Here is a 61,962-nt window from a genome sequence, read left to right as displayed (position 1 = left end):
ATGTGCTTCAAATCCATTAACTACTTTTACTATTCCTTTCTTTTATTACTTGGTGAAAACTTTTTGATGTCCTTCCCTAAAGTGCTTCTAGTAACAGAAGAAAGAAAGTAAGGGAGACAGCATGGAAGAAAGGCAAGATATTAAAGAATGAAATTTTATTTTTAAAATTATATTCTTATTATCATTAATTATGAAAAGGGTTATAATTCAACATGTCAGGAAAAGACATCTATATCATCTCTCATTACTCTTTTCCATACCTCTCAATTCTACCCAAATCAATTTTCTTAGGGTCATAGGCTATGCATTGAATCTTGTTATTGCATTTTTCTTGTCTCATTTTTTTTTTCATTTGTCTAACCACTTCCTTGACCCCCTCACAATGCAGGTACTAGCTTCCTTGTGTGTGTGTGTGTGTGTGTGTGTGTGTGTGTGTGTGTGTGTGTTCATTTTCATTTGTTGGTGCCAGCACTGGGAGTTGAATTCTGGATCTAGGCCCTGACCCTGGGCTTTTATGTTCAAACTTAGTGCTTTATCACTTGTGCAATATCTACATTTCCAGCAGTTTGGTAGTTTATTGAAAATAAGGGTGTCACAGATTTTCCTTCCCAGGCTAGCTTTGAATCATGATTGTCAGAGCTCAGCCACCTGAGTACCTAAGATTATAGATGTGAGCCACTGATATCCAGATCTGGTATTTATTTTGTTAGACAACAAATTAGTTGTTCAAAGGAGTTATACCATTTGAATTCTCCCCAGAATATGTTTGTGTTCATGCATATATAACCCTGTATATATTTACATATATATTTATCATGCCTAAAGAAGTTACTAATTTGTTACTACTTATTTGCTCCAACTTGTTTATCTCTCCTATAGTATTAAAAACAATGAAAGTATTTGATCTTTGGTAAATTAAACTGATAATTACCTATGGTTTGTTTTGTATATTTTGTTGTTTTTTTTTTTGGTGATCCTGGCCATTATATTCAAGACTTCGTACTGTAACACTTAAACCATACTGCCAGCATATTTTTGTCTTATTTTTCTGACAATATTTCATGTTTTTGGTCCAGGTTGTTCTTGAGCCATTATCTACTTCCCAAGGTCTTCTACATACCTGGAAATACAGATCTATTCCACGATAGCCAGCTTATTTGATAAGATGAAATCACATTAACTTTTTGCCTAAGCTGGCCTGGAACTATGGTTCTCTCCACCTACCTCCTTTAGAGTGTAAACTACAACAGTCAGGAGCCACAGATAGATAGTTCTGTTCTCTTGTAAAATATATTTCATTCCTTCCTGCTACTCTATTAGTGACTGATGAAAGTTTTAATTTCAAATCTTTTGCAATTTTCCTCTATCTTCTTGTTTAAATTCAAAGCTTCTTTATTTCTTGTATTTTTAAAATCATTTGTTACCTTTCCTAAAGATTAACTCATTAGAGATAAACTCACATGTCCCTTCTTATGCCTTCCAGGTCTGGGCAAGGATATAAGACAGAAGAATGTTTTGAATGTCTTCTTCTCCTTGTCCTCAGCCCCACCATACCCACACAACAAACCTAACTCAATCAAGATGAAGAGTATTCAGGACTATCACTGCCTGCCAATCCTGTATTAGCCACACCAACAGCAAAAAGCCATCCATTAATACTGAAAAACTCAAAAGGTCAAATATAAGAGCCTAGACAGAGAAAGAAATTAACCTTTTATCTGACTTGAACTCAGGAAATAAAAGAAAAGCATTTGCAATCAGTTTCCAGTTTCTAGAGAAATGTGTTCATTCTTAGCAGTACCAGTTACTTACGTACACCAGTGTGCATTCTTCAAGTATTCCCCATTAATTCCATTGTCTGAAAACTTCATAGGGTCTTTTAACAAAAAATTCTCTTTAGGTGACCTGGCATATAAGTAATTCTTTGAAAAGGATCACTGCTGGCTCCTGCTTTTGTTTCATTTTGCTTTTTCTGTGCAGGGTTGCAACCCCTCACTTTCACCACCTGAGCAATGCTCTGCTATTAGAATAATGCATGGACATTGATAGGCTAGCTCCAAGTTTTCCTTCAGATTTCAACAGCAAATTTGAGACTTCAGGCTCTACATGAAGAGATGTGACGTGGAATACTCACACTTCATTAATTTTTGTTGTTGTTGTTGTTGTTGTTGTTGTTAGTATAGTACTTGAATTTATGGTTTGGGGCTTTTGCTTGGCTTTTTTTTTTTTTGCTCAAGGCTGGTATTTTCTCACTCAAGCCACATGTCTATTTCCATCTTTTTGCTGATTAACTGGGGAGATGAATCTCTTGGATCTTTTCTGCTGAGACTGGCTCCTAATGTGGATTCTCAAATCTCAATTTTCTGGGTAGCTAGGATTATAACCATGAGCTATGGATACCCAGCTTGCTTCACTGTTTCTTTTCTTGAAAATAGATGCTGATTATTTATTTTCCTGGATGACAATGGGAAGTAAAACCAGAGTAAATGTACAGATTAGCATGTTTAAAGAAATAAGTAGTTCCTTGAAATATTTATTTGGGTAAAAGATCTAAAATAGGATTCACACATAAGTGTTCTGCTATAAGCTCTGTGAAAGCATTGATTAGTTACAGTATTATTGTACAGTACACTAATCAGATAAATTAGCTGATGATATTCTACTTATGACAAAGAAAATTATTGGTCTGAATTACATGATTTGACTTTGGAATACCAAAGCACTCTTACTCATCTCACTGAGAATTTGCCTTGGAAAATAAAGAAGGAAATATAAAAGACCCAGAAATGTGGCATGATGCTTATTGGCCTGTTTTATTGTCGATCCAACTGCATAGTAAAATATGTGGTAGGGAGAACAAAACCAATAAATACTATTGCAAGATGAAGAAATTTGTTCCAGCCTTGTACTCTTTATTGTAGGCACTATTGTGACATAAGGAAATTATTAACCTATTCATTATTAATTCTTAATCAGCACGTTATTTTGAAAAGTGCATACTTACAGTAAAATTAGCCTTATAAAGCTCTAAAACTTTGTGACTCAATGTACGACATGGGGAGCTATCAGATTTCACGCTCTGAAATCTTTCCTCTAGACAAGATTAGAAAGCGTTTGAAAGGAGTATACTGTATTTGCTGAGAAGCAATTGGAATTTTTCAGTATCTTTTTCAAGATCTCATCCCTAGATTTGAGCCTTAAAGACAAAATAGTATCAGAAATGAACAACACTACCCCAGGTTTGCTTCCAGAAGTACAGAGCAAAATTCAAGGAAAGAAACATAATCAAAACCAAGAAGCAGGGGTCAGGAGTTTGGCCTAATGGTAGAGCACTTGCCTATCATGCACAAAGACTGGGGTTCAATTCCTCCGTACCATATACATAGAAAAAAGCCACAAGTGGTTTTGTGGCTCAAATGGCAGAACTCTAGTCTTGAGAAAGCCCAAAGACAGTTCTTAGGCCCTGAGTTCAAGGCCCAGGATTGGCAAAAAAAAATAAAAAAATAAAAGAAAAGAAAACAAACAAACAAAAAACAAGAAGTGTTGATTTCAGCCGTTACCAGAGAATGGAGTCAAGAGCAGTCCTTTTTAGGAAATGCCTATGATCCTATCATCCTGACTTCTTCTTCCTCCCAGGAAAATGGGACACACCTCCTCTCCTTCCAAGAAAATGATGACAAATGACCCACATCTTAATCCTTCCCAAGAAATGTATGCATACTCATTTCCAAACAGGTGCCTGCCTGTCCTTCTAGTTCTAATCCATACAAGCTTTGAGGCACCTCTCACTAACCTACCATAATATGCCCCATGTTTTAGATCTCCTGAGGACCCACAAAGGAATCCACACTATATATTTACTCCATCTTATTTTGGAAGCTCCAAGATTCAGTTCAGTTCTTACCCTTTGACTCTTTCTGTGCAGAGGAGGGAGAGAAACTAGACCCAAAGGTCACAGATGTTGTAATGACTCACATACCAAAGAGTGCTTTCCAGCCATTAGGAGCAAACAAATATGGCTGGATTCCAAAATCACATCAAGGGAAAGCAAACCAGATACAAAAGACTAGAGTTGGGATTTACCAACCCCTATGAGATGATGTGTCCTAGAAGGCTGAGCAATTTAATACACAGGAAAATAAAAGGTCAGAGAGCCTGCAGTAGAATGAAGGCTCATATGCCTTCTCTTTTTTCTTCCCTTCCCAGAAGTAGGGGAGTAGCCCTCTGTAAGTGTCCAAAGTCCAGATCCACCAAAGAAAAAATCCTGGTCTCTAGTCACTTCTGTGAGCTTTCATTAGTTAAACTCTTATTTTAAGACTGTACCGATACACTGGGCAGACTTTGTCATGTGCCATTTTCCTCTATTTGCATCCCAAAGAGAAGTTTTTATAATCTCTGTCCTTACTAGGTTTGTTTAATGGCCTTTTGCCCAGGCTATTGTTTATTCTCTAAAGCCAATGGATTCCCCTTAAGAAAAATCATTTACCATTTATCCAAACTTCCCTTTTCTTCTCTCCTCTGTAGAAAAAAAAAGAGTAGAAAAGGTTTTGAATTCCGATGAATATATGAAAAGTCACAATTATAATTTTCCCCATACTGTGATTGTTTCCCCTTTTGCATGTGAGTAAAGACATACTTAGAAGAAAATTTATACATAAATATTCATGTACTTTTTTATTTCAGCAATTTTATCCTTTTCCCATATTCCTTTGATCCTCTACCCCTAAATGTATCATTTTCTGCCTTTTAGGAATCAAACATCTTCTGAATAAATGTAATATCAGGATAACTCAGGGAAATATAACTTTATACAACACTATTATTTAATATTCAATCTATTTGTAAATACTCAAATATTATCAAAAGCAAATTCAATCTATTTTCAAATATTCTTCTCCAAATTAACTTTGTAGTATTTAATTTCTACAGGGTGAAATCCAATCAAATATTTATAGATTGCTTTCAGTTTTTATATGTTTAGTATTGTTTAATCCAGAAGAGATCCCAAGGGAGTAAATTGCTTTTCTATAATCTTTTCATTTCATTGCTGTTCTCAAATAATCCATGTCAGATGTTTTGTAGAAGACCTCTCTATTCAGAGTTGTCTGGGCTAGGTTCATGATTGGGTTCAGATCAAATATTTATGTAGGAGTCAGAGAACTGACATTTACTTTGCATGCATCTGAGCAACGACGCATGCTCAGTTTCTCCTGTGTGCTTGGTGTGGTGAGTTCTCCCGCTCCAGGAGGAGACAACTGCCATATTTCTCCTTTGTAACATGCCTTTTCTCTTTCGTAATTAATAAGAAATCTGTAGAGGCAATTATTTTTTGCCTATATTTTTATTGTAATTAATAGAAATGTTTCAGTATATTCACCAGATATAGGGGGCATTACTTCACATACATTGATACCCTTTCTCATGCCTTGGTCCCCATTTCCCCCCACCCCCACCCCTCATCTTGTTTTCTTCCCTTCCCTATCCAATTTCAAAAAACCAAATATGCATATATACAATATAACAGATAACAAAGTGAAATACTGTAACAATATGAGATAACCAAGGGACAGCAAAAGAGATGAGAGATAACAGTACATTAAGGACAACAATCACTTGTTATATGGCTTTTGTTTCTATATCCTGGAGGTCCTTTCATTTAGCTTCATATTATATATATCTGGGTTTTTTTCTATTGTAAATCTCTGCTAGGAGAGTCCAAGGTTTCTACTGATTATGACGAATGAGGGAAACCATTGAGCCTATGTTCTTTTGAGTATGGCTTACTTCGCTTAATATTGATTTTTTTCTAAGTCTTTCCATTTCCTTTCAAATGGGGCAATGTCATTCTTTCTGACAGGAGCATAGAATTCCATTGTGTATAAACACCACATCTTGTTGATCCACTCATCAACTGAGGGGCATCTGGGTTGGTTCCATATCTTTGCTATGGTAAATAGTGCTGCAATGAGCATCATAGTGCTAGTGGATTTAGTATGTCCTTATTTCTGGACGATTGGGTCAATGCCAAATAGTGGAATTGCAGGGTCATAGGGGAGTTCTATGTTTAGTCTTTTGAGGAACTGCCATACTGCTTTCCATAGTGGTTGAACGAGTTTGCCCTCCCACTGACAGTATAGTAGTGATCCTTCCTGACCACATTCCCTCCAGCATCTGTTGTTATTAGATTTTTTTATCCTGGCCATTCTAACTGGAGTGAAATGGAATCTTAGAGATGTTTTGATTTGCATTTCTTTTATGGCCAAAGATGTCGAGCATTTCTTTATGTGTCTATAGGCCATTCTTATTTCTTTTTCAGAGAAGACTCTTTCAGTCTTTGGCCCATCTTTTGATGGGATGGTTGTTACTTTGGAGATTAGTTTTGGATTGATTCAATTTTTTGAGCTGTTGATATATTTTAGATATGAGGCCTTTGTCCATTGTGTGCTAAGTTAAGATCTTCTCCCACTCTGGAGGCTTTCTAGTTAATTTACCAGGTATGTCCTTTGCCAGACAGAAGCTCTGCAGTTTAAGGCAGTCCCACTTATCCAGCCTTTCTCTAATTTGTTGTGTTTCTTGGTCCTTATTAAGAAAGTTTCCACCTGTTCCAAAGAGGCCTAATGTAACTCCCATTCTTGTAAAATTTTCAGTGTGTTGGCTTTTACCTCGAGGTCTTTGATCCATTTTGAGTTAATCCTGGTGCAGGGTAGCAAAGAAGGATCCAACTTTAGTTTTCTGCAGGTGCTTAACCAGTTCTGCCAGCACCACTTGTTGAAGAGGCTGTCTTTCTTCCATTCTATTTATTTTTGCTGTAGAGGCAATTATTTAAGAAGAGAATATGTTCCCAATGTGTTGTACAATGCTTTTGTATAAACCAATGACTCTTTTGGGGAAGAATTATGACTATGATGTTTAAAAAAAGAAAAACATTATATATATATTATATATCATAAACATACACATACATATATCATATGTTTATGTGCTTTTATCAGACATACTAGAAATCATAATTTTAAATGTTTTTGTCAGGAGAATAAACTTCATCCTTTTTATTTTTTGTTCTTTTTATGTATTTTTTCTCTCTGTATATTTATTTTCTATATTTATTATTTGTATTTTCCACCTGAACAGAATTCTTTTTGTTTGCATATACTAGTTCAATAAAATGTGCGTCTTTAGGTCTTTAACTATAGTAAGAAACTCTCTGTAATGTGTAGAAGAGTTGTATGTTGAGGAAATAAAAATCTTACATGCCTGTATTGATCACTGACAAGTATGAATGGAAAGTGTCCTGAACTGTTCCTACTTAGCTATACATTTAACTAGCAGCTGTATTCCTTTTGAAAGTGAAAGACTCCAGTAATCTAATGGGTTTTTGCTCCAGTGCTCTGTCTTGTTCTGCCATTGGCTTAGCCTGTGGGAGGTTACTGTTTGTTACTTAGATATGACCAAGCCATGAGAGACACAGCTCCTGTTTAAACATCCTCTAGATTCTCTGAGAAGTAGCACAACTGACTGTTATTGGATAAGGTAGGGGGAAGGATGCCGCTAATGCTTAACTTGTAAGCCCATGAGATTACAAAACAGTGTTTTCATACAGCACATGCCAAGGCAGGTCAAGGTTACTTGGATAGGGTATCTCTAGATAGTTTGCTTCTATTTTTTATGTTTCAGATCTTTTATATTTGTGCAATAGAACATTTGGGAGAAATTTCATTTTGAAGTACTCAAAAGCTAAATACCGATACATTGCTATTTTCATACCTTTGAAGGTAGCTCTAATGGAAAGTTAAAAGTCGTGTGCATTGGCCAGGAGTTTGACCTAGCAGTAAAGTGCTTGCCTAGCATGCACAAAGCTCTGGCTTTGATTCCTTAGCTACCACATATACAGAAAATCTGGAGATGGTGCTGTGGGTTATGGCTCAAGTGGTAGAGTTTTAGCCTCGAAAAAGCTCGATGACAGTGCTCAGGCCCTGAATTCAAGCCCCAGAACTAGAAAAACAGTGCAATGTGCTTAAACATACAGCGAAACGACAACCACAAGATGAAAAAAATATGTAAATAAAATATTCTAAAAATCATAAATCATCAGAGACTATACCGTACATAGTTCAGTGTTTTTTTGTCTCCAAAAAGGTTTCACATAACATAGTAGATTTCGCATAACATAGTAGTCACTCCGAATTTAATTCTCTTCAGAATTGCAGAAATTTGACCTTATTTGGAGAAGATCTTTGTAAATGTCACAATTTAAGGCTCATCATCTTTTCCTTAGGAGGTTCTTAAATCCCAGTTGTCCTTATAAGAGCTAGAGGGAAGGAGAGATGTACACTGGGCTGTACAGAAAAGAAGGTCAGGTAAGGATAGAGGCAGATGGTGGGATTATTGCTGCCAGGAACGTCCTGATAGAGGAGATGCACAAGGATTCTCCTTAGAGTCTTTGAAAGGAGCATGAGCCTTGTGGCACATTGATTTTTCATCCATAGCCATTGGAATTTTTACTACTGACCACCAGTTTTGTGATGATTTAAAGAGTATCCCCATTCTGGTTTCTCTTCAGGTTGTATAACTCTTCTACTTCAGTAACCCTAGGTAACACCCACAAAAATCAGATGGCTTTGAAGGGGTTATACTAGCCCTTTGGCTTATTTTCAGGCCTTGGGAAATGTTCTTAAAGATATTTTTGTTCAAAGTTAATGCTCAACCACTTCATTCAGAGCTCCACTTCATGTGTTTTTTTTTTTTTGGATAGTTAATTAGACATAAGAGTCTCTCATGACTTTTCTGCCCCTGCTGGCTTCTAACCATAATCCTCAGATCTCAGCCTCCTGAGTAACTAGAATTACAGTGTGAGCCACTGGTACTTGGATGTTGTTGTTGTTGTTGTTGTTGTTGTCTATTGTGGGGCTTGAACTCTGGGCCTAGGAAGTGTTCCTGAGTTCTTCAGCTCAAGGCTAATGCTCTAGTTGAGCCATAGTGCCATTTCTCATTTTCTAGTGGTTAATTGGAGATAAGAGTCTCACAGACTTCTGTGCCTGGCCTGGCCTTGAACCATGATCCTCAGATTTCAGCCTCCTGAGTAACTAAGATTACAGACATGCACCACCGGCACCTGGCTCAGATGGATTTTGTGGTGGAGTCATAACAAATTTTCAGCCTCCTCAAGTAAAAGTTGGACTTGATAAAACAAGTATCATACATACTCTAAGAAGAATTGAATGGTACAGAGTTTGAAATATATTGAGGTAAGTATGGTTTGAGCTTCTTTCCTCAAGCCACCTGCAGTTATCAGAGTAAATAAAGAATGAAATGTAGCCAGGCTGGTACTAAAAGCAGTGGTTGTAAACCCTGGACAGTAAAGAGAAGACAGATGGGAAGGTTTTAGAACATAAAAGAAGAGAGGAAAAGGGAAAGCTCAGTTAGCTAGAAGCCCTCTTGGTATTAAGGAAATTGTGGAGTCAAAATTGAGTGATCTGTAAATAAGAAAGGCTAGAATGGAAGAGAATGCAGGAAATTGAAATGACTGAAATTGGATAGGGAAGGGGGGAAAACAAGATAAGGGATGGGGGTGGGGGGAGGGAAATGGGGACTAAGACATGTGAAAGGGTATCAATGTATGTGAATTTATGCACCCTCTATCTGGCAAGTATCACGTAACCCTTCTATTAATTACAATAAAAATATATGAAAAGAGGTAACAAGTGTTTTCTGTAGATAGGTTTAGCTAATAGCCAATAGAAACAAAGGACAAGGCAAATGCAATTTTAGGTCCTCCTATAGCCCTAAAAGAAATTGATTCTAGTAACTTCACTTAAACAAATAGTGTATAAGATTATTTCAGCTTGTAGGAAACTATTTTTCAGGTCTTTTACATCCTTTACTTATTTATTTTTAATAACCTGGTGTGTACTTTGTACTCAGATTTCAATTTGGGCCAGCCATAGTTTAAATGATTAGTAGTTCCATGTAGCTATTGATGATTGGAAGTGTAGATCTGAAGGGATATGTTAAAGTGGGGTTGAAAGATCAGGTGTTTTTGTAGGCTCACTGACATGATATTGAAAATTTCAGGAAGTCAAAGAGGAGAACAGATGAAGAAAAGGACAGTGAGCAATGTGGGTAAGGATGGAGGGTGGTGGTGCAGGTATGGAAGGTAGCAACAACGAGGGAAATGGATTTTTGAGAGAGAAAGAAAAGGTGGTTTCAAAATAATTGGAAAGCTGAGCGTCATGCTGTGTACCTGTAGTCCCAGCTACATGAGAGATATAGATGGGAGGACATTTGTCTGAGATTGTTCCTGGGCAAAAAATCAAGCTCTACTCCAGTAAATGACTAAAACAGAAAGGGCTAGGAATGTGACTCAGGTGGCAGAGGACTTGCCTACCAAGAGCAAGGCCTTGAGTTCGAATCCCAGGATTGTAAATAAATAAATAAATGAAACCTTAAGATGTGAGAGGTAGTCAGGCTTGATAATTTTTACCTGTAACCCAGTATTTGAAAAGAAGGAAGATTGTGAGTTTGCAGCCAGCCTGGGGATATATAGTTTCAGGCCAAGCTGGAGTACATAGTAAGTAACTCCTTTGTGAAAGAAACTTTCAAAGGCATCTCCAGGTCACGAGGACTGGATAGAAAATGTGGAGATGATATGACTCAGTTAATAGCTGTTTAGTTTTTGGAGGTGATAACCTAGTAAATATAATTTCACAGTAATAAGTGGTGTGTTTTCATATAGCTATTTTGTTAATATTAAGGCAAAAGTATCAAACACCATTTTTTCCCTTGAAGTCTTTTAATTTGCTAGGACCTCTCCCTTAGAGAAAACATTGGGTAGTTTAAAACATTGTTAGCTGAATCATTTTTTTTACTCTATGTGTGTATATTTTAAATAAGCAGTCAGACACAAATAGGAAGGACCTAATAGTCAATAATAATTTTATGAGTCTGTTGTGTACAGCACAAACACTGGCTTTTACTGAGACAGGAACTAACCATGCTTAGAGGAAGAGCAAAACAGACATCTACCTCTGAGATCAAAGGAGTTCCATTAACTTTAACTCTTAAAGATCTATAGGCTTTTATTGTAACTTGACTACTTGGATCTACATATTAATTTGAGGGATACACAGCGACACAGTGATATTGTGATTTCAGAATACAATGTGAAATAATTAAAGTATGTTTTGAAACCCCCCCCCAAAAAAAACAAAGGAGTTCCATTGAAAGGCACTAAAAGAGAAGCCCATTCAGAGGTTAGAAACTGTTACGGGGAAGACAAGAGTATGGCCTAGTGGTAGAGTGCATTGTCCCTGAGCTTTTGTCCTCTACTACTTTGAGTCCCAGCTCCACTTCTGGTTTGGGAACGATTAATTAGAAATGAGTCTCATGGCCTTTGTTGTCCAGGCTGGTTTCCAACCATGATCCTCAGATCTCAGCCTCCTTCATAGCATTTTTGCTCAAGGACAGCACTCTACCACTTGATCCATACCTCCAACTTCAGTAGCCTTTGTTGGTTCATCAGAGAACAGAGTCTCAAAGACTTTCCTGCCCAAGCTGGCTTTGAACCTGGTCCTCAGATTTCCATTTCCTGTTCAGCTAGAGTTACAGGGCCCATTCATGATGTTGGGCCTTCCCTGGGGCTTGACCTCAGGGCCTGGCACTGTCCTTGAGTTTTCTTTGATGATGTTTTTTCATATATTTTCTTTGATTATCTCATATTGTTAACAATATTTCACCTTGTTATCTGATATTTTATATATGCTTAATTGGTTATAGGGAAAGGGGGAAATCAAGATGAGCAGGGGGTGGGGAGGGAGGGAAATGGGGACCGGACCATGGCATGAGAAAGGGTATCAATGTTTATGAAGTGATGATATTTTTTTTAAACTGTGACACTTAATAGGAACATATACACTTGAGGATTTATCATTGCAGCTGCTGTGCTGAGGGAAGTAAGTAACCTACTTTAGATCTGTTTACTAATTCTCCAAAACACCAAGCTTACCTTTTTACACCCTCCCCCCTGGTTTGGGGCTTTGAATGCAGGGCTTTAGGCCTTTTACTACTTAAGTCATTCCTCTAGCCCTCTTTGTTGAAATATGATTAGACTTTTAACGGACTGTTCTCTGCTTTTTACAGTTCCTACTATAGCTGAATGACAGTCTGGTACCACTATGCCTGCCCTTTTATTGGTTGACATGCAATATTGTGAAGGCTGTCCTTGAACCATGTTTCTTTTGATCATAGCTTCTATAACAAGTAGAATTACTGGTGTGAGATTCTGATGCCTGGCCAAGTTTAAATTTTTGAACTATCCTTTGGAGTTGCAAAAGCACATACTAGAGAATAGATTACAGCAGATTTAAGTAAACTGCGAAAGAATATTATTTTGTTCCTAAAGTGTCAAATTTCTCCAATGCATCCTCAAAGGCCGCTTCTGTTTTCACTGACAGGATACCCAACAAATGGAGAGAACGTCATATTTCACAAGGCTGAAAAAGAGTAAACTAGATTACTTGTAAGCACATACTTGATTGAAGAATCTTGCAGAAAAAGTGGCTATGAGGTCCTCTCTGCTTCCTGGCACTATGGCAGTAACTGGAGTTGTTTCCTATAGAAGGCCTTGTCTCAAATGTCAGCGATTACCAGCTCATCTATGCAGACCTAGAAGAGATTTGACTGCTGTAGGATATGATTTCCACATGCTCAAGTTGTCCTTACAACACTGAATTTTTATATTGTTTACCATATAATATTTATGTGTGAACCTTTATAATCTACTGAACAGCAATTGAATGGGGCATTGGGGTGGAACTAACTGTGTCTTCAAAATTACAATCAATTTAAACACTCTTCATTTCTTTATTTGAGGAAGTTGATACACATGCATGCTAAATGGGCATGCTAAAAGCACTTTGCTCACATCGTACAATTAATGGTAGAGCCCAGACTAGAAATGATTGTGTGGCCTTTGATGACCTTGGTAGAATGGACAAAGACCTATCGTTTTTGAAGTAATGGGAAGTGCTGTTTTAGTGGAGAATTCTTAGTGAAGAGGACAGGGGCCTGTGAACAGGGTGATGAGCTTTGGTCTTGGCTCAGCTAGCCTCAAACAGCTGTGCAGAACTTAGGTCCAACACTGTTTAGAATTGTGGGCACATGGTTATTATTGTTTTAAATCTCTCTATATTACGAACCCAGAAAAAAGTCCTACTAGCTTGCTATCTGTATGTATGCCTCTGAAAAGTAATCCATGGTGGTCAGTTAAATTCAAATACAATAGATATAGATTTAAAACTTAATTTTAGGGCTGACCAGAGGAATAGGATATTGACACGCATGTGTGCTTTGAGCAGGTATCTGCTTCTGTTACACAGAGACATTTGAGTTCAGATTTTAACTTAGGATTTGTAAGACTATTCAAATCTGAGAGAATAAATATTTGTCATTTCAGAAGCTCATCTTTCTGGAAATGCACTCTTGGACTTCACTAGATAAATACTATTTTTTTAAACTTAGCCTCTATCGATTTATTTGATGTGTGTTACTTTGGATATAAAAGCAGATTTTGGCAAGTCAGGATGATTCAATTTGACAGAATGTCTCCTTAATTAAACAAGCTATGCCCAACCACAATCTGTGTTGACGTTTACAGAGGCTCACTTCTGTGTCAACTGCAATGAGAACTTAGCTAAGAGACCCAGAAGAGTGCTGATTGGCTGTGGCAAGGTGAGCAAGATATATAAAAGGCTGCTGTGGGACATCTGGGAAGGTCAATGCTACCATTCTTCTAAAGTCAACCTGCTTGCGCCCAACACAGTGTCTCTTCGCCATGAGCGGGTGCCCGTTTGCAAGAAACAATTTTGGGTGAGTATTTACCAATCTTAGAATGGAGTTAGTCTCTTCAATGTATGAGCATATGCATGTATGAGATTAAAGAGTATTCAGCCCTGACACATTTATGTCCTTCACTAATAACCAAATTAGTAATAGGAATTAGTCAACCTTTTTCTCATATTCTCTTTTTTCTTATTTATTGATACTGTAAGATATGCTTTGAAAAATCTATCTTTGGAAAGCAGCAAAGAAGACAGTTCACAAGCAGGTGTGAACAGAGCCAGCAGAGGAGGGCTTATCTATGGAAATTACCTACAGGTAAGTAGCAGGTGCCACAGAGTTTAGCTGCTCTTTTAGATACTACGTTCTTTTTCCTTCCAGCGTTTCCTCTTTATTTTTCCGCCTTTCTTTCATCTTTCTGTCTATGTCTTTCTCTCTTTATTTTTTCTTTCTTTCTAACTTTTCTTTCTCTCCTTTCCTTCTTTTCTGTCATCTGTAGTATTATGGACCTAACAATAGCTATATTCCTACCAATTTATGCTATTTCCTGCTTCCATTTGGAATAATTCAAGAGACTTGCAAGTGAAAATTCAAGTGTCTGGTAGAGGTTTAATAAAATCTAAAGAATCCAGGCTCTGGATAGAAAAGTATAAGCAAAAATAGTGTCAATGACAGTTTTGCACAACTTGGATAAATAAGACAGAGTCAATAAATCTTCAGCCTAGATAAGTGTAAATGCAATCCAAATTCTATTTTGAATCTTTTACCAAATGGTGGAAATGCAAAAAGCTCACTAGGCATTTTCTTGAAATTATTAGTACGTAAAAGTGAGATATCAACAGATGAGATATTTGGAGTTTCTCTGGTTCACTTCCAGTCGATTTGTTCCTCCTTTCCCACTAAAGCCTCCCTTTCTTCTTCCTTCTCATTCTTCAGAAGGAAATTTGTTAGACTCAGAAGAGTTATTTATTCTCCATCAGAAGAAAAATGCTCACAAAATCCAGCTCCTTCAGTGCTTAAAAGAAAAGCACTGTTCCTGAAGATTTGGGGACCTACCTCCCATTTCCAGACTACTTTATCGTAAAGTTGACTTCATAAGCCAAGTTTTTCGATTTTAAAAATCAGTGTTTCTGTGTTTTCATTTAAAGTTGGAAAAAATTTTGAATGCACAAGAACTCCAGAGTGAAATAAAAGGAAATAAAATTCACGATGAACATCTTTTTATCATAACCCACCAAGGTAAGTTGCAAAGGGCTGAGCAACTATTCCAGGTGACCAATTATCAGTAAGCACAGCTGCTATTTTTTATCTAAGAGATGGCAAAGAACAAGGGATCTCGTTGGTTAGAAAAGCTGGAGAATTGTTTTCCTTTTCCGGGTGAGATAAATTCTCATAGGTCCCCTTTTTCATTTTACATCAGTCATCTCTTGTCTTCCTTATGCTAATGAGATTCTTAGGTCCAAGGGTGATTTTCATGTCTTAGAATTTCATTTAGAAGTTTCAAGCTCAGATGTGGCTATTTCTCAATACTAAAACACCACTTCCAAGAAGTAAAAATGTTTGGATTTATGGCAGATTTACTTAAGTTTGCAAAACTCTAGTACTAAACAAAAAGGTAAATATTTGAGATATGTTTAACAACTCCAGATTTCCAGTGTCTGAGCCATGGATTTTAGCCTAGAAATGTAGTTATATAGGAGTCTCCTGTGCACTGAAATTGTGTACACATTTTATGAATGTGTACCTGTGGAAAAACACTGTTTCTGCAGTTGTCAGTGTTATAGTATTGGCATGTGTCACATATTTGACCAAGACCCATTCACTCATATGGGTCATTCTCTATGGATACACATTCTCCATCCCTGCCAGTTCTTTGTGTCTTTTCCTCCAATAATTTCTTGCCTCACTGATTGGTGAAAATGACAAAGTCCCCAGAAAATAACTAAAGAAAAGAATTTGTATTCATATGACACTCCTGTATTTGTTGATATAAAAGCAAATCAATAGAAGAATTGTGCCCTACCGCAAACGAGGAATTTAAATTCTGTTTAGAATCCTATTTTTACCATCGTCAATTTCATGACATCGCCAAGTCATTGAACCAATATCTCAATCAATAAAATGGAGAACCATTTTGCTCTTTCTTTTTAATAAACTTTCTATGAAGTCATGGAATAAGGTCATGTGAATTAAGGACTTAGCTCAGAGTATAGCACATAGCCCTTAACAAGCAGACACTGTCATTATTTAACAAGGACTCTTTCCTTCCACTCTTCCATCACAGTATTTATTATCTTTAATGTCAGCTTTACCATTTTGTAGACCCCTGTGAAAGGAAAAAACACCCTCACAGATCCTTCAGCAGATATGCTTTGACAGAATTTATACTTACACAAATAGACATAGAATCAAAATAGGTACTCTAAAAGAAGATGCAGTAGATAATGTTGAATCTATTTCAGCAAAGGATTACCTGGGAATAAACCATGAGAGAAATAAGAAGCTTTGCTCTTATTATTTTATCGCCTCTGGACAAAGTGGGTTTATTTGTCCTGACTCATGAGTTGTTAGGGTTTTCTTTTTCATGTGAATAAACAACCACAACAAACATGTATTGCATTCTAAGTAATTTAGCTCTAATTTTTAAATTGTATTTTATTGTCGGGGCAACATATGCAGGGGTTATAGTTACATTCATCAGATAGTGGGTACATTACTTCTTGAACATTGTTACCCTTCCCATGCTTTTCTCTCACTTTCCCTCTCTCCACTGCCCCAATCATTTTGTTTGTCTCTTACCTTCCCTATTTCAAATAAACAAATAAATGTCTATACAATACACCAGGTAACAAAGTATATAGTAGCAACATGAGATAACCCATATGGGGGAAAAAAGAGGAAAGAAATAACTTCAGATAGTACATTAAGAACAACAATCATAAAGATAAACCTCTTATTTCCATATTCTAGAGTTCATTTTGTTTAGTCACATCCTATATGACCATATTTACAAAGCTTCTGAGCTACTGTGATCCTTCACTAGGAGAGTCTTAGATATGTACTAATTATCGCAAATGAATGAAATCATGGAGCCTATGTTCCTTTGGACTTGGCTTACATCACTTAATATGATTTTTTCCAAGTTTTTCCATTGTAATCTTTCATTTAGGCTAGTGATGACTAATTTCTCTACTTACACTTGAAGGTGAATATCACCACTTATTTTGCATATACCTCCAGCTCCCACACAGGCAGTGGATGGGGTATGTGTGCTACTCTATGTTTAATTATTGGAATCAATGGAATAATAATAATAATAAATGTAATAATGTAAGGTGGCTCATTCACACATTGAACTACTATGGTAACATCAGCATTTAGTTGTTTCATAAAATGTGCATCTGTTTTACATTTGTGGGTTTTAAATTTCTATATTTGTTAACATCTTTCATATAATTATTGTGAAAGAGGCATCTAATTAACAATGGTTTCTATTACAGCTTATGAACTCTGGTTTAAACAAATCCTCTGGGAGTTAGATTCTGTGCGAGAAATCTTTCAGAATGGCCATGTAAGTTATTATACTTTGATACTGACAAAATGTTTTTGGGGAAAATAGAAGATATGGACAGAAACATTTGAGTATCAACTATTGAAATACTTAATATTTAAAATAAACTGAACAGATTGTTTAATTGTATTTTCCCACTGCCTTTGCTGTGAGGCTTCTTTCATTTTTAAAACTATTTCTGTCAAATTCAACATTTTTCTCTAAAATTAAACTGCTATTAATGAGAGCTGATTTCAGAGAGATCTTTTAGCTATCACAACTGCATTTCTATTGAGTAGTAGCCATATGAGGACTACAAGAGTGATGTGCAAGGTGGAAAAGAAAGAGGAGTGAGAAAGTTAGGAGTCAGAAAAGCCAGAGGAGAACAAGAGAAAGGAAAGGTGTAATGCAAGAAAAAAAAAAAAAGCAGATCAGGAAGACAAAGATGAGAGGAAGGTAGAGCAGAGCCTATGGGGATGACAAAGGTTCCAGCAGCGCCTGCTCACTTCGTGTGTCTTCTTCCCAAGCCTGTCAATAAATGTGTATCCTTGGTTCTCTCTGCTTCCCAAGGTCTGCGTGCACACGCTGTAATGCTGTAATGTGTGGAAGCATAGTTCCAAAGCGTGCCATTTGCCATTGGCAGCCTTAAAGGGTCTGTTTATCCAGGTCTTACTTAATCCTTATCTAAAGTCCTCATGGTACCTTGACCTTTCCGCTCTGAAGCAAAACTGACAAAGAGACTTGTGAAATCACCAGGAGTGATGTTTTAGAACTTACACCTACCATGTGTTCATATAATTGTCTAATTTTAAAGAATTATTCTGATCTGGCAAGCATTCTTTGTCCATGATTCTGATCTGTTCTCATTCTTTTTTTTTTTTTTTGCCTGTCCCAGGACTTGAACTCAGGGTCTTAGCACTGTCCTTAGACATTCTCAAGGCTAGAGCTCCACCACTTAAGCCTCAGCACCCTTCCAGCTTTTTTCTATGTATGTGGTACTGAGGAATTGAACCCGGGTCTTCATGCATGCTAGGAAAGCACACTACCACTAGGCCAAACTCCCGACCCTTAAAAATATTTTTAAAAGTATAAAACAGGCTGCCCTGTCAGAATCGGCCCTGAGTACTCAGTGATTTTCCTTCCCTGCCCACTAGGTGAGGAACGAAAGGAACATGCTGAAGGTGGTGACCCGGATGCACCGGATCGTGGTGATCCTTAAGCTGCTGGTCCAGCAGTTCTCTGTGCTGGAAACCATGACGGCTCTGGACTTCAATGATTTCAGGTGGGCGCCCGTGGCAGGGCAAGTGCGCTGAGGCTTGTCCTCTCGCTCATGTCCCGTAACAGGAGAACAGATAAGGCACAGGACGGAAGGAATCCGGCCTAGGGCCACCGAAGGATGTTGAGGTTTTGGAAAGCATTTGGGCCAGCATTTCATGGGTGGTTTTGACATCTAAAATAATATGGTCAGTTGGTACTGGTGGTTCACGCATGGAATCCCAACTACTCAGGAGGCGGATCTCTGAGGATTGCAGTCTGAAGCCAGACCTAAAAGAACGTCCCTGAGATTCTGAACTCCAATACCAAAATGCCAGAAGTGGAGCAGTGACCCAAGTGGCAGAACACTAGATTTAAGCAAAGGAAGCTCAGGCTCTGAGTTCACACTCCAGGGATGTCACACACACACACACACACACACACACACACACACACACACACACACACACAAATACACAACAATGAGGTTAACTTCCATTCATTATTTTATATCCTATTTTTCTCAAAAAGAACTTTAGACAACAAGCAGGTAGTGTAGCTAATATAAACATGCTCTGAAAAATAAAAACTGCAAATAAAAGAAAAAGAAAAGATAATTAAAAGAAGTATGTCAGGATGAAGTAAAGACAGTATTAGAAAACTGGCCTAGTATACCCTGCAACTTGGATTTGATCCCTAGAACCATAAAAATCCTTATCTAAAATTAAATTTAGGTAGTAAAAAAGTTACTCAAGAAAGTCTGCTTTACATAAATCATATAGTAAACAGTATATATATATATTATTCACACATATATATAGAGAGAGAGCTATAAGTTCCTGACAATACAAAATTTAGGCGATTAAAATAACTAGGTGTATACATATTTATCTGTATGTTTCTATATACTTATAGAAATGTGTATAAACATAGATATGCTTTAAAAACAAAAAATACTTCAACCCAAATTAGAGAAGTTTTTCAAAAAACTTATAATGGGCGTTTCTGATATGTAATAGGCCACGTTCTCAAATGTTTGACAGTCAAAGGAAAAGTGGTGAAATTTTTTGTGGTACATTCAGAATCAGTTTGAAATCCCAGAACCCGTTTGATGAAATACACTTAATAAGGACATGAGTGCTTGGGTGTTTTAAGGTGGTAGTGAAAACATCTTTTGATTGTGGATTCGGAATTAGCTGTATCATATTGGTTTGAAATTCTCTCAGTGATGCTTAGGCAGTGAGTTAATGGATCATATCCAAGGGTATTGGATTAAAAATTAAAAATATTTGTAGGCAGTCTTCTAACATTGTGAGCTAAAAACAATTACCCAATGTTTATTTTTTCCTTAGTAAATATTACCACACTCATACATATATTAACACATATGTTCATAGGTTTATATGACATTTATTCTGAGTATACTTATGGAAAATTCAAATAATATTAGTTAGATATGAATTATAAACATACATACATATGTGCACACAAGTATGCACTAGATATTTCACAAGGAGCATCTTCAAATTGCTTGACATCAGTAATGATGCGTAAGTATTTTAAATTTCAGTAAGGACTGAGTCACATGTAGAGCCGGAGTGCATTGCCTGTGTCTGTTCTCTGGGGCAATGCTCACCAGAGAAGAAGCATTCGCAGCACCAACCCATCTCTTCATTTCACTTCCTTTTCTTCCCTTCCTATATTTTTTTTCTTAAAGAGAGTACTTATCTCCAGCATCAGGCTTCCAGAGTTTACAATTCCGACTGTTAGAAAACAAGATTGGTGTTCTTCAGAGCTCCAGAGTCCCTTACAACAGAAGACATTACCGTGATAACTTCAAGGGAGAAGATAATAAACTGCTACTCAATTCTGAGCAGGAGAAAACCCTTCTGCAGCTAGTGGAGGTATATGCCCTGATGTTTTTCCAGATAAGCTTGATCCCTCTTAATAATTTAGCCTCTGCTAGATCTAAAATTTAAATCTCATCTTAGAGTTGGGTTATTCATAGAAAATAAAAGGAGAGCAATTATGAAAATACAAACCTTGTAATTTCGAACTATAAAATACTTGAAATATAGAAAACTTTCTTGAGAAATTTGACATTTTTTCTGTAATTGTATGTTAATATTTAATAACTTCATCATTCCACTTATATAATTCTTTTAAATATTTTTATTAAGCAATGTTCATGTAGCTATATCTTTTTGCTGTGATTAAGTATTCAATCAATTTTATTTCTATAAGATAAAATTGAAACATTTCACTTGGTTATATTTCTTAATTAAGAAATATAAATTAATTTGACTTAATTAAGTCAAATTACTTTAGAATTTTTATAATATTCTAGAATTTTTTCCTTTCATGTTCATAGTTCATATCAGTGGTCTTCCAGAATCATTAATTCTACTTTTGTAAGTAAGTCATGAAGTATTTTATTGTTTGTACTTCCTTAACCAAGGCTTTATGTATGCAAATTAAATTTTTTTTTTAGTGAGTTACTATGTCCTTGAATACTTGAGAGTTAGAACATGAACTTAGGTTACTGTACTTTACATATTATTATACAATTGTTTATTAATGTAGAGTAAAAAATTACAAAGCTAATTTAAAAACTAATGACAACTTACACCAGTATCCACAAGCATATAGCTCTGCATGAACTTAGTTTTATTTCTAAATATTGGATAATCTTAAAATCAGTTAGTTAACTTATAATAGTTAATGCAGTGCCCTCAAAACGAAAAGAGATGTTATTTTATATCTTCACATTTTCTTCAGCCTCTAATATATTTTTTGAGAATAAGAACCAAAACACATTATTAAAGCAATGTTTAACCTCATTCATAGGTAGTAGCTGTTCACAGTTTCCCACCTGGAAGCAACTGGTACTCTTATAATCATTTACCTTCTAAGGAATAAAGGATAAATAGTATTAGCTGTGACTACTTTAAAGATCAGGAAACTGAAATACATCAATTCCTATTTCATAAATAAAATAAAGAAATAAATCAAATAAATTTATGTCAAGATTTTTGAACATAGGAAGTTTTTGCTTCTAGTTTCTTTTTTTCCCATGTATTTTTTATTGTGATTAATAGAAGGGTTACATTATTGTATATGGTTTGAATTTTACCATGTATCTTTTCTTTAAAAAATGATACCTATTTAAGGCATGGCTAGAAAGAACACCTGGTTTAGAGCCTCATGGATTTAACTTCTGGGAGAAGTTTGAAAAGAACATTGTCAGAGGCCTGGAAGAGGAATTCATACAGATTCAGGTATTTATGATATCATTAGTTAATATGAATAGAATGATTGTGGTAGAGTGACAATACCAGAGCTCGAACTCAGTATTGACATTCTACATTGGCTTTCTTGCTAAAGGTTTGTGCTCTAATACTTGAGCCCCAAATCCACTTTCTTCTTTTTCTGGTGAATTGGTGTCAAGTCCCTCAGATTTGTCTGCCCAGGCTGGCTTTGAATTTTGATCCTCAGATCTCAGCCTCCTGAGTGTAAGCCACTAATTACCGGATCAATCAAATATATTATTTATTCCACATAACTTTTCTTTTGCTTTAATACTTCAGCTGGGTCCTTTCTATTGAATGTAGACAATACCAGTTTGCTATTGTATAAAAAAACTATCAGTTTCTTACTTTCCCTAAGTTAGAGGTGTTTCCTCCTCTCTTTACTACGGTTCTTGAAAGAATCAATAATTGGACAGAAACAGAGTCACATGATGCATAATGGTGCTTAATGTTGCACGTTGAAGTCATAGGGCCTGGGTTCAAACTTCATTCTGTGGAACTCTGTGACCATAAACAAATTACTTAACTTCTCCTTGCTTCACCTTTAATGTTGATAAAATAGCAAATGAGCATATCTATCTTATAATGTTGATAAAATAGCAAATGAGCATATCTATCTTTAAATGTCCTGTAAGAGCATTAAATATAACCTGTGCTGATACAGAATTTAGGAAAAAAATTCCCATCTCATCCTAATCCAAATTCAATTTCCCTACTTCATCCTTTACAAATAGTATCCGTATAGATTAATCTAATAGCCATTTTAGTCCTGATTTTATTTCATCTCTTCTTAGTGCTCAATACTAACATCTACTTCTACTTCATTTCCCCTTATATTTTAGTAAACTGCTCCCAATGTTCTGCTTCTTAATTATTTACCTCTTTACTTTGATATGTAAACTCATCTTTCTGTCAAGTGTCTACATTCTTTCATTAGATGATCTCATTTATACCCATTGCTTCATTATTTGTACTTATTCATCAATAATTCTCAAACATTTATCTCTGATTTGAATAGTTGCCTAGTTTTCAGATTACACATTTAACACTGGTTGATGTTTCCTTAAACAGATCAATGAAACTGCACAGAAAAATTTCCCTAATGCACACTGACCTTGTTTCAGAGTTAAGGACGATTTTCTACTTTAAGTCTTCTTAAGTCAAGTCTGTGATTCGTGGTTAGGTCTTGCTCTCGCTTTCCTCAACCAGTTCTTTGTGGTGTCACTAAACCTGACTGCATGTAACTTTCAAATAGTTCTCATTTATCTTTGTTTCTTGACCCTCCCACCACCACTGGGCAACAGAGGGGTGATGATGTTTACCTGGCTAAATAAAGTCTTGGTTTAGAATTTCAATAAACTACATAGTTTACTCTAAGAGTCTTTAATGTGATCTAATGTGAATTATTTTATTTTTGTGTTAAACAATTGATATTTAAAATTATCTCACTAGAAAATGATAAAATAACATTATCTCAACATTGATAATAGTATTTCCCCTCATTTCATTTTCGTTAACCTCTTATAATTTTATTATTTTGGTGACAGATCTGGAGCTTGAATGTAGGCTCTGGGCTCTGTTCCTAAGGTTTTCTGCTCAAGGCTAGTGCTTTACTACTTGAGCCCCACAGCTCCACTTCTAGCTATTTAGGTAGCTAATTGAAGAAAAGAGTCTTAGGGACATTCCTGTCTAGGCTGGCTTAGCACCATGCTTCTCAGATCTCAGTGACTTGAATAGGTAGGTTTACTGGGGTAAGCCACTCACATAATATTTATGAAGAGAAGATTTGAAAATGTCAAATTATTTAAATTTACATGAAAGGCTAGAATCAGTGTGTGGAAGATCCCTTAACATAAGGAATATTTTCTTGATTGTAATATGAAACCAGCCACACAGTTGCTGTAAACTGAGATTATATTTCTCCTATCAAAAGTATTCTAAAATAGGAATCTGTTTTCTCTCTTGGGACCATTCATGAAATGTTTTCCTTCAAGGCTAAAGAAGAATCTGAAGACAAAGAGGAACTGATGGCTGAATTTCAAAAGCAGAAAGAGGTGTTACTGTCCTTATTTGATGAGAAACGCCATGAGCATCTCCTCAGTAAAGGTAGACGCAATTTTTTTCTAAAGAGGTTTTCCTTGGAATATATGTGTATCATGCATAATATATGAGCATGACCATATAATTTTATAAGACCATCAAACCTAAATGGAAAAAGCAAAATAAAAATTGCTATTCTATTAGAGGAAAGAAGAATTGGGTTAAAGTCATCTCTAACAATCCTATGTGAACAAGTTCCTACACCCATTGTGTTTAAAATATAAGCCAAATCTTTCTTACTAGGGATACAAGGTAATGCAGATTTTTGTTGTTGTTGTTGTTGATGTTGATGGTGGTGGTGGTGGTGGTGGTGTGTGTGTGTGTGTGTGTGTGTGTGTGACAGAACTGGGGCTTAAATTCTTGTTTGACATTTTTGCTAGAAGTTGACTGTGTACCATTTGAGCCACATCTCCACTTCTAGCCTTTTGGTAGTTGATTGAAGATAAGAATCTCTCAGATTTATCTGTCTGGGCTGGTTTTGAAGTTTCAGCCTCAGATCTCAACTCTGTTCTCAAATCTCAGCTTTCTGAGTAGCTAGAATTGCATGTTTAAATGACCAGCATCCAGTTATAATACAGGTTTTCAACAGGCTTACAGACTGAGAAGGAAAGGAAGGGAATTCAATTTACTTGGGGTAAGAGGAGGAAGGAACAACCTTGAGGTCTGGAAGTGTTAATGGAGGCTGTGTTACCTAAGGAGACCAGTAAATGCCCCTATATAGACTTTTGGCACAATTCACATTGAGATATCATTCCCTGAAATTAATAAACAAGTATAATTAGGAACTTTATTACTTAAATCTTTTATCTATTTGAACATACTGTGTTCACTTATAGAAATTTTACTATAATATGTCTTAAAACTTGTAGGAATAGCCAAGAAAGAAGTAACAAGTCCAAGATATGGCAGAACATGAGTTTAGCAAGAGTCTGTTCTAAAAGCTTAAAATTTGTTAACTTCAGTGAGGTTTTCAAAGCATTTGTTGAAGGTTGACAAGCCTGATTTTCCTGCTGCTACATTGATTTTTAAATAATCAGATTTTCCTAACATGTTATTTAGAAGGTTTTAAAGAGGCGGCACTGCAAAAAAAAGGAATGTACTCATTACCCAACTTATGTAACTGTAAATCCTCATTGCATCAGCTTTATAATAACAATAAATTAAAAACAACAAAGTTAATGTATATTAATGATGCAAAAGGGCTTATTGTGATTTTCCATATGTGCATATAATATACTTTGATCAAATTTATACCCTCTACCACTCACTAAACTTTTGAGCATAACAAAGTTAAAGTTCATCTATCTATCTACCTATCTATCTATCTATCTATCTATCTATCTATCTATCTATCTATCTATCTATTTGTGTGGGTGCTTATACACACATACCCTAAGGAATTAAAAAACTCAATCTGAGGCCAGACATCAGTGGCTCATGGCTGTAATCCTAGATACTCGGGAGGCTGAGATCTGAATATCACTATGTAAAGCCAGCCCTGGCAAAATAATTTCCATGGGACCCTTATCTTCAATTAACCACCCCAAAACTGTAAGTGGTTCTGTGGCTCAAGTGGTAGCTCACTAGCCTTGACCATAAAGAAGCTAGCCTCTGAGTTACTCTACAAGCAACAAAACAAACTAATTAATTGGAGTTAAGTGGTTTTCTAAAAATACATGTTCCATTTACATATTTAAAAATTATCTCTGATAAGTTTTAAGGAGATACCAAATTAATATGACTATTTTAAATTACCCCTGAAGTTAGAACTTTCTGTGTGTCTTGCAGGTGAAAGGCGACTGTCATACAGGGCACTCCAGGGAGCACTGATGATCTACTTTTACAGGTAAAACTTATCAGAACACAAGAATGTGAGTTAAAACTGAGAATTAGATGTAAATAACACATCAAATATTCCACTTATGCACTGAAATCACAATGCTATGCAGTATTTAAATATTTAGAAAAAAGTTAGAAAATGTCATTTTAAACTTTTGAACAGAAGTGTAACTCTATGCTTGTAGCAGATTATAGGGACATGCCCACACAGATTAATCAAAATCTTCTTTTATTAAGTCATATAAAGCAGTGTGGGCCATTAATGAGTACCTTAAAAGCCCAAAGTTCAATTTTTCTTAGAAATTCCATCATACAATGTGCTCTGCCGTTTGAATTGCAGGGCTCTTCACAGATAATGTCTCACCATCTATTTAATCAATTTTAAATAAAATTGCCTTCCTTCTCTGAAATATGCACTGGCCCTGAAATATGCCCACTTCCTCCTGCTTCATGAGAGGGAAGGTTATTTGAGGTGGAGTCTAGGCCACTGACTGGTTCACAAGAAGCAGAAAAATCTCAAGTATCTACTTTTACAGGAGTTTTACTTCTTTGTTATTTAACTTTTAAAATCTGTTAAAAATCAATTCCTTCAGAGTGTCCACATAACCAAACCTTTTGACTTCTTTCCTATACCATTAAAGTTACGCTATACTGAGTAAATTAAATAATGAGAAATTTGAAAATCTTGAGGAAAAATGGGGAAAACATAGAAAGTAAAAAGTAATTGTGTAGGTATCCATGAGTTGATAGGTGTGTGAATGTGTTTAATCTAGAAGCCTTTGATGCATTAGATTACTATTTGGGATAGTACATATCACCCGGCTCGTATCTTCCTTTTACAAATCGTTTGGAGTAACTTTGCCCAGTTACTTTTCCATATATATCACATGGAACCACACATACCAATTCTAGGAAGTAGCATTTGTATTTTGAAGGTAAAGAAACATAAACTGAACAGAATCCAAACTTGTTACAGTTCTCGCGTGGTCAAATTGACATTTCTTTCAGGGGCTAATGAATTGCCTGATTCTCCTAAAGAATTGTCTTCTCACTCTTTTGTGTAGGGAAGAAGCTCGATTCCAGGTCCCCTTCCAGCTGCTGACCTATCTTATGGACATAGACACACTCATGACCAAATGGAGATGTATGTTTTCTTCTTGCCTTCCCACTCCTGCGCCCACACTTCTATTCTATACCCCAATACATTGGGGGACTCATGAAAACATTTTAATCCATTTAAAACCAGAAGGAAAATGAACTTCAGGTCAAAGACAAATTTTAATATGTAATAACAATGCATTCTTCTAATGCCATTTTTCAACTTTTATTTTATTGTCAGGGTGATGCATTCAAAAAGTAGTGACTACATTACTTTTCTTTTTTGTTTTCGTTTTATTCTTTATTATCGAGGTAATTTATAGAGGGGTTACAGTTACATTCACCAGATAGTAGGTGCATGCCTTCTCACACATTGATACCCCTTCTTTATCATGTCTTAAACATTGTTTCCCCTTCCCGTGGTTCTCTCCCTCCTCCCTGAATGCCAAAGCATTTTAAAGTATAGTTTCATAGTCTTTTTTCCAAAGGAGGGCAGGTCTCCCAAAGGCCCAGCTAGCAAGGAACCATAAGTCATAAGTCACCCTGCCCTGGTTGAGCCCACAGACCCAGTGCACGATGGCTGGAGCCGTGCCATGTGGGGTGCTAGGCAACCTGCTGTTGTCAACTGGTGCGCATGGATGAGCCTTCCATCTGGCTATACGATAAGGTGTCAGCCTTTCTCAGAATCAGTCATCATTACCAAACCCTTCTCTCCCACATCTGGCAGAACTAATGGCGTACTCCCATGTGGTAAATATGTGTGTTTCCTAGATAACCACGTGTGCATGGTCCACAGGATGCTCGGCAGCAAAGCTGGCACTGGAGGGTCCTCGGGCTACCAGTACCTGCGCTCCACCGTCAGGTGAGAGGGAGCTCTCCTCCGCGTGGGGAAGGCGACGGCCAAGTTTGCTTCTGCACATTTGCACTGACAATCGTGCTCTTGTAGTTAAATCACCCTGCTCCTCTTGATCCTGTGGAGGAATCGGGTACAGTCCTCCACGGTGGAGAATCATCATCATTTTTTTAGGGGGGGGTTATAGAAAGGGACCTGAATGCAATAACTGTCTTTGCAAACTTCTTCTAGCTCACGTTTTCAGTAGCCTACAACCATCCTCATCAATTTTTCTAATGTCATCTTTGCCAGAGAAAACAGCTAACACGACTTCTTATTTCTCCATGTGCCTATTTAGTATTATAAAACTACTTTCAATGATCAAAAGAGAGTCCTTTTGCTCTTCTTGGGGCAAAAGTCAACATTTATTGAGACTTGACACATGCTTAAGAAGACTTCAGGTCATGTATGTTCTTATTTTATTTAGTATTCGCAGTATGATAGACAGATAGATTACATGTGAAAAATAGGGGGTGCAGCTCCTTGGGAAAGATGAATTTCAATAATGAATTAGATATTCACATTTAATCTCCCAAACTCTTTGGTCCCCATCCCTAATCATATTGGATGATACATAAAGTGCTAGGTTGGAATTGTTGTTACATTCTTAGACTTTCCATAATTGTAAGTTCTCTAACTACCAAGCTGTCAACGACGGCATGAAGTAAATAAACACGAACATCACAGATACCATTTCCAGTGTGTCTTTATCTTATTTTGTATTTACAAAGACCAACTAGAGGAGGAATTGTAGCTTTTCCATTTACAAAGGTAGAAAATGGAACACAGATGTTCAAACCCTATGTCCAAGAGCCAGTGAGTTGGTTTTGTGATTAAAACAGAATTCAGGCCCAGATTTATTTCACTTCAAGCAAATGCTCTTCCTCTGTAAAAGCTGCATCAGCTGAAAAAGTGCTCCTGTTGAAAACAGCTGACTCACTAATAGAAAGTAACTCTAATGTAAAAACCACTTTTATATGTATTCATAATTAATCAAAGATGACATTTCAATGTATTACTTTGTCCCTTCATCATAGTTATTTGGTAGTTAATTTGATGTTGGAAAATATCACCAATGGACAGCTAAGAATGCCATGGACAGTTTGTATAACATGAGGTGAAAACAAGAACACACCATTAGCACTATGAAAGTGGCAGGACAATCATGTGCTAAGTTTTAATCATTATCTCCATGGTCTGACTCAACAAAGCACAATACTATCGTGTGTGTGTGTGTGTGTGTGTGTGTGTGTGTGTGTGTGTGTGTGTGTGAGTCCTGGGTCTTGAGTGCAGGGCCTTGGGTCTTGCTGTCCTTTAGGTTTTTCACTCAAGACATGGCTTCACCATGTGAGCCATAGCTCTACCTCTCCATTGTTTTTTTTTTGTTGTTGTTTTTTGGCAGTTGCGGGGCTTGAACTCAGGGCCTGAGCACTGTCCTTGGACTTTTCTCAAGGTTAGAGCTCTATCACTTGAGCCACAGCAACACTTACAGCTTTTTTCTATGTATGTGGTACCGAGGAATTGAACCCTGGTCTTCGTGCATGCTAGGCAAGCACTCTACCACTAGGCCACACTCCTGGCCCTGTTTTTTTAAAGATATTTAATTGGAAATAAGAGATTCACAGACTTTCTTGCCCAGAAATGGCTTCAAACTGTGATCTGCAGATCTCAGCCTTCTGAGTGGAGGCATGATCCATTAGCACTCAGCATAATGCGTCTTAAACATATCCAGACAATGGTATCACAAACTTGCAATTCTAGCTATTCAGGTGGCTAAGAACACAGTTCAAAGCCAGCTTGTGCACAAAAGACCACAAGATCCCTTTCCAATTAAAGAGATGGGCTGTGACAAGGCACAAAGCTGATACCCTGAATTGACAACCCAAGATTGAGGAGAAAAAAAGAATGGACTTTGGTTATGAATGAATAATTAGCAATCTTAATAATGCTATATAACATAATGTATACATATATTATGTATGTATGTGTACCTACATAGATAATATGGATGTATGTATATATAGGATCATATATATACAACTATGTGCAAATATGTTATATGTGTGCTATTAACAGCAGATAATACACTTTTGAATACATAATAAAGTTTTGACTATCAATTCCTTATTCAAATATGAGAAAAGAAATTGGGGAAGAAAAGTTTAAATAGTTCATGTCAGTAAATCTAACACATACTCATCTATGTGTCTTTCAGTGACAGGTACAAGGTGTTTGTGGACTTATTTAATCTTTCCACATACCTGGTTCCTCGGCACTGGATACCGAAGACGAACCCAATTATTCACAAATTCATCTACACAGCTGAGTACTGTGACAGCTCCTACTTCAGCAGTGAAGAATCAGACTAAACTAATGGAAACTTTGTGGAAAATAATGATTTCTCAGTCTATTTTTTAAATTTCTAAATTCCCATGAATATTTGAAAATTCTTAATGTGATGTGTTTATATATTTAGTTCAGACCCATGATATTTTGATTCAACTCTGGAAAAAATGTCCTTATTATCAATTTGTGATCATATAACAACAAGATGAAAAATAGTTAATTGTAACATTGTATACAATGTTTTCTATTAGAAATTCACGTGTGTGTGTGTGTGTGTGTGTGTGTGTGTGTATGTTATTCCTAAATTCCAGCTACCTGGGAGGCAGAGAGAAGGATGGATGACAGTTTAAGTCCAGCCAAGGCAAAATGTTAGAAAGACTCCATCATTTTAAGTGGAAGCCTGAGGTTTATAACCGATCCTACCTACTCAAAAATATGAAATCTGAAGATTACAGTTCAAAGCCAGCCCTAACTGAGAGTCTTTTTTTTGTGGGTCACAGGGCTTGAACTCAGCCTGGGTGCTGCCTCTGAGCTCTTCAGCTCAAGGCTACCACCCTACCCTTGGGGCCTGGGTGTTGTCCCTGAGCTCTTGAGTTCAAGGCTACCACCCTACCTTTGAGCCAAGACCCACTTCCGTTTTCTAGAGGTTAATTGGAGATAAGAATCTCAGGTGCTTTTGTGCCAGGGCTGTCTTTGAACCTTGATTCTCAGACCTCAACCTCCTGACTAGCTAGGATTACAGACGTGAGCCACCGCACCCGCCTGTGACTCTTAAGTACCAGCAAAAAGCTGGAAGGGAAGGTATGTCTCAAATGGCATTAAGAGTGAGTCTTGAATGAAGTCAAGTTAAGAGCTGAAGGCCCTGAGTTCAAGTCCTTTAAAGTGGCAAAATTTTATTTTAAAAAAGAAGGACAAGGAAATAAAGTAAGACCTCATTTCACACAATAAGCTGGGCATCATGTGGGATAATCACAGTTAAGTGCTTTCCCTGGACAAAAGACCCTATCTGAAAAACTAAGCCAAAAAACCTGGGCTGTAACTTGTATGGTAGAGGACTTGGTTAGCAGAACAAGACCTTGAGTTCAAAATTCATTAATGACAAGAAGAATTCAGAATTTTAAATTCTATTTCCTCAGAGTTTTAACATTATTGTAACCACTTAATATTACCTCATTGTTCTATATTTTATATGCTTGTAAACTGCATCAGATCTTTTATCCAATCAAATGTAGTGTTCTGCACAAAACTGATTCAAACAAAAAGTATAAATAGTAAAACTGTACTATTAAACGTTGTGCTGGGTAATTTGTTTTCTTTGTTTGTTTGCTGATTTGTTTTACCACTGGCAAAAATCTTTTGTAGTTGATGAAAGGGGATTTCCTAGGTCAGGGCTTCATAAGCTACCAGAATGCAAGAGAGCCTAAGGAGAGAGAAGCCCTAAGACTGACTGCCTGGGGAACATAAATGTGGCATGCTTTGAAAATCCTCTAGCACTTGTCTTCCTGTAGTGTCAGAGATTGACTGGCCATTTTCTTTCTCTGTGCATCTCAGTTTTGTCATATTTGTACCTTCAGAAGGACAAAGATACTCATTTGCTCAGTCCCAATATCTGTTCTCTAGGAGGTAAGTGAGCTGTAATGCAAAGGACATTGAGGTAGGAATGAGTTATCAGTGACCACAAGAAGAGGGTTCTCTCCAAAAGAGGGCAGAGATGAGCAGACTAACTGGGAATCCACTGATAAATAAGTATTGGGGAAGGAGTTGCAGTTGAGTTGTCGTCTTCTACTTCTAGCATGGCCACGACTTATCATCACTTATGTTTTCAATTGGGAGGTTGTACACAAGGTCATTGTAAAATCTAGAATGCATATCACTTTTGACTAAACTGGCTTTCTCTACCAGACGAGTTCTTGAAAAAAGTGGATTATTCTTTGGTCTCAATTTCTAATTTTTAAAAGTATCATATCACCTTGTTGATTCTCTTAGCTGAGTGTAAAATGGACTCCCCATCAGTAGCTCTGAATTCAACACAGTCATTTGAACCTACAAGTAAACACACTAGGTGGTAAACAAGCAGTTACAAATGAATTCACTGAAGTGTAAGAGACTCTATGGAGAACACAAATAGTGCAGTTGTTTAAAAAGACCAATCAGAGCCCAAGAAAATAGTAGTATATACAAACACATCCACATGGAAATATTGTATCATCTTATACAAAAGATTGAAAATACAGATTTCAGTAAGCATGGCCTCCATGAACAAATGCCTCAAATGTACGAAGGGATTTCATTTTACTTCATTTACTTCTAGCAGGGTGTGTGTGTGTGTGTGTGTGTGTGTGTGTGTGTGTGTGTGTGTGTGTGTGTGTGTAATACATGCCCACATGCGTAGTGTCCAAAAGTGTTAGGCTATCAACAGCAAGTCAAATAACTCAGTGGATGAAGGCCCTTGCTTTGCTATCTGCAAGCTTGGAAACAAATTCCGGTTCTGGTGATCTGGATGGGGAAAACACTAAAAATCCCCAACCTAAGACCCTTGAGAATTACTTACAGCAACACTGTGCTGGTGTTCATTAGGACTTGAGAGTCAGAGGAGAGAAGCTCACTGCTCTGAGGTAAGCAGTCTGCTAACTAGAGCATCAGACAATCCAGACATGTGAAGGTAGAGGGCCTTTTCCATTTGGCTCATCAGAAGAAGTTATAAGCCTTATAGGCTGTTGGGGAGCCCGTGACTGGCTTAAATTGGACAAAACAATTTATACCAGTACATTTAAAAATATTTTTAATTTGGGGAGAATATGTAATACAGTAACTTACACAGGATCACCTGAATCCTGATCTACTTTGAGAAGCCTGGGCTAAGGGTCATGGAGTTTAGTTAGTGAAAGTTTCCAGAGTCAAAGTGCAGTTAACTGATGATCAGCGCTAGCTGAAAAAACAAAGAAACAAAAAGCTAAAGTTGTGATGATTTTACCTACATATGTGGGATGGGAAGAACTGCCAAATGACAGTTAAGCCACAGCATTACACAAATGCTAACCATAATTTCACACACACACAAAAGCCTTCAGTTGGCACTGGTGGCTCACACTAGTAATTCTAGCTACTCTGGAGGATGAGATCTGGTTTGAAACCAGCCCAGGCAGTAAAGTCCATGAGACTCTTATTTCCAATAAACTACTCAGAAAAAAGCCAGAAGTGGTGCTGTGGCTCAAGTGGTAGAACATTAGCCCTGAGCAAAAGAAGCTCAGGGACAAAGCCCAGGCCCAGAGTTGGCAAAACAAAACAATACAAAACTTTTGGTGATGTTGTCTACTCACCAACTGCTTGCAAAGCTTTGGGCTGGTGCCACCGTGGTACTGAGCCCTATAACCAATGATCTATGTAACTTAACATCACTTTTCATTTAAATACCTTTTTCTCCCTCTGTGCCCTTGGATATACCCAGTATATTCATCTCATGATGTAAATTAAGAATAAATTCATCTGTTTACCTTTCAGTTGAATCCAAGTGAGAATTGGTGGGCATTATATAGACACACCTCGGTAAAAACAGGCCAATGAGTGATGGATTCCCAAGGCTCAGGAAGCCTGATTGAGGATCTCATGTTCCTATTACCTTTATTGATTAGGTGATCAAAGGATACTGGGATTGACAAAAACAGACCTCCTAAGGAAATGAAGGAACTATGAGTAGACTGAGAGACAATTATGAGTAGAATTTTGGAGAGCATAAAATTAAGCATCTATTCAGGAAACCAACACATGGATATATGTACTTGGAGACAAGCAGTCTTCAGAAATGGATTTTATGACAGTCTTACACAATTGGGTGTCTAATGGCAAGCATGTCCTGAAGAACTGGAATAAGCAATTTATTCCCTAATGGACAGATCCTTTTTTACATTCCTAATTGGTTAAGCTCCACAGAGTATACAATCTTCCTAGAAGTGACAGTTTTAATCATTTCTACTGGGTAATTTTAATATATGCATCTCTTGTGGTTAGTTGAATTATAGAAAAGGGCCTTATTTCCACCAACACTTCTGTTTTGTTCGCTTGTGGGGGAAGAGCTTTCCTGGGCATGGTCTTTCTCACATATACATGTTACGCTTCCTCATTTTCTTGTGGTCCACCCTTTCCCCTGCTAGTTACACCACCTTTCTGATGTTTTATTTCCTTACTCTGTTTAGCTCTGGAACTTCCAAGTACATGGACTTTCTGACTCTCACACCAGCAAACTGTTAACTTTGAACAACTGTTTACTTATAATATCTTGAAAATGGAACAGTACAAATGTAAGACACATTAAAACCATGACAATTCAACCATATGTTGTTTATTATAAATGTTTACAAAATCCAGAACAACTGAGAAATACTGATCATGGTCAAATTTTTAAAAATCCTTTGGCATTTAAAAAGTAATTTGGTCACTTTTATCATACAAACATCAGTAACACAAACTAGAACCGGGACTTGATTCTTTGCTAGTCGATTTGAATAATAATAATATTTATCAGTAAAATATCACTATTTGGCTTCCCCAAACATTTTATATATGAATCAATATATATTCTTTTAGGATTGCTTTCGATTGGTATAAAAAATCTTTATCAAATGTTATTCTAATAAAGGAAATGGAGAAAGCACAAAAAAAGAAGAGCCTAAACTGTCCTTTCTGTGGTGGTTGATGCTGCTATTTTAAAGTTTTATTTTTGTCACATTTTTCTAGTTTTTAGAAGCAACGACGAATTTAAGAAAATGTAACTCTTTTGATACAGTGGCCCTGTTTAGTCAGCAGACCAGCACCTTTCTTCTGAATTTCTTACACTAACACTCAAGATGTGGTTGTGGCTGCTCAAAGGCTGGGCATTCTGAACTGTTCATTCTGAGCACAGTGTTAGGATCACTGTCCAGGAGGCAATTAGATGTACACCAGTGCCATAGCATGTGTAGTCCACAGAATTAGCAAAATAGGAACGATCACAAGGTGTGAAGAATCAGGAACCAGGAGAAAGCCAAAGGGAAATAAAAGAAAATGATTAATATGGAAGGTCCTAGAAAGATCACCTTTGAGCTGACACAACAGCTTAAGGTATGATGTCAAAGGAATAATACCTGGAAGTCTGGAAAGACAGTGAGATTCAAATATTGATAGAGACCTAGAGATAATTGAGTACAGGAAGTGACAGAATGGTAAGTGGCAAGAATGTTAGAGAGGTTTCTAGTCATAAAGCCAACACTCTAGGACTTTTAGGGCATTTAGCAGAGAAGTTTAAGAGAGGGAGAGGGAAAAAAAGCATGTGGAAAAATATTTTCTTCTCTGCTACAGGGCAGAGGAAGAGTAAAATCTGAGATTCAAATTGAAATGAAATTTTCCCAACAATAATTTACCCTCAGGCAATGCTATCTAAGGTTCCTTATCTCACAGATGGCATAGTGGTTTTTGTGTTGGAGGTAGTTGGGTTTGTACTGGGGACCATGCACTTGCTCAGCAGACACTTTAACACTTGAGCCAAGCCCCTAGTCCTTTTGGCTTTAGTTTTCAGATAGTGTCTCCCTTTAACCAGACTAGCCTGGCACTAAACCTTCCTAACAATACATCCTGCATAGCTGATATGACAGGTATGTACCATTACACTTTGTATCAGACTGGGTCTTTAATTTCACTCAGTGGAGTTCCTTGAAGAAGGAATTCATCCTTTTGTCCTTTTGGTTGCTTTACTATTCAAAGGTAAGCTCCTTTTGCCCACATAAAGCAACTGGTACTTGAAATCTATATGCTCTTCCATCTCAGAAGGCTGCTGCTTGCTGAGAAGCATGCATCTGTTAGGCTGGGCCATTCTTATTCACAGAACTAATTTTAGCCTAGTGATTATATCCCATAGGAACACAAAGTCTCATCATCTCTGATTCTACTGATCAAGGAAAAAAAAGCAAAGAAAGAAAATAAACGAGAAGACAATATAAAGAAAACATAAAAACAGGTTTTCTTCAGGTTGGAAGTCCTTAAAACTGGTCCCAGTCTAAATTTCCTCCCAGAATAGGCATGTTTCACAGGGTCCCCTATACACTGAGGGGCTGGAGTTCCTCTGAAAGTCTACAGAAATGGGATACATGCCATTTAGTAAATGTTACTAGATTCAAGAAGCTTGTGCAGGTTGTGGCTGAAGCTTGCAGGGGAGCAATTTTGAGAACAAAGTAGTGAATGATCCTTCCATCCTTACGTATTTATTTTTCTTTCTGCAGCTGCCTCTTGATATCTCCAATGGATCACACAAATACAGCAGATACAGAATCAGCGATACCTAAGACAAAAAAGAAATATAATATTACCTATTTGCTCTTCAGATGTCACGCAGTAAATTAAAGCTTACTATTTTCTTTTTTTTTGCCAGTCTTGGGGCTTTATCTCAGGACATGGACACTGTCCTTGGGCTTTCTCAAGACTAGTGTTCTACCACTTGAGTCACAGCACCACTTCCAGCTTTTTCTGTGTATGTGGTACCAAGGAATCAAACCCACATGCTTTATGCAACTGAGACAAGCACTCTACCACTAGGCCACACTCCTGGCCCTAAAGCTTACTTTTTATTTGGGTTTGGGATTAGCTGGTGGCAACTAAAGAATAATTTAATGGTTAGCACTACCAGAGGAAAAGAGCCTCAAAAGCTGAGCAATGGTGGCTCATGCCTATAAGTTCAGCTACTCAGGAGGCTGAGTAGCTAATGTAAGCAAGAAAGTTAATTTCCAATTAACTAACAAAAATATGGAAGTGAAGATGTGGCTCAAGTAGTAGTGCCAGCTTCGAATAAAAAGTCCAAGTGAGGGCCGGGAGTTTGGCCTAGCATGCACAAATACCCGGGTTCAATTCCTCGGTACCACATACATAGAAAAAAGCTGGAAGTGGTGCTGAGGCTCAAGTGGTAGAGCTCTAGCCTTGAGAATGTCCAAGGACAGTGCTCAGACCTTGAGCCCAAGTCCAGGACTGGCAAAAAAAAAAAGTCCAAGTGAGAGCTCAAGGCCCAGAACTCAAGCCCTAATACCAGTCCACACACAAAAATAAAGATATAATGTTTTATTACATAGCTTAATATGTATCTATGACATACAAACTCTCAGCCTAATTGTAATTATATTCTAAAATCTACGTGCCAGTGATTATATATAGAGATTCCCTTCTGGAATACTTGTTTGTTAAGCACATCATTTAAAATATGATGTAAAAATCAATGTTAATAAATTTTTTAATAAAAATGACAACCAACCACAAAAAATAATGATATGCTTAATATTGTTATATCAAGACACTAAAATTTTACAACCCAATCCACTTAACCTAAAAGATGAATGCATCTGAGATCAATGTATTTCATTGCTATTATTTCTTAGAGGAAATAAAATAGCTGGAAAGGTTACTGTAAACAAAATTTCAGGTTGTAAACTCTACGATTTGAACATGAATAAAATTTCTGTTAATTGCATGTGTCCTGTCTTTTCTTAGCACAGAGCTCAACACTATGACTAAAGCAGTAAGTAGCTCACCTGAAGTCTACATTTTCTTGTAGTCATCCCCAGCTATGGATTCTCAAGAGGATGTGGAACTTGTCTACGTGATACCATGGCTCACAGAGTAATATAACTTTCAGCACACACAGTTCAGTAGCCATACAGACCCCTTTGTGAAAAGCTGGTAGGAGACTAAGTCTCAAGTTATCCTTGGTAGCCGTGGGGCTGGGATAGGTCTGCTGGGGGAAAAGCATCAGCATCCTTGGCACAGTTATAAATCAATGTCTGAACTGCATTCTTGCCATTACTCTGCTACAGCTTTGAACAACTTCCCCTTACCACAAACCCAACCCTTTAATTCCTATTAGGGACAAGGTATCACTAGTTTACCTGCCAGTTTCAATGATGGGAAGCACTGGACAACAGGATGAGTACACAGCTCTGTCAGACAGACTTTAGGGACATGAACTTTTCCCCAATAAATCACTTATAAGAATCTTCACTGGAGTAATAGCTGAGATTATCTGCTAACATTCCTGGGTTCTACTTTATGGAATGATCAGACAATAATCATCAGAATGAACCAAAATACTGAAAATACTTACCCTAACTTTCTTTTAGTTACACGATTTGGAAAGTTCTACAACTTTTAAATGCTTGTATCTTTTATATGCTAGAATTTAGTGTAATGGAAAATTCAAAGTTTCTATCCTCAATTTAGTCTGGAGATAGCGTGCTTTAAAGTATGTTGACTTTCCAGATGGGCCTAGAATTCAAGACTTAGCATATAGCTTTGCATTCAGGTTCAACATAGAACTTAGATTGCTCCCGCTATTTTATTTGGTTTGTGGTTGATATCTTTTAAGTATGTCACATAGTCGAAATGTATGTAGTAGATGGCTAAAGTCCCTAAATTTCAGAGGGCATTTTGTTAGAATTTTGCATGTGATAAGGACGAAATTAAGTCAGATTCAATCCTGATGCCCAGATTTTTCTTTTAAACCAAGACAAAGTGATCCATGATAACCTCTGTTTTTTTTTTTTTTTACTTTGGCTTCCTTTTGCAGTTCTGGGAATGAAACCCAGAGCCTCGCAAATGCTAGGTGCCTTACTCTGATTCCATGAAGAGGTGCTATCATTAAGCAGGAATTAGAATGTAGAAATCAGGAAAAAAAAATCACAGTTGCAAAAGTGAATTTGGAACAGGAGGATATTTCTTGAGTGGTTTAGACACTTGAGTGTTCATCTGATCTTTAAAGTAGTTCACCTCAATAAGGAATTTTGGGGGGTAATATTTTGAAATATAAGTTAAATTTTCTTCTTCAAAATGGGAATGTGTCTGTGCACAGGTGGTTCATGCCTGTAATCTTCATCTCTTCAGAAGGTTGAGATCTGAGGATTACAGTATGAAGCCAGCCAAAGTGGGAAAGTCTATGAGACTCTTATTTGCAATTAACCAGAAATGGAGCTATTATTCAAGCAATAGAATCCTAGACTAGAGCAAAACTATCATGGACAGTGCATTTGGAATTATGAGTTCAAGCTCCCAGACAAGCACAAAAGAAACAATATGAATATGTTCAACAGTACCTTTTCTTAAAATTTTCACCTGGGAGAGAATGAACTTACTACTGCCTAGTATTTCTGAGTTTATTGGCAGTGTTTTCTAAACTAGAAATATTTGCATCTTAGTGCTTCCAAAGAATATTCATTGATACTTAGCCAGAAGATCACAACACAAATCCAGGACTTACCACAAATATTACTTCCCATTTTCACATGTGCATAGCCATCCAGGCCCCAGGAGCTCCCCCAGGAGTTCCGAACTATCCAGTACGGAATTCTTCCTAAAAAAAACAGAAAAGGTTCATAATTTCCTTTTGTTATGAATGCATTCAGGTCTTCTCTTTAGAAAGGGGTCCAAGGCAATCTACTAGATTTGAAAAAAGATTTTAAGTGGAGTATATTTATATTTATAATGCATAAATTATATTACATAAAATGTAAGTAAGCAAATATTTAGTGTTATACTCATTAGAATACATGTCTAATGCCAATAAATCACTAAAAAAAGAGTATTATAGATGTGTGGCAAATTAGGAAACACTTATCTTTTCTCAACATTAACTCCGAATATTCCAAACAAAGACTATATTCGTTTTTTTTTTTCCTTCAACCAAGACTGGGACTCCAACTTGAAGCTTTTGCTCTCATCGGTAGAAGTCCTACCACCTAAACCATGACTCTAATCTCTCAAAGGTGGGTTCGTTCTTTTTTTATTTTTGCATCATTGAATTTAATAATATGTCAGTATCTGGCCAGGGGGATAGATCAGTAGTAGACCACTAGTTTTGTGTGTGTGTGTCACACTAGGACAAACCTCTAGATCTCCACAAACAAAAAACATCAAAAATTGGTAAGTAGTAAGGCACAGACTATTGCCATCTGAGAGATCACTTGCAAGTCGGTTTTTAGGCACAACACAGCAAATGTCATTGCTCTGCAGGATGACCTTGATAGCAGAGGTCAACCTGGAAGGTAATGATGTGTGTTACAGTCACTCACCTGTTTTGTCAAACCCAGTTATGAGGACAGCGTGGTTGGCTTCTCCACTAGAGCAGTGGTGCTGGATTACTCCTCCCAGATAATCCTGCCAGCTCACTGCATCTACCACCACAACCAAAGGACCAAAGGTGACAAGTGCTCTTGCCATGGTATCTTCCTGGCCACTACCAAGACAGAAAGCTAGAACTTGGGTAAGGTACTCATGAAAAGAGTCCTGTAAATCTGCATTTGTTAGGGTAAGGTTTGGTTAAAACTACAAATGACCTCAACAACAGAAGGGAAAGAACAACTTAGATATGGGGATTTCAATACTGTATTAGGATCCAACATACCAGAACTCAGCCTCCATTCTTAAGATCTCATGGCTTATGACAGCAGACAAACCTCCAGCCATTTAACATCTATCTTGGACAGCGGGAGGAAGAGGAAAGGCAATGAGGTGCTATACACCTGTTGAGAAGAATCCTAAGAAAGGATATATATGCATCTCCCTGGCCAGGGCAGAGATATCTACCCCAGATAGTGTGAATATTAGATATTCAGAAATTCCTTGTCATCACACCATGTGAGAATCGAGAAACTAAACAACTCAGGTTAATCAATTTCAAACACAGAAAATGCACACTAGAAATGATACACTAGACAATATGTTGAAATTTAAAAAGCAGTGATACTCATAAGACGTTATGTTGGAAATGAAGTCCACAATTTGGAGGGGAGTGGGATTGTGGGGGAGGACAAGTGGGACAAAAACATGGGAGTGGGTAACCATGCTTGACAAGATGTACTCACTACCTTTCAAATGTAACTGTACCTCCTCTGTACATCACCGTGACAATGGAATTAAATTAAAAAAAGCAAATAAAGCAATAGAAACTGAAGAACTATTATGTTGCCCAGGGAACTGGGCGCTGTGCTGCCAGGATGGAAAACAGCTTATGACGTTCACAATTGTGATGGAGAATGTGCTCACCACTTGGCCTTCGTGGGTCACAAGTGTATGCTATCAAACCATCAAGCACATGGTTCAAAGGACAGCTTTGTGGGTGGAAGATGCAGAGCCCAAGGTACTTACAGTTCAGGCCATTAGTAGCAGCAGGTAGTTTATTACTGTGCTGAGTGTAGGTGGCTCAGTAGCCTGAGAGATTAAATAATCATTTCTTTGTCCAGTTGGGGACCACATGTGAGGAAAATGCTAAGTTCATAAACCATGCATTTTATGAGATATAAGCGAGGCAGTGATTTCAAGAGTTTATTCATGCAAAGTATTCAGCTAAAATTTGCTTTATGGACATGCCAAACAGGAAATTATAATATAATTAGAATATGCTCTAGAAATGCAAATTCTTTCAGATAATTCAAATACAAACAAAATTATAATAAAAATTTCCAAAGGTACCAAGTAAAAAGGCAAGCTTTAAATTTCCCCCAGAGTGAGCCAGGAGTGGTGGCTCAAGCCTGTAATCCTAGCTACTCAGAAGACTGAGATCTAAGGATCAAGATTCAAAGCCAGCCCAGGCACAAAAGGACCTGAGACTCTTATCTCCAAGTAACCTCCAGAAAATGGCAAGTGGGGCTTGGCTCAAGGGTAGCCTTGACTGAAGAGCTGAGGGACAATGCCCAGGCCCAGGGTTATGGTGGTAGCCTTGAGCTTAAAAGCTCAGAGACAGCTCCCAGTCCTAGTTCAAGCCCCATGACCCCCACAACACACACACACACACACACACACACACACACACACACACACACACACACACACACACACAGTTTCCCCCAGCCTGTATTCCCATTGCAATTAAACATTATAGTCATTCCTCTTACCTTGCTGGATCAAGACAGCGTAAGATTATAGTTTCATAAGCTATAAGTTATAAAGCATGACTGAAATGAGTTCTATTCTTTTCCTTTTCTTTCTTTTTTTTCTTTGCAAGTTCTGGAGCCTGAACTCAGGGCCTGGGTACCATCTTTGAGCTTTCTTAAGCCTAACATATTACACTTAAGCCACAGCACCACTTCTGGCTTGGGTACTGAGAACTGAATCCAGGGCTTCATGTATGCTCTACCACTAGGCAACACTCCCCGCTGATGAGTTCTATTCTATTCTCTTTTTTATTGTATTTCATTGTTGGGATAATGTATAGAAGGTTACAGTTATATTCGTCAGGTAATGGAGCATTACTTCTCAAACCTTGATATTCCTTCTCATGTTTTTGTCCCTCTCTCCTTCCCCCTACTCTCTCCTAATCATTTTCCCCCTCCCCTTTCCTATTTCAAATAAACAAATAAATGTATATACAATATACAAGATAACAAAGTCAGATACAGTAACCACATGAGGTTAACCATAAGGGGAATAAAAGAGAAAAGAAATAACTTCACATAGTATGTTAAGAACAGCAATCACAAAGATAAAACTTTTGTTTCCATATCCTAGAGTTCATTTTGCCTAACCATTTAATGATAATTCTTTCCTTCACATTTAAATCATTGAAGAGCAATTCTGTGCAATGCAGGTTTTGGTATATAATGTAAAAGTTATTGTCTTCAATTTATTTGAATGTTGTGTGATTTAAACATGACATATACGACTATCTCTATATCTGCTATAGCATAATGTCTTCCATCTAATTAAAACAAGGTAGAGAAGAGAGAATTGAGATTTGAGGTCAAACCAGCAAAAAGTTTAGTGAGAATCTCTCTAAATTGTTGGATTTAAACAAGTGAAAAATTGCAAATTTCAGAGCAACATAATTGTGTGTGTGTGTGTGTATGTGTGTGTTACATATGTGTACCAGAACTGGGGCTTGAACTCAGGACTTAGTTGCTGTCCCTGAGGTGTTTGTTGTTGTTACTATTGTTGTTGTTGTCTGGTGCTGGTTCTGAGCCTTGAACTCGGGGCCTTGGCTTTTCCCTGAGCATTTTCTTCAAGGACAGCATTGTATCATTTGAGTCATGGCTCCAGTTCTAGCTTTTTTGGTAGTCTGGTGGAGATAAGAATTTCATGGACTTTCCTGCCAGGTCTGGCTTCAGCATCCTGAGTAGCTAGGATTAGAGGCCCAAGCCATCAACACCTGACCTGAATGGCTTTTGTTGCCATTATGGAAGTATGTTTCGTGTGCATGCCCTACATCAGGGAGGAAGGTGCACTTTCTCAAGGCCTCCTTTTAGGAAGCACATTACCTTTTCCCCCAAAGGAGCATTAACAAATTTCCTGGGACTGCTGCACACATTAAGTAAGCCACACTGCCTGCCAGCTAGGGATCACGGCTCTCTACTGCGGGGTTTCTCAGGTGCTGACTGCAAAAGAAAGCCTGGCTTGACAACCTGCCAGCCCCAGGCAGACATGCTCATTGAACAACTCTATTTCATCCAAGGATCTAATTTCTTCGTTGGCTCCCTTCAGCTTTTCTGGGCTGCTACCATCTGGGTGATGGTCTATGTTTAGGCTTGGTAAGTCCCTGAGCATTCTGTTTCCTTATCTGCATGTACTTTAGTTTTTCCTTTTTTTTATTTCAGAAGGATGAAGCCAGGAGGTAGTAGAGAGTTTTCTTTGGTCCTTGGCATCCCCAAATACGTATTTTTTACCTGATCACTTGGTCACAATGATTCTCTGCTCAGCTTTCTGTCTTGTGTACACTTTTAAAGCATATTTAAGTGCACATGAACTTATACAAAGATATCTTCCATTTGATTTATTTGTGTCCATTCCCAAAACTCTACCCTGCCTGTGTGGTGCATAAATAATTTTCATTGGGATATTCTTTCATTCTCAAAGTCTTAGTTTGAGGTCTTCTGATGCCTGATTTACTGATTCCTGTTTGGAAAATGCTCCCAATTTTTTCTTGGCCAGAAAGTCTACACAGTTTTGGATGGACTCAGCATAAGTTTGAAACAAGTGGATGGTGCTATAGCATATGAATTTGCTAATAGGAAGGTTATAAATATGAAATTATGCTTTAAAGTTGATTTAAATTCATTAAGTTAAATTTTTATTTCCAGTGTAATGACACATAAAAAAGTAAGAAGGCCACCTTTAAAAAACATAAGTCAGGTACTGTGGTGCATATCTGCAATCCCAGCTTCTCAGGAGGCTGAGATCTGAGGGTCACTCAGATGGCTCAGATTCCATCTCCAATGAATCAGCCAAAAGACAGACTGGAAGGGTAAAATGATTAAAGCACCAGTCCTGAGCAAGAAAGCCAAGTGAGAATGTGAACCCTAATTCAAGCCCTTGTACGAGAAAGAGAGAAAGAGAGAGAGAGAGAGAGACAGAGAGAGAGAGAGAGAGAGAGAGAGACAGAGAGACAGAGAGACAGAGAGAGACAGAGACACAGAGAGAGAGACAGAGAGAGAGACAGAGAGAGACAGAGACAGAGAGAGACAGACAGACAGACAGACAGACAGAAACAGAGTCAGAGAGAGGGAAGGATAATAGCATCTAAATACCCCAATAGAACACAAATTAGGAATGGATACAAACACATGAGAATAAGGTATTTACCTGAAATAATATGAAGCATAGTCTTTGATTGACACTCCAGACTGGGAAAAGGAGAAGTAACGGCACAGGCTATTGTGAGCTTTAAATGGGTATTCAGAGTCTTGCACAAGCTTCACCTGTGTCTACAAGAAAAACAGTGATTCAAAACTTTCACAATCAGTTGGTTTAAAAATTCAATAGAACTTACTTTGCCCAAACTACACCTCACTATCATGTAGGCAGACTTTGAATTGTTAAAGTAAGGCTTCAGTCTTGTAATCGACTTCTGAGTCAACTATAGTTACTAACTTGCTTCCAATGACTCCAATTTGTCCAATTTTTCTTATACTTAAACTGTGAAAGACAGCTGATCACCTTTCTTCTGAGTGTGTGACTGACATACACTTGTCCAAGATTTCTTCCTCTGTGTCATCCAGTACAGCATTTTCTATATAGTGACTAACTCACATTGCGTTTGAACTCAGGACCTCCAGTTATCTGGCACAGTGCCAGCGAGTCACATCTCTAGCCCAAGCATAAATCAGTGCAATCCAGGATGCAAGTTAGCTCCATGATCTGCCTACTTTAAGATTCCATGGTAGCTGGTGTTACAGGCACATACCATCCAGTCCATCTTCCCTCTGTAGAGATGGGATCTGGTGAACTTTTCTGTCCAGGCTGGCCTGGTGCACAGATGCTCCTAATTTCAGTCTCCCAGGTAGTCTGAGATGGCAGGAGTACACCATTGCATATAGCTATGGGTTGAGAAGTGGGTCTGGTGAGTTTTTCTACCCAAGCTTGTCTTGAACTTCGTCCCTCTCATTCTCAGCTAGAATTATGGGTAGTATCATCACACTGGTATCATGTCTGTTCAGACCATTTATCCAGCATGGGCCACATATATTACAGTCATTTAGAGCTTTAGACCATTTACTGTCTGTCATGTGTTTATAGAGGTGTCTGACATAGCAAATGTCCATCAGTTGGAAAGCTGGAGAATGCAATGGGCTTAGCAAAACCTTCAGTGGAAGGGAGAGGACACAGTGGCAAGTCCCACGCAGTGACTGAATCAGGAACTTGATCTCACTTCCCACATCTCATGTCTTTACTAGAAATAGAGTTGGAGGGGCTGGAGATATCAGTCAAATGGAAGAATGCTTGCCTAGGAAGTACAAGGGATTCCAACCCCAGTACTATAGAAAAAACGTTACAAAAGTAGTTGATACCTAATATTTTGTTTGACTTCAATGTTTGGAGATTCTATGGAAATTAGTACTTATATGCCCTAACCTTTCTGGAGCATTATGTGATGTGTGTGTGTGTGTGTGTGTGTGTGTGTGTGTGTGTGTGCAAAAATTATTAAGGTTAAGAATCAGCATTAACATCATTAAGATCTTTTTGTTTTTCTGGTGTTCATAGAAGGTCCTGAATTTAGGATCTTAGGCTGTCACTCAGCATGCTTGCTATCTGAACTGGTGTACTACCACTTGAACAATGCCTTTAGATCCCCATTTTACTGGTTATTTTGAAAATGGAGTCTTAACGGCTTTTTTGCCCCAACTGTCTATAACCTAGATCCTCCATATCTGTCTCCTGGTTAGCTAGGATTATAGGTCAAATCATTCACACCCAAACAATAAAGTATCTTTTTGAAAACAGATCTCAGATAAGATTATTCACCATTGGATATCCTGTTGGTAGGTGGGGGAGCCATATTGCTTGAAAGCTATTTATATGCTTGTCTAGCATACATGAAGCCCTGGGTTCAATTCCTCAGTACCACATAAAACAGAAAACGCCATAAGTAGTGCTGTGGCTCAAGTGGTAGAGTGCTAACATTGACCAAAAGAAGCTCAGGGATAGTGCTCAGGCTCTGAGTTCAAGCCCTAGGACTGGCAATTAAAAAAAAAAGAAATGAATATGTCACAGCTGCTCTTTCAGAATGATGGTGGTGGTGGTGATGGTAATTCATGTACTTGGAAGTCTTTTTAAAAATGCTTTGGCAAAGGAACATAGGCTCAATGGTTTCCCTCATCTGTAGTAATTAGTACACATCCAAAACTCACCTAGCAGAAGATGCCAGTGAGAGGAAAAGTAATCACCCTTCAAGGAATGACTCCTGGAGGAATGATAACTAATGACTATACATAAATGACCATAGGTACTGAGACTACAGTAAGTGATAGAGTACTTTCCCTGCAAGCACAAGGGTCTGAGCTAAGTCCCAAGTACCACAAAGAAAAGAAAAGAAAAGATTACAAAGTAAGCATATACAAGAGGAAATGAGGGTATGTTTTAGTTTCCAAAAGGTACTTTTTGTATTGTAAGAAATAAGGCTAGCGGAAGGGAAATGGGGACCAAGACATGAGAAAGGTTATCAATGTTTGTGAAGTAATGCACCTTCTATCTGGCGAATATAATGTAACCCTTGTATTAATTACAATAAAAAAATATGAAAAAAAACCTACTAATTCACTCCCAATTTGGCCATTTACATTTGTGAAAGAGATGAGTTTGTAAGAAAATAAATGAACTGTGAACTCACACCCAGAGGCAGAGACCAGGAATAAAGGGCTGAGAGGTAGTCACCTTGTTTAGCCATCTCAAAGCGTTGAGTGGAGAGCCTCCCCCGCAGCCATTGTCCTTATAAGAGCAGTCGAGGACCTGCTGCACGCTGAGGACTTCCAAGGGTTCCCCTCGGATGGCACTTCCAGACTCCACAGCACCCACCACGCTGAAGGCCCAGCATCCTCCACACTGTGGGATGGCAGAAGGGGTAACAGTGATTACCAGACAGTGGGCTACATCAAACTTACCAATGGTTCTAAATAGGTCAAGATATGAAATCTAGCAATGTTTCCAAGATCTGGAAACAACCTGGCTACTGGCTATCCATACCCATTGTCTAACTTTTCCAATTGAATAAACAAAAAGGGAAAAAGAAAACCTCTCTGTGAAGCACGAACATCTAATTATTTGTTTCGGGTAAAGTGAATCATCTGAGACTAATACAATATTTGCACAACTGGTGACAGCTGGAGAGGAGTTGGTTCATTGAGCATATGACTTCTCTGCGTGAGTGGATTCTCCACTGAGGATCACACAGTAACTTCCACTGATGTATTGGTACACCGATGAACCATTTGGATCATCACGATGCTGTCATGGATGCGATGCACAGGTCCAACAAAGCACAGTATTCCCCACACACTGCCTGTGCCATTGCTGACTGTGGATCTACCATCAAGTTTCTATTAAAAAGAGAAGACTAGAGTAAAAGGACTGATTCCAAAAGAAGAGACAGAGGGTGTGGCATTGGGGAGGATAGAAGGAAGCAAGCTCCTTAACAAAGGCAGATCAGAAAACAGACAGAGATCCTTGGAGTCTCAGCCTGAGTATCAGGAAAACCTAGCTGTGAATGTACTTTATTGTATGTATTTGCTGATCTGGGAGCTTGAACTGAGGACCGGGGCACTGTTCATTGCTTTCTATGCTCAAGACTTATGTTCTACAGCTTGAATCTCAGGGGAGTCTCACAGACTTTTCTGTCTGGGCTGGCTTTGAACCATAACACTCAGACCTCAGCTTCTAGAGTAGCTAGGATTACAGATGTGAGCCACCTGCACCCATTCTGACTGTACTTTGAAGAATCACAAAGGTAGTATCAGGGTTGCCTTATTGATGAAGAAACTGTATGGGATAGAGGAGAACAGAGGAGATCTGTCCACACTGTTGGTAAATGTAGGCAGGCAGCTGAATCATTTACTCATTGAATTATGTAACAGTTAGTGGTCATATTTCCCTTCTCCAGCTCGACACGTGTGATTCTACAGTAGGCTCAGTGCCTGCTGGGGACAGATCCCCGAATTAGTGGACTGGGGCAACCAGAATTAGTGATGGATGCATCAAGGAAGACTTCAGGAATAAATGTCAGGTTTGCCATCTGCTGCCCATTCCTCAAAGATCCTCCTTTCATGACCATGTTTGCATGACTGAGTTGTGAATTTAACTAGGAAAAAATGATGAGTCTCATTCCATGTCTGATGACATTTGACCTCACCGGGGCTTTCCAATGCTAAATGGTGAAGAGAACCCAAATGTGGAGCTCACCGTCTTCTGGCTTCTCACTTGTGTGACGACCTGCTTGTCTCTCCAGTCGAATCTCAGCGGCAAGGACACATTGGGGATGGGCTTATGTACTCCCATGGGTTGTCTGGGAAAGATGGCAGGTTTGCTTCTTAAATAGATGGCTGAAAGAAAATGGGACATGAAGAGACAACAGAAAGTATGTTAGAAGGAGAGCACCTCGGAACTCTTTCTGGAACACCTCTTCTAACGGAAAAGGCAGCTCTTTGGCAAACCTGCTAGGTGAATGTCCCTGTCCCTGTGTGCTGTTCTGAACATGAAACATATTCACCAGAGGCAACACAACAGAACTCCTGCCACAAGGTGGAGCTGTCCCATCAAATGACCTGTCTGATACAATCAGGTCAACAATAAAACTGTATTTAATTTCTCTCCCTCCTTCCCTCTCTCTCTCTTTCCTTCCATCTTTATTTTCTTCCCTACCTACACTCCCTTTGCTCATTATTCCTGCACGAGTTCTCTGCCACTTGAGCCACATGCCAGGTCTTTTTGCTTTATGCTTAGGCCCTGGGGTCTTTCTGCCTCTACTTCTAGTAGGAAGGATTAAAGATATAAGTTTCTATGCCTACCTTGTTCTTTGTTGGCTGAGTTGGCCCTGAACCTTGATATCATTTTCACTTGTTTTGTAGTTGGGTGTGCACTGCCACATCTGGTTCTTTAACATAATTTTTTTCATCATAACCTAATAATCCCCAAGTGTCCTGAGTGGAAACTGTATCACAAAATTGCAGAAGCCAAGACACAATTGTCCCCTATCATCACATGGCTTTGTAATTATGATATTTGGTTCCTAAGTAGTTACTCTGAGAGAGGTGGGAATTTACTTTTCTTCTGGTGCGCACTTAGTACATGATTAATAACCCATAAGTATTGAATTAATATAAACTGCTATTCAATTTACCAAATTTGAAATTACAGAATTGTTCAAAAACTCAGCAAAGATGTCAAAAGTCAGGAAATCAAACATTCAACCATGCCATCCAAACATACCTTTAAACTCTTCAGGGAACAAATAAGAAAACTGATTTACTCCATAGAAGGCAGTGCCATTCTCCCAAGAAAAAGAATTCAAGAATCGATGTCTATGAATACTTTCCTAAAAAAATAAACAAACAACAAAAAACAAGATATTTTATGTCTATCTTGTCAGCCAAGGCAATCTCTGGGTGAATAAACAAATGTTTACAGATACAGAAGTATCTGATTCATTTCCTTCATATTACAACTAAATATTGTATAAGAAATCTATATCAAATTTACTTTTTCTTTAAAAAATTCTTGTTTATATATTTATCTTCAAGTAGTTCTACAAATGATTTGCCATGTAGTAAAGCAGTTCATGAATACAATTCCTATTGTATATCAGATTTAAGAACATTTTTCTTTTACAGTCCTGGGGATTAAATTTAGGGCCTGAGCACAGTCCTTGAACTTTCTTAAGACTAAAGCTCTACCACTTGAGCAACAGAACCATTTCTGGCTTTTTCTATGTATGTGGTACCAAGGAATTGAACCCGGATCCTCATATGTGATAGGCAAGCACTCAACCACTAGGACAAATTCCTATAAACATTTTTATAGAATTATTAATTATATCTGGGCTGTGGTGGTATATGGGTATAAACCTAGCCACTCGTAAGGCAGAAACACTTTTTGTGGCACTGAGGACCTAAGCCAGCAAGAGCTATACCACTGAGCTACACCTCCAGCCTGAGCCTCATGAGTGAACAATATTTCTTCAGACTCTTAATTCCAAATCTGCTAAACTGAGTAAAAGTTTATTAAATACTTATGGGTTGTTAATCATGTACTAAGTACTAATCATAAGAAAAGTAAATTCCCATCACTCTGAGAGTAACTGCTTAGGAACTGAATGTACTTATGATTACTAAACAAGGGGAAATTTGGCCTATTGACATTAATAGATACTGTGCATCTTAAATCTCTCTAATATTATGTTCTAAGACTCTGACCCTACAAATCAAGTTCTTTTGAGAGTGATTCTGTGGTTGTAGTTGCCACGTGTGTGTGTGTTGCACACGGGGTCTGGAAGCCATCTCATATCAAATTCAAACTTAATTTGTGAGATACTGCTAAGTAGTCCCTTTGGTATTCTAATTTGCTGCTTAGCTGGAAGGTTTCATGACAGTCTGAAATTCTCACCAAGCCATAATCAGATAGCAATAACCATGTTTGCTGCTAAAAACCCTGCTAATAATGGGGTGGTAGAGGCAGCAAATTATCCATAGTGATACTGTTACAAAGCCTCTTATCTATCCTTCAGAATCATTTACTATAAAGAAATGATGAGGAACGGGGGCTGGTAATTCCCATCTGTGATCTCAGAACATGGGAAGGAGGCTAAAGCCAAGGGATCTTAAGTTACAGGCCAGCCTGATCAATCTAGCAAGATTCTGGCTCAAAACAAAACATAAAATCAAAACACAAAGCCAAAAACAATGCAATGATAGTCCATATCTACATAATGCCTAAAAGGATGAAGAATAATCTAAGCAGTGTTCTTATGGTAAGTAAAACCTTAAGAATGTGTAAAACAGTATCACATATTTTTATGGCATATCGCATTTTTTATTATTTTTGGTGACTTTAGGTAATTTTTCAGGTAAGATTTTATTTTATGCTCAGGCTGTCATATGCTATGATCTTTATATCATGCCAGCTTCTCATTCCTCTAATTGTCATGCTTTCCAAATTAGCAAATTAACCAATTCCATCTTTTCATGAATTCTTCCACTCTCGATGAACATCTTGATCCTAAGAGATGTTCACAATTTGTGGCAACTGTGCTGTGAAGGCTAAACATTACCCTCATCAAGGAATTCCTACCAGCAGTAATGCCCAGAAAACTACTTCAGTCATTTTCACCCCCCTTCCAGAATACACTAAGCTTGGAATGTTGTCCTTTACTAATAACTCTCCAGATTGGATCCTTGTATTCTCCTGAGAAAACTTTTATTTGCCACCTATGTGTCTCCCAGCCAGAAGCTTACATAGGACCAATAGGAGTCATGGGGCTTGAACTCGGCCTGGGCACTGTCGCTGAGCTCTTCAGCGCAAGGTTAACACCCTACCCTTGAGCCAAACCCCACTTCCCAGTTTTCTAAAGGTTAACTGGAGATAAGAGTCTCCTGTCCTCTTGTGCCCTGGATGGCTTTGAACCTTGATCCTCAGATCTCTGCCTCCTGAGTAGCTAGGATTACAGGCTAGAGCCACCATGCCCTGCTTTGGTTGGTTGGTTGTTTTTGGTTTGGGGTGTCCATCCTAGGGTCTCCATTCTTGTATCTCAGTGTCATTACAGGTCTGAGTCCACTGTGCCTGGCTTTACATCTGGTTTTGAAAGCTAGGACTGAGCTCAGGTATTAATCTGGAGATAAAAATGTCACACCCCTGTTTAAGTGACAACCAGGAGTAGGCAGAATCAGGGAGGGCTGGACTTTCTAATCCATGCTTCTCTTCAGGGAAGAGAATGAGAAGGGCACAGTTACAGAATATACCAGGGAACCATCACATACACTTCCAAAGAGTCACCCTACTGAAGTCAGAATTAATTTTCATCGCGAAAGTGAATTTTCCTTTGTAATAAAGTCATGCAAATGACATCGTTTTAAGATTTTTTTTAAAAAAATATGTTAAATGGGATGATCTCAAGAACAGTGTGAGGAAGTCTGAAGGAATCACTCTTGCAGTTTTGGTCCTGGGAAATCTCTTACTCAGCTAACTGGTCCCTTCCGGAGTTTTCAGGCTGGAGTAAATTCCTAGGCTTGTGAAGAGTCCTCTAAAGGAAACCGGAGGCTTGTTTTTGTTCTTCATCAGGGCCTACTAAGTCAGAAAGAGCTTCAAGAGGGTGCACTGAGGGGGTCCCCGGCCAGAGGACCCAGCTCCAGGCCTGGGATGAGTGAGGGTGGGTGGGCCCCCTGCGGACCGAGCTTCACCCAGCAATCCAGCTGACCCGCTCTGCATGCGGACAAACCTCCGAGGTAGCAAAGGTGCGGTGCTGGACTGGAGGAGTCCCGGGAAGGCTGGGCCTGCGCGCCGGGCTCCCCCCGTGGCGCAGAGCACTTCACTCGGGGGCCCCCTGCCCACCCCGCCCCGCACAGGGAGGGGGGACCCCAGGAAGAGCTTATACCCGGAAGGCGGCTGCATCTCTCTCGCGGCTCCTTGACCAGGTCGGGGTGGCCATGAGACCGAGGTAGCAAGAGCAGCAGCAGCTCAGCAGCCAGAGCCCCCACGGCGCGCGCCACCCCATCCCAGCGCCCCAGATCCCTAGCCGCCTGCTTTCTCTTTCGCTATGGAGGTTCCGCCCCCGGCAGGGCGTGGCGAGCGGGGGGCGTGGCGAAAGGAGGCGTGGCGGCGAGAGAGGGGCGGGGCGCGGCGCTAGCATCCAATCACTGGCTACTTCTGTGGATCCCTAGAGCAGAAGTTTGGGGTTTCTGCTGTTTTGGACTTGGGGTGGGCTTTTTGTTGGAAATGTGCATTTACTGCTGCTAGCGGCCTCATTAAGAAATGAGCGGATAAAGCCTAGGAGACAAGCTTTATGCATTAACCTGAAAATGCAAACTATTCTGATTTCCACACTTGCAGAATGAAGCCCATTATTCCTTATCTTTCACGTGAAAAGGTTGGTTCAGTCCGCTGATTCAGGCTTCATCGTGTCCTCTCTTTCTGGATATTCATTCATGTTCAATACCCCAAATGTGTGCAAATCTATGCTCACATTCATTAAGCCATCCACATCAAACTGATTTTAACAGGTGCACATTTTAAGTGCTGTTAGCTATTTGCTTTTTTATTAGATAGCAGTGTGTGTGTGTGTGTGTGTGTGTGTGTGTGTGTGTGTGTGTGTGTATGTCAGTGCCAGTCCTGGTGCTAGAATGCAGGGCCTGGAAGCTGTTTCTGAGCTATTTTGCTGAAGGCTAGAGCTCTACCACTTGAGCTAGAGGTCCACTTCCAGCTTATTTGGTAGTCTCATAAATGCTGGGCAAGGTGGCTCACGCCTATAATCCTAGCGACTCAGGAGGCTGAGATCTGGGGATCAAGGTTCAAAGTCAGCCGGGCACTAAAGACCATGAGACTCCTACCTCCAATTAACCTCTAGAAAACGGGAAGTGGGGCTTGGCTCAAGAGTAGGGTGATAGCCTTGAGCTGAGGAGCTCAGGAACAGCACCCAGGCCGAATTTAAGCCCCATGACCCCCCCCCCCCCATTAAAAAAAGAGTCTCATAGACTCTGTCCATACTGGCTTGAAAACTTTGGTTCTCAAATTTCAGCCTCCTGTGTAGCTAGGAGAAGAAGTGTGAGCCACTGGCTCCTAGCAGGTACCTTTTTATATTTTATATTGTTTTTTTTCTACTTGACTTTTCATTTATCTTTTATATCATATTCATGTATTCATAGTATATATTTATGCTGCTATTGGGACTTGAATTTAGGACCCCTCACTCTTGCTTGGCTTGTTCCTTCAAGACTAAGCCCTCCAGTATGCAAGCCACAGTTCCATTTCCTTCTATTTTGCTAATTAATTGGAGATAAAAGTTTCATGGACTTTTCTGCCCAGGTTCACTTCTGCCCATGAGCCTCAGATCTCAGCTTCCTTCTGATAGCTAGGATGGTATGATTATCGGTGCCTGGCTTCTAGCTTTTATTATAATTTTTCTTCATACCACTTTACTTCATATAACCTCTTTAGAAAACTTAACAACTTTAGAAAATGGATCTGGGCGAACAGTTAACACCCTAAATCTGTCAATAGCTTAGATTAAGGAAGTTCTGATGGCCCTGGCGGTGGATGGAAGGCGTCACAAATCCCTTACCTCCAATCCAATCTCCCACAGGAGAGCAGCTTCTCAGAATGAAGTGTGCACATGTCCTGTTTCGGGAGTGGGGATGAGAATCTCCCAAAGGATGCGTGGGTTAAAACGTGGGCGTCTAGTGAGGGGAGAGGTTACCTTTGGAAAGTGAGTCTAACAAGAGGTCTGTGTAGCTTTGAAAGCCGTTGAGCGACCTCAGCCCATGCTCTCATTTTCCTGGCTCACAGACCTTGTTCGCCGGATTATGTACTTTATGTGTTGTTTTGTTCCCACCGAAATTACAAAAGAATGGGGCTATCCTAGCTTGTTAGAAACATCAGGAGTATTTTCTCTTTGTACATTATCTGCCTTGGGTCTTTTGTTACAGGAGTGGAAAAGGCAGCCAATACAGTTTCTGTTACTCAGCTCAGAGAAAAATCTGTTTGTCCCCGGGTAGTAAGAGGTACTTTTGGAGCAGTGACATTAGTTTCTCTGAGCCTCGGAGCTGCTTACATAATTTGTAGGGACCAGTGTAAAATGAAAAGGGGCCACTTGTTCCTAGACAATGAAGAGTTTCAAGAGGACATCCAAAAAACCCTTCATGGAACAAGGTGGACCTTCTTAATCACCAGCTCCTGACCAGATGCCTAGTTGGCTGGCTCTGGTGACTATAATTCATTTTAACTAAGGCTTCCAGATATCTTTGCAAATGATCTCTTAGATTTTTGGAGACAACATCATTTTATTTCTCCATTTTTACTAGGGGGGGTATATAGTTATATACTTTCCTGATGTAAAATTTGTGGGAAAAAGGCATGCACTCTGAATAGTGAGAAAAAAAATGGGAGTCTGATTATATGCCTCCTTGAAGAGATACTGCTCTCAGAAATGCATACTGATGTGAATTTCATTTATGTAATGACATAGACCCTGTTCATGGTAATGCTAGCAAGTTTTTTGCACCTGGATTAACTTCCTCTAGCACATTCTTTTGTATAGACAAAGATTGGCCTTCAGATCATGGTTTCTGTCTATTGTTATTCACAAATTGAAACATTTAAATAAAATCATTCTTTTGTCATAATCATTGGCATCTTAAACCCCCAAAGCCATTTAAACTTAATGATCCTCATAAATACATATAAATAATATTTACTCTGTAGGCCACTGTGATTTTTAATATTACTACTAGCGACCACACCAGAGGCTGAGATCTAAGGTTTGTGGTTCAAACCAAGCCTGGGGAGACAATTTGATCGAATTCTCCAACAAAAAGCTAGAAGTGGAAATATGGCGCAAAAGGCAGGCAAGAGTACAGGGCCATGAGTTCAAGACTCAGTACAAAGAAAATTGAAACCAATCAGACAAATCCAATAAATATTGAATCCCTCATATGTGGTAAGTTTATGATGGACTAGGGCTGGAATGTTCCCAAAGCTGACCTTCCGGGAGAAGGATAATGTTTAGGATAAGGAGACTCAGAAATGTGAAGGAGTAGGGTGGGAGTTTCAAGGTAGGCCTTATTAATGAGGGGACAAGGGACCACAGGCTTCAAGGGGAAGGTAGTGAGTCTCCTGCATATGCTGATATCCGCAGATAGCAATCTCCTGTAGGAGCAATGGTGGCTGATATCTTTGTGATGCAAGAGTACATGGTACCTCACAAAGACAGAGAAATCAAATATGGAGAATGTGGAGGGAAAAAGAGGCATAAGAGACATGACAAAAAGCACACACATCATGAAGGGCTTTATAAGCAACTTAAGAGGGATATCAGAACTAGGTAGTAGGTAATTTTTAAAAGCCCACAATTTTAAGTGACTTTCATGTGGAAAAGGAGAAAGAAGTGGTAGCTGTCTGTTCATTCTGAAATACTACATATATCATTATAAGGAAGGATGTACTTTTGTCTATTAAATTTGCAAAATATCTAGGCTCAAGTGGCTGACACACTATAAGCCTAGTTAGGATCTCAGGAGACTGAGATCTGATGATTTCAGTTCAAAGTTAGCCTTGGCAGAAAAATCTGTGGCTCTTATCTCCATTTAAGCAGCATCAAACACAGAAGTGAAGTGGTGGCTCAAGTGGCAGGGCGCTACCGTAGAGGGAAGAAGGCCCCAATACTTTTCTCTCAGGTTTGAATTCATGATATGCTGCTGCACTGACAAAGTAGCTCCAAACACAGCAGTTTCAGAATACTAATATTTGTTGGTTCACAGTTTCTTTGGAAAGAGAGACTGGGAACCGATTCTCTGGGTAGTTATATTTTAAAGTCTCTCCTGAGTGCAAACATTCTCATGCCTGTGGCAGCATGAACTGGAACGTTTTACAGATTGGAAAAAGTCAGAAGAACCATACCCCCTGGCCTCTCCTGGGGGCTGAATGTGCCCTGGCAGTCAACTGTCTTCCTCAAGTGGGAGAGGTGGAGAGAGACATGGGAGGGAGCCAGACAATTGCAGCAGAGACCTTTGTAACTTCATCATGGACATTCTATCCTTTGTGCTGCTGGCTACACAGACCAAACTTGGAATAATGTATGGGGTGGGGATCACACAAGCCCATGAGTAACAAGAAGGAAGCATCACAGGACTCCATCTTGGAAGCTCATTTTTTTTTTGCCAGTCCTGGGACTTGAACTCAGGGCCTGAACACTGTCTTTGGGCTCTCTCAAGGCTGGTGCTCTGTATGTGGTACTGAGGAATCAAACCTGGGTCTTCCTGAATGCTAGGCAAGCATTCTACCACGAGGCTGAACTCCCACCCTTGCAGAGTGTTTTGTATCAATAGCCAAACGACCATCATGACCATTTCTGGGGGGAGGGGGGGCTGAAACTACATCAAGATGTCATCCATTTTCTTTAGGGTTTTGTTGGGGAGAGGGGATGAACAGTTTGAGGTAGGGTCTTGCTGTGTAGTCCAGGCTTTAACTTTTCATATTGGCAATAGTATACACAGATGAAAAATCATGAAGAAGAAAGTGTTCAATGAATTTTCAAGTAAGAGCAAAGTCAAACTCTGGGTTGGTATAGTTTCAGAAATGGCTCAGCCACTTGAAAGCCACAGTGAAAGCAGTGAATGACCACAGCTGACAAAAACGCTGAGAGACCCAGGGGACTATGCAACTCCATCAGCCAATCTCCAACAGAAAAGAGAAACAGCATCAGAACAAGGCATGCTTACCCCTATCTCTAAACAGTGAATGGAGACAAATACCTTGAGAAAACCTGTAACCATACGTAAGTTCTATGAAAATCTCATCTTTGGTGGCCATTGGTCTATTGAATACATGGGAGTGTTATGGCCGCCCAGTGGAGACCATGTTAATGAGCTGATCTTTGAATCAGTACTGCAGTGTCAGGTCTCTCTGTCCAGACTAGGAATGATCCATAGTTCAAATGGCTTACCCGATATTGGAGATTAATAAGCCAAAACAATATGTTTTACATAACAGTTTGTTGGTTTGTTTCTTGGGGCTTGAACTCTGGGCCTGGGCGCTATCCCTGAGTTCTTCAGTTCAAGACTTCCTTCAAACCCCTTGAGTCACAGTGCCACTTCCGGTTTTCTGGTGGTTAACTGGAGATAGGACTGTCACAGACTTTAGTGCCCATGCTGGTTTTGAACTGTGATCCTCAGATTTCAACCTCCTAAGTAGTTAGGATTACAGGTGTGAGCCACTGCGCCTGGCTTTTGCATACCTTTTTGCATAATAAAATTTAAAGCTTAAATCTCTCTTTTGCATTTATATAATAATCTTATAGCTAAAACTATATTATTAATCATACTATTATCATAGTCTAAAAAATAAGTCTGACATTTTTAATTTTATATTACCAATGCCACATCTTCCTTTCCTTTTCTCTTTCCTTTTCTTTCTTTCCTTTTCTTTCTTCCTTTCTCTCTTTCTTTCTTCTCTCTCTCTCTCCCTCTCTCTCTCTCTCTCTCTCTCTCTCTCTCTCTCTCTCTCTCTCTCTCTCTCTTTCTTTCTTTCTTCCTTTTGTTCTCAGTGCTTCACAACAATCTTGATTGTCTCTTTTCACTCAAGGTTGGTTGCTTTACCACAAGGTTGGTTGTGTCACAGCTCCTTTACTGGCTTTTTGCTGGTTAATATAAGATAAGCATCTCTTGGGCTTTTCTTCCCCAGGCTGACTTCTAACTACAACCTCAGAACTAAGCCACTGAGATTAGGATTTAGGATTAGAGGCATGAGCCACCAGCATCCAGCTAATTACCTTCTTAAAAACAAACAAAAGCTCATCTTGTCTCTACAAATATATTATACCATAGGAAAGGTTCAGGGAAAAAGCAGACTCACAAATAGAGAAGTAATAGCTATAGGAAAAAAATGGTTAACAGGAAATCATAAAGGAAGTTCGATAGAGGATGTGTTCGTATCATTGCTTTGAGGTGGTTTAAATCATTTGTATTTGATTATCATTCTCTATCTCTTCGTCTGTCTCTTATGCCAGTATTAAGGTTTGAACTCAGGCCTTCCCATTTTGTAAGTTGGTATTTTAGTATTTAAGCCATACCTCCAGCCCTACTTTTTGCTGGCCATTTTTAAAAGATAAGCTGTCTTTGTTTGCATGTTCATTTTTGCCAGTCCTGGCACTGTCCCTGAGCTTCCGTTTTGTTTTAGACTAGTGCTAGTGCTCTACCACTTGAGTTACAGCTCCACTACCAGCTTTTTTGGAAGTTAATCGGAGACAGAAATTTCATGGGTCTTCCTGCCTCAGCTGGCTTCAAACCACGATCCTCATTTCTTAATCTTCAGAGTGGTGAGGATTACAGGAATGAGCCACAGGCACTCTGCTGATGGGATATGGTTTTATGAACTATTCTGTCTGGCCTCAGCTTTCTGACTTCTCAGCCTGAGTAGCTGGGATTGCAGACATAAATCACCAGCTCTGGCTTATTTGATCACTATTTTCAATGTCATAATTGCATACCAATTGTTTCAGAGGCAATTCTTGACCCTGGGCCCTAGGTAATGCATGGGATACTGGAGTAGACACAGCCCATGCTTGCAACTGAATCATAAATTGGAACTGAATCATAAGAGTTGACCATCCTTGGAACTGAATCATAAGTTGGAACTGAATCATAAGAGTTGACTCAGAGTCGGAGCTATAATCGTTTGCCTCTGGTTTTGGGGGAAGGACAAGATTCAGAGCCAACATTATACTTTACTTCCTTTATTGTTAAGTACTTGGACTTAAATTTGAAGATTATAACCCTCCTTTCCCTGTCTTCCTTAATGATTATCTTTGCTAGAGCCAATACTGCATTAGTAGTCATGTATTTTAAGGACCCGTTATTCTTAGTAATAGAAAGTAAGGCAAATTTCCAATGACTTTAAATTGTTTAAGCTTTATAGTCATTCTTCCACACCCACGATCTCTTCTTGGATATTCTCACTGTTTTAGCAAAATTGGAGAATTTTTGTTTGTGATTCCATTTCTTCAATTAGAAATAATTAAGCATATAAGATTGTAGAGTTTTAAACAGAAGCAAGAACAGAGTAGGAAGTAAGATTTCTGTTGTGGAGTCTGAGGAGAGCAAGTTGAACTGCTGGCTTCCCGTGTCTTTGGAATCCCATTAAGATGGCTGTTGTGGCACATTCCTTCAGTCATTATTATGGGCAAAGACATAATAAAGTATTTAACACCAAGTCCTACAGAGATGAGGAGAGGAGAAATGCCAAAAAAAGAATTCAAAAACAAAAACCACTTAACCTAGCTTAACCAAACATCCATCGTCTCACCAGGGGGCATTTCTGCAACTTAATCCACACAGCCAGGCACAATTTAAAGAAACTGGGCCCAGAGAAGCACATGGTTCTGAACCCAGGACTTAGACACACTGCAGAGAAAAGAAGGTAGAAGCTAATAGAACACACAGAATCCTGTAGACCTGGCTTTGCAGTTTGGATGGGCGTTTTTCCAGGAAGATAAAGAGCGCCTCAAGCAAGCACGGCCAAAGCCAGGGACTAATATAGTCCTGTTTTTGTTCTTTATTCCAACATCTTATGCCTTTCCATAGGATGGACAAGACCCTACTATTTTGACATCCTAAGCTGATTTATCTTTTTATTTCCCCCCTGAACTACACAAGGCTATATAAGGGGGTTACAATTTTCACATGTCCAACTAAGTATCTAGTGCATCTGGATCGGACTGACCCCTCCCATCATTCTCTCCCATCTCGTCTCTTCTCTACAGCTTTAGACTCTTTAAGCAACCTAATATCTATCTACTGTTCATTTGTTCTATAAAGTAATTCTATATAGCTATAAAAGTACAAAATCATTCCCCTGATTACAGTTTTTCAACATTTCAAAGAAAGGGACTGAGGGCCTGGCTCACTTGTAGAACACTTATCCAACACACTTGAAGCCTTGGCCTCTATCTCCAGCATTGATAACAGCTAGCAGAAAATTAAAATGTAAGTGGATATGGTTGGCAACCATTGTTTTGTAATTGATATTATGTTGCTATAGTTACACATTTATTATTACCTCACGTTTCAACTATTCAAGTTTTGTATGTTCATTTCATTACTAACATGATATAGGAAAAAAAGTGTGTTAGATAAGAAGATCTGATAGATTTAGAATGAGAATTTAGTGAACATACTGGGAACCATGGAGTCAGAAGATATAGAATTGAGACCAGATGGCCTCATCATTTATTTATTATGATATCTGCATATATTCCCTAGCTGTGGTTTGATTTTCTTATCTGTAGAGCAATGGATCTGGAAAAAAGAATAAAATCTAATAATATATGTAATATAATTATGGTACCTAACAGTACTTTTAGTGAATATTTACATTTGTATTTGTATTAGCATTATTTGAAGAAAACTTCCTTCGTTGAGAATTGATAATGTTCTGGTATTTTTGTAGATAGACATTTCAGATTTACTTGGTTATTTGTTAGTTATGAAGTAGAGGATATCACTCACTGTTCCTTCAAACAAAACCAAACCTGTGTTTACTGCAGTAGGAATCATTTGTATGCTATTTCAAGTCTAACCACACGAGGGCAATATTGTACTTTTAAAGACAAATGACATCTAATATGTGGGGACAATTTGGTGTTATGAAAGCCATCTAAAAATCATGGGTACAAAATTAAAGCTAGAGGATTCCATAATGATCATTTTATACAAACTCTCACTTTCCAAACGAAGGGACCGAGGTCCGAGTAGTCCAATTAACGAACCCAGTGACACAGT

The 61,962-nt window shown here is 38.5% G+C and overlaps 2 protein-coding genes across 2 annotated transcripts; one reads left to right on the top strand and one right to left on the bottom strand.

The window, feature by feature from the left end:
* The first annotated feature begins 13,785 nt into the window (after window positions 1-13,785).
* On the top strand, window positions 13,786-31,525 carry Tdo2 (tryptophan 2,3-dioxygenase). Its single transcript, XM_090343207.1, has 12 exons — window positions 13,786-13,863; window positions 14,046-14,151; window positions 14,982-15,072; window positions 17,334-17,404; window positions 18,538-18,665; window positions 20,355-20,541; window positions 21,808-21,915; window positions 23,940-24,051; window positions 25,834-25,891; window positions 26,949-27,028; window positions 27,754-27,844; window positions 30,090-31,525. The coding sequence occupies exons 1-12, from the start codon at window positions 13,829-13,831 to the stop codon at window positions 30,241-30,243; spliced, it is 1,221 nt and encodes a 406-aa protein (XP_090199333.1). The 5' UTR covers window positions 13,786-13,828; the 3' UTR covers window positions 30,244-31,525.
* A 3,062-nt stretch (window positions 31,526-34,587) lies between these two features.
* On the bottom strand, window positions 34,588-53,201 carry Ctso (cathepsin O). Its single transcript, XM_090343206.1, has 8 exons — window positions 53,070-53,201; window positions 49,913-50,018; window positions 48,887-49,026; window positions 47,366-47,533; window positions 44,798-44,919; window positions 40,297-40,460; window positions 39,486-39,578; window positions 34,588-36,530 (listed from the first exon to the last, which is right to left on the bottom strand). The coding sequence occupies exons 1-8, from the start codon at window positions 53,187-53,189 to the stop codon at window positions 36,496-36,498; spliced, it is 948 nt and encodes a 315-aa protein (XP_090199332.1). The 5' UTR covers window positions 53,190-53,201; the 3' UTR covers window positions 34,588-36,495.
* Window positions 53,202-61,962: the final 8,761 nt, after the last annotated feature.

Source organism: Megascapheus bottae, chromosome 13 (genome assembly GCF_031878675.1).
Source record: "Megascapheus bottae isolate mThoBot1 chromosome 13, mThoBot2.hap1, whole genome shotgun sequence".
NCBI classification, from domain to species: domain Eukaryota; kingdom Metazoa; phylum Chordata; class Mammalia; order Rodentia; family Geomyidae; genus Megascapheus; species Megascapheus bottae.
Note: the sequence above shows the minus strand (reverse complement) of the source record. Positions and strands in the feature narration are given on the sequence as shown.

Excerpts from the sequence above, each read along its gene's own strand:
- Tdo2 (XM_090343207.1), top strand. The coding sequence starts at position 13,829 with ATGAGCGGGTGCCCGTTTGCAAGAAACAATTTTGG. Across the intron at positions 20,542-21,807 it reads CCCTTCTGCAGCTAGTGGAG|GCATGGCTAGAAAGAACACC; the intron begins GTATATGCCCTG and ends TACCTATTTAAG. Across the intron at positions 25,892-26,948 it reads CTGATGATCTACTTTTACAG|GGAAGAAGCTCGATTCCAGG; the intron begins GTAAAACTTATC and ends TCTTTTGTGTAG.
- Ctso (XM_090343206.1), bottom strand. The coding sequence starts at position 53,189 with ATGGGGTGGCGCGCGCCGTGGGGGCTCTGGCTGCTGAGCTGCTGCTGC. Across the intron at positions 50,019-53,069 it reads GAGATGCAGCCGCCTTCCGG|GAAAGTATTCATAGACATCG; the intron begins GTATAAGCTCTT and ends TTATTTTTTTAG. Across the intron at positions 40,461-44,797 it reads TATGCTTCATATTATTTCAG|TGGCCAGGAAGATACCATGG; the intron begins GTAAATACCTTA and ends CTGTCTTGGTAG.